This window comes from Peromyscus maniculatus, chromosome 20, assembly GCF_049852395.1.
Source record: "Peromyscus maniculatus bairdii isolate BWxNUB_F1_BW_parent chromosome 20, HU_Pman_BW_mat_3.1, whole genome shotgun sequence".
In the NCBI taxonomy this organism is placed as follows: Eukaryota; Metazoa; Chordata; class Mammalia; order Rodentia; family Cricetidae; genus Peromyscus; species Peromyscus maniculatus.
Genome location: NC_134871.1, coordinates 5,601,715 through 5,662,397, shown reverse-complemented (window position 1 = coordinate 5,662,397; position 60,683 = coordinate 5,601,715). Strand labels below are relative to the sequence as shown.

Sequence of the window (60,683 nt, the reverse complement as noted above, 5' to 3'; positions counted from 1 at the left end):
TAGTACACGAATTTATTTGGGGTTATAGTCTGTGTAATATATATATTTCTTTTTTAAGATTTATTTAATTTATGTATGAATGCTTTATCTGCATTTATGCCTTTATGCCAGAAGAGGGGATCAGATCCCACCAGAGGTGGTTGTGAGCCACCATATGGTAGCTGGAAATTCAACTCAGGAGAGTCCTCTGGAAGAGCCACCAGTGTTCTTAACTGATAAGCCATCTCTCCAGCCCTGAAACTGAGATATTTTTATATTCTTTCCTAAGAAAAGCTGCCATAAGCTATGTTGAAGTGACTTTGAAAATCTAGGGAAAGGCCAGATGTGGTAATGCATGCCTTTAATTCCAGCACTCAGGAGGCAGAGGGGGTGGGTGGATCTCTTGTGAGTTTTAGGCCAGTCTGGCCTACCTAGTGAGTTCCAGGACAGATAGAACTACATAGTGAGACCCTGCATCAAAAACAACCCTTGCCCCCCAACAAAACCAGATAAAAACTATGAGGGAAACGTCATTAACATTAACAAGGGGCGAATATATTCTTAGGGAAAAAGATGTTCTTAGCCGGGCGGTGGTGGCGCACGCCTTTAATCCCAGCACTTGGGAGGCAGAGCCAGGTGGATCTCTGTGAGTTCGAGGCCAGCCTGGGCTACCAAGTTAGCTCCAGGAAAGGCGCAAAGCTATGCAGAGAAACCCTGTCTCGAAAAACCAAAAAAAAAAAAAAAAAAAGATGTTCTTTATTTCTGCATTGAAATACATCTTTGAAGGGCTTACTGGGAAAAGTAGTAACAAAAGCAAAACATCCTGCTTCCATGGAGTCATTGGACAAAGGTAGAAACCTGCAATCTTCCTGTGGCCACATTCATACTTAATCTGCTCTTTTTATCCTGATGATGGGACTCACAGCTAATGCTTATGTGTCTAGACAGTTGAGCAAACAGGAAATGAGTTACATTGTCGTAGCTTCAGAGAATTTAACCTCATGTTTTTCCTCTCAAAGCTGGGCCTGCTTTTAAAAAAAGCATTCCTTCTCTCCAGAGAATTTTGGGGCATTTAAGGAACTCGAGTCATTCAGGACCTCTCTCGGGGAGCACAGCTAGCTATTTTAGAAAGGAAATGAGAACATGGTTTGATGGTACGTGGACCGTAAACTGAACACAGCCACTTGGATGAGCACATTTGCTGGCTTCTTCTGGATTCCAAGGATGAGTTCATAGCAGACTCTGAATCTGAGCTCCTAAAAGGGCAAGCTCAGCTTGATTACTCATTCTCTGTGCTGGCACAGTATGATGCTGTAAGTCCATCAGAAGGCCCTCGAAGGTCAATTTATAGCAAGGTAACTAACATTTCCAAGGTAACTAACATTACCAGGATACTTTCTATGTGTCAAGCAAGCATTTTTGACTACTCAAAAATATTGCATTATTACATCATTGTAGTTTTCTTTATGTTGCTGTGATAAAACACTGACCAAAAGCAACTGAGGGGAGGAGAGGGTTTATTTATCTTGTATTTCCAGGTCGTCACTGAGGGAAGTCAGAGCATGGACTCAAGCAGCACTTTGAAGGAAGAAACCGTGGAGGAATACTTCTTGCTCCCTCACTCACAGGCTCATGTTTAGTTAGCTTTTTTGTACAGCCCAGGTCCTCCTGGCCAGGGAATGGTGCTGCCCACTGTGGGCTATGCCCTCCTACATCGATTTACAATCAAGACAGTCCATCACAGAGATGCCTCCAGAACAACCTGATAAAGCCAGTTACTCAATTGAGACTTTTTTTTTTTTCAGGTAATTCAAAGCTGTGTCAAGTGACAGTTAATGCTAATTAGGACACATATAACACTTCCAACAACCATAAGACATGGTTAGCACATTTTCTAGCTGAAGAAAGGAAAGGGACATTAAGGTTGAGGATTATGCAAGAGTGGTAGCCCTGGCATGTGCGTCTAGAATCATGATTCCAGAATCTGTGTTCTTAATTGGTGTATTAATTTTCAGACAAAATACTAGACAGAAACAGTTTCAGAGAGGAAATTTTTGGCTCTTTCAGGGGTGTCAGTCCATCATGGCAGGGAGGTCAAGAGCAGTTCATGTCGCAGTAGACAGGAAGCAGAGAAAGGGGAAGACAGGAAGAGGACAGGGCATTCTGTGTTCCCCAAGATCAGACTCCCAGTGATCTATTTCTCCAGCTAGTCCCCACCTCTTCCCTCCCATCACATCCTAATGACACCACTTTTATATGACTCCATCAAGGGATGGATCCTTTCGTTAGGTCAGTGTCCTCAAGATCCAGTGGTCTCTGGGGACTCCTACAGACAGATCTGGACATGCACTTTACTAATCTAGGTGCCTCGCAGTCAAGCTGCTAATTAAAATTAACCATCAGGGATGGTATGTTGTCCTAGGTAGCGTTTGTCACCTTTATATAAACTGGTCATCTGGGAAGAGAGAGCCTCACTTGAGGAATTGCCTCCATCCATTTGTCCTGTGGGCATGTCTGTAGGGTGTTTTCTTAAGAATTGATGTGGGGAAACTGCATGTAGTAGAATACACCTTTAATCCCAGCACTTGGAAGGCAGCAGCAGGAGAATCTGAGGCCTGGTCTAAGAATTGATGTGGGAGAGCCCAGCCCACTGTGGGGTGGGGCCACCTCTGGACAAATAGTCGTGGGTTAGGTAAGAGAGCAAACTGAGTGAGCCATGGAAAGCAAGCCACTTAGCAGCACTCCTCCACGGTCACTGCTTCAGTTTCTACCTCTGGGCTCCTGCCTGAGTTCCTTCAATCCTGGACCGTGACCTGGGAGTTGTAAGCGGAAATAAACCCTCTCCTCAAATTTATTTTTTGGTCGCAGTGTTTATCACAACAGAGAAGCAAAGTAGGACAGCAGTACCCTGTTTTTATATGGCTATTATGAGGATTAAATGACATGATGTTTGTAATAAATTGATCTTTTGCTTAGTCCATAATAAACATCACAGTTTATTATGTTATTATTACATATTATTGTTATTATATTATTACATGTTATTATTATATTATTATTACAATTCCAGTTAATATTTACCTATATAAATGAAATTATGCTGTTCTTTGGTGTTGAAATGATTTTCATCTTCATCCTGATGAAAGAGACATGTACTTGGCTGTGGTAGAATATTATTTTAAGGTGTGTTACTTTTGTTTATGTTACATTTGTTTAACTCTGTGAAGCTGTGTTACTGTGCCTGTCTAAAACACCTGATGGTCTAATAAAGAACTGAACGGCCAGTCTAGGCAGGAGAAAGGATAGGCGGGGCTGGCAGGCAGAAAGAATATATAGAAGGAGAAATCTGGGAGAAGAAGAAAATTAAAGTAGCCAGAGGAGGAGGACTCAGGGGCCAGCCACCCAGCTACACAACAAGCCATGGAGTAAGAGTAAGATGTACAGAAGTAAGAGAATGGGAAAAGCCCAGAGGCAAAAGATAGAGGGGTTAAGTTAAGGAAAGCTGGCTAGCAAGCAGCCAAGTTAAGGACAGGCATTCATAATTAAGAATAAGCCTTTGTGTGTGATTTATTTGGGAGCTGGGTGGAGGGACCCCTCAAAAGAGCAAAAACAACTAATACTTGGCATTCCTAAATATGGTGATGTTTTATTTGTACTGAAATGTGATTTTATTTGTATGTTAATAAATAAAGTTGCCTGGGGGTCAGAGCTAATAGCAAGCCATAGCAGAAGCTGGGCAGTGGTGGTGCACGCCTTTAATCCCAGTACTTGGGAGACAGAGCTAGGCAGATCTCTGTGTGTTCAAGGATACAGCCAACATGGAGAAACACACCTTTAATCTCAATACCAACCATAGAAGACCTGGAGGTCTGTATAGATGGGCAATGACGAAGGAGGTCATGTGGTTGTGTTTACAACCAATGAGAAGGCAGAATAGAAAGTCAATAAAAAGGACAAACACCCAGGATGTAGGTCTCTTGCTGAGGAGGACAGCAGCGGCAGTGAAGGGTAAGGTTTTTAGTTCTTAGCTATCGCTCTGACCTCTTGGGCTTTCATCTCTGCATTGGCTCTGTGTTTCTTATTTAACAAGATGGTTACATCTACACCTAAAATCTATTGGAATGGAGTTATGCTCAAAAGTTTTGCATGGAGTATGGTGGAGATACAATGATGGTCACAGCTGGTCAGGATAGAGCGTTCATAAGCAATGTGAATTGACTCACACTGAAATAAAGTCTGTGTTGGCCATATTAACTACTGCTTCTAACCATTTAAGATGTAACTACACAGTATATCTAACAAAAGCTTTGTCAGAGTCACCCAAAGACTGTTGAGACACATTCCTTTTGCTCAAGGAGCTAGCAGCCAAGTAGAGAATACACACACACACACACACACACACACACACACACACACACACACACACACACACACAGTGTGTGTGCGCACAAAACAACAAAAAACCTACCCAAATAGTTAAATAGTGTGTACTATGCCACTATAAAAGGATTAAAGTATAAAATAATAAATTTGAAACATGGGTGTGTGTCCAGATCCCACTTTGCATGATGTAGTAGTGGAAGGCATCCTTGAGTAGGTGACATTTAGTAGTGAGAAAGCCTAGGCAGAAGGAACTCTACATAAAGGCCTGGAGATGGGTAAGAACTTGATGAATTCAAAGACCTGAGAGAGGGTGACTGTGGCTGGAGCATCGCAAGATGAGGGGATTCTGGGTCTTTCTCCTCATACTGGGTCCTTTTCCATGCCAATTTGGATGCCAAGTCCATAAGAAAGGTTTGTCCCTGGTGCTAGGGAAATTCCCAGGAATCTACAAGGAGGACCCCTGATTAGACTTCTAGCAATAGTGGAGAGGGTGCCTGGTAATCAGATTGGTGAATACCCTGTCATCATAGAGCCTTCGTCCAGTAACTGATGGAAGCAGATGCAGAGATCCACAACCAAGCACCAGGCCGAGCTCCAGGAGTCCAGTCGAGGAGAGGGAGGAGAGATTGTATGAGCAAGCGGGGTCAAGATCATGATGGGGAAATGTACAGAGACAACTGAACCAAGCTCACGGGAACTCATAAACTATAGACTGACAGCTGTGGAACCCGCATGGGCCCGGACTAGGCCCTCTGCATACAGGAGACAGTTGTGTGGCTTGGTTTGTTTGAGAGGACCTGGGCAGTGTGATCAGGATCTATCTGGGGTGCATAAGCTGGCTTCCTGGATCCCGTTACCTGTGGTTGGACACCTTTCTCACCCTTGATGCAGCGGGGAGGGGCTTGGTCCTGCCTCAACTGAATGTACCAGGCTTAGCTGCCCCAGGGAGAACTTACACTGTTGGGGGTGGGGTGGAAGGCGGGAGTGGGGGAGTGGGAGGAGGGATGAGAGGGGGATCTGTGGTTGGTATGTAAAGTGAATAAAAAGAAATTTCCTTTAAAGTGATTGGTTTAAAAAAAAAAAAGAAAGGTTTGTTGTCTGGAGACATTGGCAAGGCCAGAGTGTTTGTGTGGGACCTGGGAACTGCTGAAGCTGGAAATACAGGTCAGGTCTCTGTAGTCTGGTCTCTGGGTCAGAGGCCTGGAAGGAAACCAGGGCTCCAATTGGATAATTTGGAGAGTTTAACCAACGGAGTGAGTAAAGCTATGGACAACACCAGGAGGAGCAACAAAGGACGTCAGAGGCCAAGGTCACTCACACTGGGGTCTATGGTGGGTAGTGTCAGTAGTTCTCCAAGACCTCCTTGTCCTCCTCACGCCTTCACGGGAACATGTTAATGGACCCAGCAAGAGTGACTCCGCCGATGTGACTGCAGCAAGATTTGAGATGATCTGGGTTATACAGTGGGTTCCGTGAAATATGCATGGTGATGGTTGGCGGGTATCCTCGTCGGGGAATTGCAAATCTTATGATACAGAGTATAGAGAAAATAGGAAAATAATCGTGGGAAGTATGTCAATGATTGATAGAGCAATTGGCCTAATATGTGCAAGGCCCTGGGTTTGATCTTCAGCACTGAAGAAAAAAAAAAAATAAGAGGTGGGAGAGAAAGAAAAGAATAGGAAGAATAGACTAGGAAGAGAAGGATTTCACTCACAACTAGATTTGGTGTTAAGCTATTGGGTATTATAAATAGGGAAATGGTACAATTAGATATAAAACTTAATTTGATGGGACAGTGCTATTTATGAGACTATAGCCGTGTTCTGGTCAGGGCAGCGTGATTCTGATGATTTAATATGAACAGATGTTTGGCATGGCATCGCTGGAGGTGTTGGCTGCTTCTCAGAGCGCGCTTCCATTTCGCAGACAGATGGGGCTGTTGTCCACATTTTCCTCTCCAGCCTCAGGGAGCAGCTGTTATGTCAACACCACCGGCAAGCGTGATGGCCCAGGTCCCGCTTTAAGGACCGACCGGAAATTCACCTCCAGATGATGTGGCATCCAGTTCCCAGCAGCAGCCTCGATGAAGGACAGGGCTTGATCCGAGAAGAGCAGGGTGCAAGTTTGGAGACTCAATGTGCCAGGATTGGCCTCTTGTCACAGTACATGCTCAGGACCCTAGAATGACGTTAGGCCTTTTCTAATTTGAATTTGGATTGAAAAATTCATGTGAATGTTTTAAAAGTCCAGAGCTGGATTGCTGAGTTTGAGTTCTTTTAGGGTAATGCTTTATCAGTCTCTGTTTTGGAAAAAGTGGTTGCGCCTTTTGCATTCCCAGGAGGACCCAGCAAGACTGGTCATGCTTCACCCCTCCAGTCCGCAGGGGTGTGGGTTCTGGGCTCACACAGCCTCAGTTTGAATGAATCCCACTTCTACTGTGTACTTCTGTGTGAGCTGTATATGTTCCCTGTGCCTCAGCTTCCTCCTTTCAAAAATGTGACCCGGAAACAGACCCTAGTTAGCTGAATCTAGAAGATCCAGCATCATGCTTAAGCCAGTGCCTCACCACCCCAATACAAAAGGGAGTGACTGCAGTATAACTCTTCAATTTACTGTGTTAGGTGCCTCCCTCCATCTCCTCTTCCTCTTCCTCTTCCTCTTCCTCTTCCTCTTCCTCTTCCTCTTCCTCTTCCTCTTCCTCTTCCTCTTCCTCTCTCTCTCTCTCTCTCTCTCTCTCTCTCTCTCTCTCTCTCTCTCTCTCTCTCCCTCTCTCTCTCTCTCTCTTGATGGTGTTGTCTGAGACAGAATCTCTCTGTATACTATATAACTCTGGCTGTCCTGGAGCTCACCACATAGACCAGGCTGTCCTTGAATTTACAGAAATATGCTGGCCTCTGCCTTCTCAGTGCTGGGATTAAAGGCGGGTGCACCCTGCCTGGCTGGGTGCTTTTCTCCACTCAGTTTTCTCAACGATCCTATGAGTACATGCTGCTTTCACCCCATGTTGTGTGTGAGGACAGGTGCAGAAGAGCTAATTCAATAAACACATTAAATGTCATTGTGCCTACACTAAACCATGTGTATACCTGATTGGAGAATGTTGTGTTTTAACTTTGTAGTTAGCATACGAATAGTAGGTCTCATTATGACATTTTATATATACACAAACTATATATATATACATACATATACATATATAGATATAGATATAATCTTATTTACCCCCAGTTATCTGTCCTTGTCCCTTGCAGTCTTCATTACACTCCCTTTCCTCCGTAGTTCCCCTTCTGCTTTCAACACACACACACACACACACACACACACACACACACACACACACACACACACACACTGTTCAATCTAGCTTCTGAATCTGAGAGAAAATGCGATATTTTATTTCTCTTGTTAGACTGTAGACAACTGTATGTTGCTTCCTAGACACCCCTCTTCACCCCGTGAGTACGTGGGACTCTCAAATATGACTTGCTGTCTTTTTGCTTTAATTTTTCCATATCAGGTCTCATATGTAGCTGAGGCTAGGTTTGAATTTGTTGTAACCCTCCTGCTTCAGCCACCTGAGTGCTGGGATTGTGGACCACAATGACCAGAGTCGTTTTCTCTGAGACGGGATCTTGCCGGGGTGGCTTCAGACTCACCATTCTCCTGCCATAATGCTCCTGCCCTGCTCCTTCTCAGTGCTGTGCACCGTGGCTTTCTTGCTGCCTTTTTTTTTGTTTGTTTGACTTGATAGACCCATTGCATTGGGCAGACGCAAGATGTTGAGTAAATTGGGAGTAGCTTGATGGGAAGTCAGTTTGGACTATAAACATGAAAAAGATGCTTTCTTTTCTTTTTCTTTCTTTTTTCTTTTTCTTTTTTTTTTTTTTTTTTGAGACAGAGTTTCTCTGTGTAGTCCTGGCTGTCCTGGAACTCAGTCTGTGGACTGGCCTCAAACTCATAGAGATTCCCCTGTCTCTGCAACCCAAGTGCTGGGATTAAAGGCGTGCACCATTACTGCAAGGCTGATTTATTTGTATTTATTCATTTATTTATTTATTCATTTTTTAAAGATTTATTTATTTATTATGTACACAGTGTTCTGTTTGTATGTATGTCTGCACACCAGAAGAGGGCACCAGATCTCATTATAGATGGTTGTGAGCCACCATATGGTTACTGGGAATTGAACTCAGGACCTCTGGAAGAGCAGCCAGTGCTCTTAACCTCTGAGCCATCTCTCCAGCCCTTATTTATTTTTTTAAGTATTGGCTCCCATCTAGATCCTATGGCCCTTTCCAAGTCTTCTTGTTTCCCCAGATGACTCTCAGGAAAGATCTGGCAACTTTTTAGCTCCTGAGACATAAATTTGGTTTAAGCTTAAAAAGCGATGCTTTCTGATGAAATGGGTGATACCATTAGTTTAAACAATATGCGGAGACTAGCACCGTGGGGAGTCATGGGCTGGCTGTCTTTTCTCAGGCCCATAAGACTGAGTAGAGAACACAAATGGGACCTTGTGAATAGTAACAGGTGCGTCTATGAGACCACACAAATGCATCTCATCACACCAACTCAGGTCACAGACCCTGTTGTCATTCATACCCATTCTGCAGATGAGGCCTGAGGGCACATTGAGGTCCTGTGCACTGTTCACTAGAACCAGAGGGATGGCCTGGCTCTATAGTCTGTGTTTTTGATGCTCTGTTGCTTCTTAGAAGGAAGCAGGGGCTGTGTAGAATAACCCTGAAGTGGAGAAAAGGCTGGCTAGTAAACTCTAATGAAAACAATCAAAGCTCAGTTTGGGAAGTGCAGGAAGGGTGAGCCACACACACTTTCATGTGGGCGGAGAATGGCTCTGCTGTCACACTCGATGGCAGCGGCCAAGTATGATTTCTCAGGATGTGGTAGTTGGCTGAATGCCTCTTGTAGCCACTAGGTTCCGCTCCCCCTCTGCCTTTCTCCTCCTGTCCCCTGAGAAGCCTCCTTCAGACTTTCCTCACCCTCCTTCTCTTTCTAGGAGGCTGTCTGAATCAGGCGCTGAGAGAGGCCAGCCGTGGACTGCCTCTATCTGCACATGTGGAAATAGATACATACGTAAATGATCTTTAAAGTAAAGATCTTCTTTACTTTACTTCTTTACTTTTCTTTACTTCTTTAGTGCATGTTATGTGCACATGTCCATGGATAATTTGCAGGAGTTGGTTTTCCCCGTTCCACTTCCCCTTTCCACCACGTGAATCCCAGGATCAAACTCAGGTTGTCGGGCTTGGTGGCAGGTACTGAACCACCTTACTGGCTGCTCTCTTTATATATTTTTATCTATATCTCTATTTTAAACTATTATTATTATTATTATTATTATTATTATTATTATTGTTAGTTTTTTTGAGGCAGGGTTTCTCTGTGTAGTCTTAGAGCCTGTCCTGGATCTCATTCTGTAGATCAGGCTGGCCTCGAACTCACAGAGATCTGCCTGACTCTGCCTCCCAAGTGCTGGGATTAAAGGGTGTGCGCCACCACTGCTCAGCCTGATACATATATTATTAAAAATATTTTATTCCTTAAATACCTCTCCCGCTCCTTCTCCCTTTCCTCTACCTGCACTTAGATCAAGTGTTCATTAAATCAGTATATCTTAATCATGCCCAGACCGCATTGGTATGCTCTGTCTCCACCTTCTGAGGCTAGAATTACAGGTGAGTCTTCGTGCCTACTTGGCAGTCACATGGGTACTGGGGCTCTGAACCCCAGTCTTCTCGCTCAGCAAATGCTTTAACTGCAGAGCTACTACACGGCCCCTAACCGCTCTTCTAATTGTACTCTTGATGACATTTTTTTTTTTGATGGAGAATTGTGGCAGGACTGGGGTACATTTCAGAATTAAAGGTATCAAATAAAAGACCCACTGGTAGGGAGCCCAGACAAGCCACAGGCAAGTCAATGAGAGTCCCCCACTCGTTTTTTTTTTTTTTCCTTTAAATAAATGTATTTACTTATTTTACATCCAGGCCACAGTTCCTTTCCCTCCTCTCCCCCTAGTCCCTCCCTATCCTCCTCTGTTCCCACCCCAATCCACTCCTCCCTTTCTGTTTAGGAAAGGGCAGGTCTCCCATGAGTATCAACAAAACATGGCACATCAAGTTGCAGGGAGACTAAGCACCTCCCCATATCTCAACTCAGTTCTTAAACCCTTTTTTTTTCCCCCAAGACAGGGCTTCTTCATGTAGTTTTGGTGCCTGTCCTGGATCTTGCTCTGTAGACCAGGTTGGCCTTGAACTCACAGAGATCGGCCTGGCTCTGCCTCTTGAGTGCCGGGATTCAAGTCGTGCGCCTGCCGCCGCCGCCGCCGCCGCCGCCGCCGCCGCCGCCGCCGCCGCCGCCGCCACCGCCCGGCCAGTTCTTACACTCTTGTTGCTCAATGAACAATAATGATGGCTAACATCTCTTGCATTCCTATTATGGTCAGGCTCCAGGAACATTTATTCTTACTTCAGGAAACTTTACTGTGTCTTGAATGTGAACTGTCCTCTGGAGGCTCATGTGTTGGAACTCTTGGGTTCGAAGCTGGTTGGTGGTGTTTTGTATGGCTATGAAACCTTTAGCAGGTGGTGGACCCTTGCTAGAGGAAGTGGGTCACTAGGGATGGCCTTAAAGCCTGGCCCTGCTTCCTACCTGCTGTCTCCCAGCTGCTCATGCTTATATCTGCATGCCTCTCCTGGTGTGATGGACTGTATTCCTTCTTAAAGTGTGAGCTGAAATAAACCCCTCTTGCCTTAAGTGGCTCACAAAAACAAGGAAAAGGATCGGGGTCTATTTCTCAACTGTGAGAAATAGGAACCGTGAATGAAGGTTCCTGGGAAGAAGCACTGACTACCAAGGCAACCAGAACTTCACTGATGTGGAGAGGTTAGAATGTTGCTAAGTTCCCAGCCATTTGAAAAGCTATCTTTAGCTTCTTTAATAATCACTTACTGCCCACCTCGGCAGTATGTGACCTAACATCCTTGTGAGCGTTAGATAAATCCTTTGGAATGTAGGAAGAGACTCTTCCAGCGTCTACCAATCCAAAAACTAAGAATGCCCACAGACAGCGTCCGAAGCCAGGAATAGGGATTTCCCCACTTTGCCACGACCCACCTACCTGATTACAACGTATTTGGAAAAGGAGTCAACACATGACTTTGTTCCATCAGCACGAAAACTTCATGAAACTGCAGCCATGTTGGAACATGGAATTTGGAGTAAACTAAATCTGTGTTCCTGGGCCGTGGTCACCATGTTTGGTCCAGAATAAACTCTCGCCTCCCCTTTGAGGTGAGAGCTGTGTTTCTTGCATTGACATCTTAACTATTGACACCTTAGAGACTACAACAGAGGAAGTTGTGTGAAGGTGTGACAAGCCACACTGCAGGGAAGAGCTGGGTCTGTGTTTCTAACCTCTTACCCCTATTCTTCTGAGGGTGGGAAACAGCTCAGCATCACATCCCCAGAGAAGCCTCTGCTCAGCCTGCCTCAAACAATGCTATACTGTTCCATTCAGAACACTCATCGCAAGCTACTTCTATTCACTTGCTGTATTTTCTTGGGGGTGGTATCTTTTGGTTAGAATCCAAAGTCCATCAAGGCACAGACCATTTCTGTCTCGTTCATCATCCTGTTCTCAGTGTTTCGCACAGATCTAGCAAACAATAACTGTTCTGTGTTTGTTGGTGAATAAATGATAATGCCTTCAGAATTCATTTTCTCCCAATCATTTTACAATACAATCAATACATGGAAATAGTCCACTTAAACATAACAATGTAGTTTGGACTCTGGCTGGTATTCAACCACAAGCTTATTTTTCTATGCATTCCCAGGAAATTTTATCATCATGGTAACAAATTTCTGGGAGTAGGAATATAAAACTCAAAGATGAAAGATAAATATATCCAGAAAATAATAAGTCAAGTTGAATTGACACACACCAAAAATACACCAGAGTGTATTGTTGGAAAAACATTTATTGCAATTCAGTGTCAAAAAATGTTTACAAAAATATGCCACTGTCTGGTACAAACAACTATAAAAAAGTCAGTTCATCATGCAAGAAAAGGTGTGCAAATAAGTTATATAGGACTCAGATTATTCAATATTAAACAATCATCTTTGATGTAATCTGTCTAACCTTATACATTTAGTTAAAACATTCCACCCACTCTAATAGTTTTCTTTAAAAAGTACACTTAAAGCTTCTAAGCTTAGACATGGACTATAATATACACTCTTTTTAGCCAGGGTGACTGGCATTTGGTAGTATAAAGATGGCACCAACGGCTCCCAAGTATGGAGCAAGGCTTGGAGCCATCTGTTAAAACAGCCTTGTGCATAGTTAACAAATGTATCTATACTCAAAGACAGAGTCATGTTCAGTAATGCTGAAGCATATGGAGCATCCAGAAACTTGGAGTTTGGATGTAGCCACCCATTTCCAGCCAAATGGGAGAGGGACTAAGTTCAGAGAGCTTCCTCAAGGAGCTTTGCCTGCTGAAGTCAAGGACACTTTGAAAAAGGCACCCCAGACAAAAATCATGACAATCACCATCCCTTGCCTCATGAGATAAATTCTGTTAATTGCAAACAAGGTTGAACAGAGCGAACTCCCACCAGACAGAACCTCACTGGGTCTTGTAGTGGGGCTCACCAGTAAGAGGAGCAGGAAGGAGGATAGATGCCTTAAGCGTACCTCTCCATTTCAGGGGAGAAGACATGCTTGGGTACCAGCAGGAGCTAGGTCAACATTTATCTATTCTTTTGTGCATGTGTGCGTGTGCGTGTGCGTGTGCGTGTGTGTGTGTGCATGCTAGTATGCCTGGGGATGTGTGCACATGCATATGCATTTGGAGGCCAGGGCAGACATTGGGGTATCTTCCTGGATCTCTGTCCACTTTTATTTTTGAGGCAGGGTCTCTCACTGAGCCTAGATATCACTTGGTCCTTAAGACTGGCTGGCCCGTGAACTCCCCATGCACTAACGATGGCTTTTACATGGTGCTGGAATCTGAATTCAGGTCTTCATGATTGCATAGCAGGTACTTTATTAACTAGCCATCTCCCCGGGACCCTGTGTCTGTTCTTAAAAGGGCATTTGAATTTGTCAAAACATGGTGTTTGCTTCCTGCTGTTTTTGAAACAAGGCCTTGCTAGTAGCCCAGGCTAGGATTCCAGTTCTCCTGCCTCTGCGAAGATTACAGGTGTGCACCATGTACCTGGCATGCTGGCTACTTTCTAGTAAGCAGGCTGTGCTCAGGAGAATGCTCTAGTCACAGCAGAGTGAAAGGGTGTGAAAATGAAAAGGGAGTCGGGCGGTGGTGGCGCACGCCTTTAATCCCAGCACTCGGGAGGCAGAGGCAGGCGGATCTCTGTGAGTTTGAGGCCAGCCTCGTCTAGAGAGCGAGATCCAGGAAAGGCACAAAGCTACACAGAGAAACCCTGTCTCAAAAAAAAAAAAAAAAAAAAAAAAAAAAAAAAAAAAAAGAAAAGAAAAAAGGGACCCCTTAACTTCTCCAGTAAAGAATCAGACTTAAAAGTTTTGGAAAACTTTGTGGCACATGCCCATCATGGGATGATCTCCCCTGCCTCCCACAGTGAGGATCATTGGAAGAGTCACACTGAGTGTCGTGAATCTACAGATGCCCACAAGGTGCTTGGGTGGGAGGTGGACTCCGAGCTCCGGCATCAGGAAGCTCCAGGTTTCTGTTCAGCTCTGTTGCTGACTTCCCAGGGAGTGGAGAGGAAGGCTCCCCACCCCGCCAGTTCTGGAAAGGCTTCTGCATCTTGAAAGGCAGAAATGTCAGAATGTATCCTCTCTAAAACCCTTCTTGGTCTAAAGTCTGGGATGGGAATTTTCTTCATCTAGAAAACCAAAGGTGGTTTTGTTGTTGGTTTTGCTGTTTTCTGTTTCAGCAAAGCAGAGAAGGAAAACACAGAATTTAAAGGAATTACTACCTTGTTTGTTGAAGCCATAGATGGCCCATGATATATCAAAGTAAGATCCCTGTGTCTGCCCAGAGGTTCAGGGTGTTTGAGTCTGTTTAAGCACTGACGGGTTTCAAGCCAGCATCCAGTCAGAAGAGATGGTTCACAGACTCAGATAGTTGGAAACAGATTAAAAACAACAACAGATGTCAGCATAGAAAATGATAGTTTAGTTAAAAAATGCACACATAAAATTACAGTCAAAAATTCACACATAAAACTTAGAGTGTTTGCATAGCAAGATGTTATTGCCCTGCAGCCAGGCAGAAAAACATAAACCCAGGTGCATGTTTTATAATAAACATTGTTTTGAATGCCGAGAACCATATACTGCTAAACGCCTCTTGCGATGATTTATCTCTCTGTGAATCATACCAATCGCTTAGACAAATCAAATCCCCAGCCTTTTCTCTTCCACGTAAAACAATAAAAACAAGGAGTCTATGTCCACAGCAAGCACCTCATGGGGAAGGGTTTGTGAGGCCACAAGGATGAGCCACCCACTAGCTGGCTTTCCCAGTCAAAAGTAGATCGGCTCTTTGGCTGAAAGCTTTTGCAGAGGAAGTATCTTGTCCAAACCACTTTCATCTGAAATCGATCATCACTAGCCAGAAAGCCTCTCCCAGCGGATGGGCTGCGGACCCCACCTTGGAACTGCTGATCCTTTCTGCTACCCTTCCCTTCCATTCAACTGATGCACCTGTTCCCTCAACAGTGGGGAGTCAGGACATGGTCTAGTGTCACTGGGTTTATTTTTTCCTTTTACTGGCTCTTGCGATAAGAGGAGCATTCCTAAACTTTATATGGAATGGTTCTCCCTCTTCAGAGACTCAGCTGACTGCTCTCAAATGTTTTGAGTCACTATTACCCTGGGTTTGCTCAAATGGCTTGGACAGAACCTTTTCCTTCTCTTGCTGTCTGAATGACTTCAGAGTGGGCATATCTAGTCCTGCTTTACAACACGCGAAGGAGGGACGGGAAGGTACAGTAGAGAGAAAACACATATTTTTTTCTTTGTGTTGGAAAAATTCTTCTAGCAATTTCTAGAGCCACGCCCCTCTTGCTTTTGTAGCAGCAGTTCTGGGTCAGGGATTCTTAGTTTTTGTGTTGGAGGTCTGGGAGTCCCGGGTGGGTTTGCCAAGAGGAATTCTATAGACTATACATGTCCTAGGAGCAAAAAGTTTTGAACTCCGGTTACTTGTATGTGAGGCTCTGGCCGTGGCCTAATATGGACATCTTGCCTGCTCTACTCTCCCTGTCTCTCCTCCCCGCACAGACCATCAAAGATACATCATTTCTACTCCTCGCCCACTCCCTCTCCACCTGCCACATCCTTCCTAGTTTCTACTAACCCATGAAAGGGACCCATCCATGTTCCTTTTTTCTTTTTCATTCTTAAAAAAATCAATTCTTTGGTTGTGTCACATACCAATGACACCAAGGTTCCTGGAGAATCTGCAGGCACCTAGTCAACATTCCGAAAGGCTCTGACCTCACTGCTAGGGGCCAGGGCCATTTTACACAGGGGCAGGTTGGTGCCTGGGGCATGCATGATATAGGCCTTTGCACATTGCTGACACTCTCCACGAGACCGGCTCATCGGTTTTCTGCTGGCAGTCCAGAGCAGGCAAAGTTGCTGGGACTGTGAACTCACAAGTTCCCAACAACCTTCCATCTCTAAACCACACGGCAGAGCAGTGGCGACCACAGCCCCCGACCCTAGCAATATCACTCAGAATCGATGTGTCCAGTGCTTTTCACAGCACCGGCAGACCCAGCTCCACCCCACATCTTTACAGAAGGCAAGCCGGTGTAGAGAGTCTGACAATTATGGAAAAAGTGTCTGTCTGTCTGTCTGTCTGTCCCTTCCTTCCTTCCTACCTTTCTTTTTTTCTTTCTTTTCCTTCATAGTCCCAGCCCTACATTCTTAATGTAAAAATCATTCTGGGGAGAAGAGTTAAAAAAAAAAAAAAAAGAAACCAAATAGAACAAATAGAAAACCCTTACAGGTTTGAACTCTCTAAAGTTCAACTTTATACATCAACTCTTGTTCTTTTACATTTCCCTTTTTGCATTACGGGCCTCTAAATTCAACTTAATTTGCCCCTCAAGGATGAAGGAAGTATGGAGAACTTCCGGTGTTAAGGGCAGAGACTGCCAATCAGGAAGCCCTGCAGACTCCATCTGTCTCACAGTACGACTATCACCAAAGGAAGAGGCATTGACTGTCCCCTTGTTCCTGTGTATGCTCGGCCATCTTTCCTCTCCTCCAAGGGCCACCCCAAGCATCAATGCTTCAGGTTACACAATACCTTACTTAACATTTATATGGAACAAATTCCTATTTCTGCTTCTTTGCCAAGGACATGCATAGTGGCAGTTTTATTTGGAGATTAAAAAAAAAAAAAAGCAAATACAACTGCAAATGTATGTACATTGTAGAAAAGCATCAATCTATAAAAAGTAAAAAATAACATTTTCCCCACCCCAGGAATTAACTCCTGAAGTCCTGAGATTTGCTTTCTTCCACAGTGTTCATATCTCTGCTTTGCAAGACCCCCAGGGATCCTTTGTCTTTTAACTCTTTCTTTTAACTCAGTCCTGAAACAAGTTTAAGATGAACTCATCTCTCTATCTGGCTGGAACTCCAGGCTTCCTTTTAAATCATGCTTGTGAAAAGTCCCACTTCAGGATGACTCAAGTTTGATGGTGGACCTAAAGAACAGAAAGAGCCTCGGCTCATTACCCTGCCAAGGGGAAGCAGCAGCTATCAGAATGTTTAATTGGCTGGTGTGAAAAGTGTGTGTCTCTCAAGCCTCAGGTCTTGGGTGCCACTATGTTCACAGACATTCACTAATCCATGAAGATCCCCGAGGAAGTCCAGACAAGCCCAGAAGTTAATTAGAAGAGGCTAGAGTTCAATCAGAAGTGCCAAGCCTTCCCATCTACAGGTGCCTAATTCTAGCTCTCCATGACTTCTGCTGGAGCTGTTCTTAAGCTAGCCTTTCAGTTCCCTGCATGAGCTACAACATGAAAGGAAAACAACATGTAGATACTGGAAAGGAGAGGGCAAAGGAAGTCAGAACCAAGAAGAAGGTTTTTTTTTTTCTTCCTAATTCGTTCCCATCTTAGATCACTTTATAGATGAAAGAACTTACATGAAACACAGACATTGCCTGCTAGATAATGTATGCTGCCAGAGAGCACTCTATGCTTTTAGAGGTAGACCATTGTGTGGCATCTTCGTAGGATAAGGCCTTATGTATGCCCCGTGCAGGATTCAGATGGGTGGACTTCTTTGCCTGTTCAAAACCCCAGATCCAAACCCAAAGCCCCAGGACTTCTCAACTGTAGCCTTCTCTTCCTCCTTCCTTACGTCTTAACAACACGGTCACATTGTAAACAGGGTGTTCTATCTTGTGTTTTTTGAGTTTTGCATTTTTCTTCCTAGGGAACTAGGAAGTTTCCATGAACATCAAGAAGACTCCATTTTCATGGCAGACTTAAGAGTTCTTGCCTTTATAGTCTTGCTGGCGAATTGTTAGGGGGGAAAAAAGTCTTATTTACAGTATCTCTGCTTTTCCGTACCAGTTCTAATGTGAAGTTCACATTTGTAAGTTCCCATTGGCAACTGCGTCTCTTCTCAGTGACTTCGCTCAGAAGTGTCCAGCCAAGGCTTAAAATGTACACTATTTACAGACCAAGTCATCCGAACTCGCAGCCATCTCTCTGATCAGCAGGGCCTTGTGAGGTGCCGTCTCGGGCTGGGATTCAGAACTTGAACAGGTTGATGAAGTCTTGGGGGGAAAGCGAGACAGAGCAGCTCTCTGGGTTGTTGGCTGTGCAAGGATGGTCAGTGCCCTGGAATGGAGAGCACTGGGGTTAGAGCTGAGTTCTCAGTGGCAGCTAGCTCCCTGGCTCTGCAAGGCATTGCTCAGTCTCTTAGCTGCCCTCTGTGAAGAATGCCGCGGCAGGGGCTGGAGAGGTGCCTCGGCGTTAGGAGCATGCACGGCTCTTGCAGAGGACCGGTCTTGTCTCTGGGTCAAGCGGCTCACAACCACCCCTGACTTCAGCTCCAAGGTATCTGAGACCCTCTTCCAGCCTCTGCAGGCACTGCTCTCATAGGTGCATAACCACACAGAAACATGTAACGCATGTTTACAATAGATTAAAAAAAAATACCAATAAATCTTAGGAACAAAAGAATGTCACCGACATTTAAAGAAATGCTCAACATCCTTAATCATCAGAGAAATGCAAATCAAAACGACTCTGAGATACCACTTTACACCAGTCAGAATGGCTATGATCAAAAACACCAATGACAGCCAATGTTGGAGAGGATGTGGAGCAAAGGGAACACTCATCCACTGTTGGTGGGAATGTAAACTTGTACAAGCACTGTGGAAATCAGTATGGCGGTTTCTCAGAAAATTAGGAATCGAACTACCTCAAGACCCTGCCATCCCACTCTTGGGCATATACCCAAGGAATGCTGATTCATACTATAAACATATATGCTCAGCTATGTTCATAGCAGCACTATTTGTAATAGCCAGAATCTGGAAACAACCTAGATGCCCATCAACAGAAGAATGGATGAAAAAAATGTGGTACATATACACAATGGAGTACTACTCAGCAGAGAAAAACAATGAAAGCATGAAATTTGCAGGCAAATGGATGGAACTAGAAAAAATCATCCTGAGTGAGGTAACCCAAACCCAGAAAGACAGTCATGGTATGTACTCACTCATAAGTGGATTCTAGATATAAAATAAAGAACAATCAGACTACAAAAAAAAAAAAAAAAAAAGAATGTCACCGAATTCGGGGTGGGGTGGGGGTGGGGTGAGGAAAGAAGTGGATGAGAAGAGTGACTGGCATGTGACTATGAGGACCTGTGTTGGGATTCCCAGTACCCATCTAAAAGTTGGGTATGGAAGCATGCATTTTATAACCCTAACACTGGGGGTGGGGGGGTGGGGGGAGACAGAGACAGAGAGGTCCCTGAAGTTCATTGGCTGGCTAGTCTAGCCAATCTGGTGAGCTCCAGGTTCAGTCTTTAAAAAAAAAAAAAAAAAAAAAAGGTAGTGATCTATTGAGGAAAAAGGAGACTGCGACTTCAGGCCTCTACACTCATGTGCTCATATGTGCACCTACACATACATGTGCATACGCAAACGCATCCACACATACTACTCCTCCCTTCCCCCCCCCCCCAAAAAAAAAGGAATTCCACAGCACGGAGAAGCTAATGAATTAGTGTTTGCCTATATATTCACCTGTGTGCACACAAAGACTATGTGGAGAATGGGTTTCAGAGACAGATCCGCATAAGGGCAGAGGAAATGAAGGGGCACGAGGTCTTTGAGTTCTCTTCCCTGTCCAAGGGCTGGATGAGTTTTATTCTCCCTTGGGTTGAGGGCTGAGAAAGGAAGGAACAGGGAAGACCTGGCCTCTTGTTGCTGGCACCGTAGGCTCTTAGGACCTGGGCTCCTCAGGGGAATCGGGGCTGAAGCAGAGGCCGCGGAGGAGCACTGTTTAAAGACCTGCTCCTCACAGCCTGCTCTGTTTTTGCAGCCCAGGAGTGGCCTGCTCCCGGTCAGCTGGGTCCTTCTCCGTCAATTATCAATCAAGGAAATGCCACGCAGACTTGCCCATAGGCCAATTTGGTGGGGACGTTTTCTACACTGAGGTTCCCTTTCGCAAAAGGATGCTCGTCAGCTTGTGTCACGTGGACACGACACCAGCCCACAGTGACACGTACCTTCCAGGAGAGAATGTGGCAGTGTTTGCAGAGCTGCAGGGTGTCTCCATACTGCTCTCGCCTGGGGTAACACCGGATCAGCTTAAAATACATCTTCTTCCAATCCAGCTGTCCCTTGTCAGACAAGATCAATCGCTTGCGGATCTGAAGATCAAACGGAGAAGAGTCATTTCAGGAGAGTTCACCAGGAGGATGTTTTGGGGTTTTCTGGTTCCGAAGATCTGCTCCCACTCTTTCCCCTATATTTTTATATGGACCCTATAACACCCAGGGGAGAAAACTGTCAGGCTGGAGCACAGCACTTTCTTAGCTCTGCACACTTACTCAGCACTGTTTAACCGGCTTTCGGAAGAAACAGGTAGCTGTATTTTCCTAGTGACTGCTTCTATGGTGCCTTTGACTGGTCCTTCAAAGCTTAGGCCACGCCCATAAGCCACTTCAATCTTTTCTTTGCTGTAGCCCTGAATGATTATTTCTAGGAAGACGCAGTGATGAGCACCAGGGCTCGGTTTTATTTTACGTTTCAGTGTCAGTGGCTCCATGAAAAGAACCTGTTGAATGTGAAGAGAGACCTTGCATACTGGCATCCTAGGTCTTAAAGGTTCTCATGGCCACGCCCCAGGGGCATGTACCTCCAGGTCCTAGGCAGGTGTAACAGCTACGTGCTAACTCACTAGGGGTGGTGCTTCAGGGCATGGTTCAAACATCCACCCACACATCAATGCACATCGGAAGAAATTGGAAAACCACCCTCAAGTGGTGTGATGAGGAACAGGTTTATAGGGTGTCTGCAGGGCCAATTCAGCTATCTCACCCCAAGACTCATTTCACTAGTTTGAATACAACGTTGGTCACTGGTGTGGCCTCAGCCTCTTCACCTGCTTGATGTGGACATGACAACATCTACCCTTCCTGGGTTGGGAGGCTAAAAGCAAATAATGTTCATAACAGTGCTTGACTACAAAGCACCAGAAAAGTGACTTTTTATATTCATTTATTTTAAGAAAAGAGGCAATACCAATTTGTGAAATGTTGGGGTGAGCCATAAATGTAATTTGGGTCAAGGATTTATTTATTTTTCCCTTATCAAGACAATGTCGCCGGGCGGTGGTGGCGCACGCCTTTAATCCCAGCACTTGGGAGGCAGAGCCAGGTGGATCTCTGTGAGTTCGAGGCCAGCCTGGACTACCAAGTGAGTCCCAGGAAAGGCGCAAAGCTACACAGAGAAACCCTGTCTTGAAAAAACCAAAAAAAAAAAAAAAAAAAAAAAAAAAAAAAGACAATGTCGACAGTAACGAGGAACCAAAAAGCAAAACACACACACACTGACTTAGGAACGCCTTACACCAGTGGTTCTCAACCTGTGGGTGGAGACCCTGTTGGGGGTCCAACTACCCTTTCACAGGGGTACCCTAAGATCATCAGAAAACACAGACATTTATATTGTGATTCATAACAGCAGCAAAACGACAGTTGGGAAGTAGCAATGAAAACAATTCTATGGTGGGGGGGGTCACTGCCACACGAGGAACCGTACTGAAGGGTCTCAGCGTTAGGAAGGTTGAGAACCCCTGCTTTAGACCGTTGCTTTCTAGAAAACCAGGAAGTCCTGGAGGCGGGCAGCCCCACTGCATGCTGGACAAGGATGGGTCTCCTCAGAGTAAGGGCAGACCAGGGAGCACGAGGGAGCAGACCACTAGGCTTCACTGACCTGCCGCTCGGAAAAGTGGTACTGGCAGAGTCTCTTCCACAGCAGCCGGTCCTCACTGAGCACGTGCAGGTCTGGGGCCGCCTGGCCCAGGCTGACCAGGTCCCGCCCGTCGCTCAGCCTCTGCATGATGTTCAGTTGCAGGCACACAGGCAGGTCGGTGAACGTGAGGCCTTTGAAGGCAGGCTGCAGAGAGAAGGCCGGATGATAAGCTAGGTGTTAAGAGAGAAGAGCCATTTTCCAGGATGCCACTGGCCCCTGCCTGGTCCTCTAAGCTCAAGCTGGCTTATCAACAGCTAGAGTCTCAAAGCAGTGATGCTCCCTGTCTTACAAGCAGAAGTAGGACCCATGGCAGAGGCTCTAGAGGAAGGCCTGGAGTGTTGTGTCTTGGCTGACTGCAGCCTGCAGGCTTTCCCTGTGTATGCAAGCTTCTGATCTAAAAAACTCTCTAAACAGCACATGCTGGATTCTTCTATTATTCTCTCTCTCTCTCTCTCTCTCTCTCTCTCTCTCTCTCTCTCTCTCTCTCTCTCCCTCCCTCCCTCCCTCCCTCCCTCCCTCCCTCCCTCCCTCCCTCCCTCCCTCCCTCCCTCTCTCTCTCTCTCTCTCTCTCTCTCTCTCTCTCTCTCTCACACACACACACACACACACACACACACAGGATTTCTCTGTATAACCTGGCTGTCCTGGATCTCACTCACTCTTTAGACTAAGCTATCCTGGAACTCAAGAGATCCATCTGCCTCTCCTCCCCAAGGGCTGGGATTAAAGGTGTTCACCACCATCATCCTGCTATATTTTTCTTTATTCTTGAGAATTTCATGTAAGTATACAAAGAAATATGATACTATTTATCCCATTTCCCTCCTCTAATCTCCCTGTACCCAACAGGTCCCTTCCAACTTCATGTCCTTTTTAAAAAAAGATTTATTTTTATTGTATGTGTATGATTGTTTGTCTACATATATGTAAACATACCATGTCCATGCCTTGTGCCTGTAGAGGTCATAAGAGGTTGTTAAATCCCCTGGAACTGGAGTAATGGATGGTTATGAGCTGCCATATGGGTGTTAGGAACTAAACCCAGGTCCTCTGCAAGGACAGCAAATGCTCTTAACCACTGAGCCATCTCTCTAGCCCCTCGTGGTTTTTTGTTTGTTTCTTCTGACAACCCTCTCAGTCCAATTAATGCGGCCCATATGTGCGTGGGTGGGGCCATACCCTGGAGCACGGGAACATACTGGATTTTTGTGTTTGTTAACTTCACTATTCAACTGCAAGACTCACGACTTTCCCAAAGTGCCACTGCCCTGATGGATAGCTCAGGCAGACACCTGGCCTCCCATCTCACTGTCCTCTGTGATTCCAGATTGTTCCATTTCAGTGTACTTTCTGGTACCCAAACCATTTTCTTGCCTATCTGTGCACAAAGCCCTCACCCACCTGGCCTTCTCTCGTCTCTCAGACCCACTTCAAACCCATTTCTGTTGGGCATGGTGGCAAACACCTTTAATTCCAGCACTTGGGAGGTAGAGAGGAGGATATCTGTGTGTTCATGGCCAGCCTGGTCTACAGAGCAAGTTCTAGGACAGTCAGGGCTACACAGAGAGAACCTGTCTGGGAAAAAAAAAAACCAAATACCGAACAAAGACAACAAAACAAAACTCAATCATGTCCTCTGACCACCTTTTCGGCTTATGTATTTCCCTTAGGTCTCGTTCACTGCACCTTCTCCGAACTCCTACAAGCTCCTTCAGTGACTCTGCAATGTGCACCCCCTCCACCTGCTTTTCTGCATGCGGTGGTTTGAAAGAAAATGGCCCCCAAAGGGAGTGGCACTATTAGGTGTGGCCTTGTTGGAGGAAATGTGTCACTGTGGGGGTGGGCTTTGAGGTCTCTTTTTCTCAAGCTTCCCTCAGTGTGTCAGCCAGTCAACTTCCTGTTGCCTGCAAGATGTAGGATTCTCAGCTCCCAGCACCACGTCTGCCTGCATGCTGCCATGCTCCCCGCCATGATGATAACGGACTGAACCTCTGAAACTGTAAGCCAGCCACCCTCAAGTAAACGTTTTCTTTATAAGAGTTGCCGTGGTCATGGTGTCTCTTCACAACAATAGTAACCCTAAGACACTGCACAACCCCCTTCCCTTAAGAAGCACTGAATGGAACATTCCTTTCCGAACCTGAAGTCCTGACAACAGGGAGCTTGCTTTGTTTCACTGCTGTGCCCTGGTGCACAGCGTGTTTGGCACATCGTAAGCACTCAGTAAATAGTAGTGCAATGGATTAAATCCAAATAGTTGAACAGAAAAAGATTTACAAAAGACCCTGTGCTTGTGCATGTGTGTGTGTGTGTGTGCGTGTGTGCGTGTGTGTGCGTGCATGTGTGTGTGTGTGTGTGTGTGTGTGTGTATGTGGTATGTGTGTGTACAGGACAATATGTATGAGTTTGTATGCATCTCTGTGGGTTTGTGTATGTTCCTGTTTGAGATTATACTTGGGTGGGTTTGTGTCTATGTGTTGGTGTATGTTCATGGTTGGCCCCAAACCCTCTGAGCTAAGCTCCCCTGTCACCAAAGCAGCTACATGCCCACCAGGGAACATTTAATTTTTAAAATTTTTATTTATTCTACAAATATGAGTGTGTTGCCTGCATGTATGTATGTGCACCACATGTGTGCTTGGTGCCCATGGAGATCAGAAGAAGGCATCGGATCCTCTGCAACTAGAGTCACAGATGGTTGTGAGCCACCATGTGGGTGGTGGGAATGGAACCCCGGTCTTCTGCAGGGCAACAGTGCTCTTCACTGCTGAGTGATCTCTCTTGTCCCTCCAGGGAATGTTTTAAAAGCTGCTCCTTTACATGTAATATACACCTGCAATCAACTTCGGGCTTCTGAAGGAACTTCCACTATACCCCCAAGCCTTTTCTTATTTTAAAATGTGATGATCTCAAGATTATCTCACCTAGACCTACATCCTTGAAGGCAGGACCTAGCTGGGAGGCCTTGGAGACCAGTCCAGCACAACACAGCCCTTGTGGCGCTTACCGCGGACAGGTGCAGAACTGCGCAGGGGGAAAATAAGACTCTTGGAATAGAGATTATTTTTCTCATCAGATTTCTGGGGGAGAACCTGTGGGAAGCACAGCAAAGCCCAAACACATGGGGGGATCCAGGGGTTACGTGGTACCAGTCTCATTGGGATTCCAAGCATCACTCAGCCTCGGCAATCACCTGAGTCCCTGGTAGGCACGACAGGCATTGGTGGGAAGATGGGGCCCAGGAGGAGGATTTAATGGGGAAGAATGGGCGTGGCATGGGAGGAACTCAACATGGGCAAACGGCAGATCCAAATGGCATCCTGGGAAGCCCGGGTCTCAGTTTCCCCAGCTCCCAAAGACTGTGTTTAGAATACTGAAGATCCCTCTGGTGCTAATGATCTCGGCCCTGCAGCGGCTCAGGCCTTCTGTTTCATCAGAAGTGTCAGCGAGTTGACAATTTTTACTGCTCACTTCTACCGGGGGGTGTTGGGCTGAACTCCATTTGTTTACAACACTCAGGACTCGGTGTGACCGCAGAAAGCCCTCTACCTATTTGTCATTTATCATCTGCTGTTGATCATAGGAGCTAATAAAACTGCCATGGGATTTTCTTCTTGTTTCCAGCACTTCAAAGCCTCTGCTCTTTTTGGTTAAAACTCCCAGGCCAATTATTACATTAACTCCTATTAAAGGCAAGTCGGCTTGGCCGAGTTTGCCTTGTCAAATTTTCAAACCTGAACTTTTCCAAAACCCTTGCCCAGACCTCATGCCAAGCCCTGACTCCTGATAAACGGTTAACTGCTTGCATGCCTTCTTCCTTCCGAACATAAACACGTAAAGGGAGAAATATGTCACCCCTGCAGCAGCCTCCGCCAACCATTTGACTAAACTCCACTTGTGTCTACCCAGCCCCCATTTTCCAAAACACTGCTTTGCCCACAGCACTACAATTATATTTTATTTTTAAAATAAAGAGAACCCCTACAAACCAGTTCTCTTTAACTCTGTCCTTCATCCTTTATTATTATAGGAATTACATTTGCCAATAAAAATGGGCTTGGAAGAATTAGATATGAGGATTTCTAAGGCAAACAAGGTTATGTGCTAGGACAACAGTGGCAATTTGTGGGCTGACAGGGAAGCGCTTACAACGAAAGTCACTTTAATATTTTCATGGATCAACATACTTTTCTTCCTGACAAATATAAAAATATCGTCCAGACTGAAGTAGAGTATTCTTGTTCTCTCCCTGCCCCCTCCCGACCCCCAGGATCTTAAAGCCCAGGCTGATTTCAGATTTTTTTCTGTAGTTGAGCATGACCTTGAACTCCCCATTCTCCTGCCTCCACGTCCCAAGTGTGCTGCGATTACAGGCCTGAGTCACCAAGCACCATAAGAGCTGGGGCTCTATGTGGGAAGCTCCTCTGTACAGCTCTCAGAACAATATCATTCAGAGCCCCCTAGTGGGTCCAGGAGGGGACAGAGTGGAGAAAGGATCTGTACAGCCCTCTGTCAGCAGCCTGTTCTGGAGTCTGACGTCAGACCTCCTGGTATAGAGGCCCCAACACAATTACACTCTGCCCTCCATGTTCTCGGTTTCTACATCCTTGAGTTCAGTGAACCACAGATGGGAAAATACTGAGGAAGAAATGCATCTGTACTGACTGCATAGAGACTTTCTCTTGATCTCATGTCCCATGCACAGAGCATCCTGTGAGGTATTAAAATTGGGCTAGAGATGATTTGCAGTGCAGAGGAGGATGCATGTAGGCTAAGCATAGTCACTAGGCCACTGTATAGAAGACACTTGAGCATCTATAGCATCTGGGGGGTCCTTGGGGCGTCTTTGAATCTACCCTCTGTGGATACTGAAGATGATTTTTCTTATTTACAAAACAAGGAAATGAGTATCTTGCAGTGTGCCTGGGTAGAAGAGATGAGATAATGCATGGAAGTACTTAGCACAGTGCCCAGTAAATTTCAGTCATTTGCCCTAATTACAATGAATTACTAGATAAGTTAATTATCCCATGGGAGGGACTTACAGTGTGTGTGTAGACAAGCCCTTGATCATAACACCTAATGCACCTATAATAACGCTGACTACATACCAGGCCCTGTTCCAGCTGCTGTCTGGAGACCAGTTTATGCAACCTCATGCCTACGTTAAATCTCACACAAGGATATGAGATGGGCATGTCTGCCTCTGTTTTCCAAATGAGGAAAGCAAAGCATGGGGAGACTGAGTAACTGTCTGAATCTTGCAGTTGGTAACTTATCACTGTCATCCATAACCTAGGACACTATTCTCCAATCATGCTCTCTGGAACCCTGAACATGTCCTTCGGCAGGCAGGTTGGTGGGGAGCTGTCTCTTCAAATGAACATTCATCTCTTCAAGCAAAATCTACTGACTGCTTGTGCCAGGTATAGAGGAGAAGATGAAAATGTCTTTTCCTCTGCAGATTATAGAGCAGTGGACGGAGACAGATGTGTTTGTGCCCAAGATCCTTTCAGCTAGTCAGAACCGATCTGAAGAAGACTGTGTGTTAGGGGTTGTGAGAGATGGGACGAGGGGCTGGAGAGATGGCTCAGCAGGTGGTCAAGAGCACTGGCTGCTCTTCCAGAGGACCTGGTTCAATTCCCAGCACCCACATAGCAGCTCACAACTGTCTGTAACTTCAGTTCCAGGGGATCTGACACCCTCACACAGACATACATGCAGGCAAAAATACCAATGCACATAAAAATAAGTAAATCTTTTTTTTTTTTTAAGAGAGATGGGATGGAGCAGGAAGACTGTGAGTCACAAGGCCCTGAGGTAGTGCGCAGAGAAGTGTGGGGTTCTACTGGAGTACCTCAAGCAGATGTGAGAGGGAGATGAGCTGCAGGGTTGGATCTCTTCTGCAGAGGATTTCATTGGATTAAAAAGTTTGATTAATGGCTGGAGAGATGGCTCAGCGGTTAAGAGCACTGGCTGCTCTTCCAGAGGACCCGGGTTCAATTCCCAGCAACCACATGGTGGCTCACAACCATCTATAATGAGATCTGTTGCCCCCTTCTGGCCTGCAGGCATATATACAGACAGAACACTGTATACATAATAAATAAATAAATCTTAAAAAAAAAGTTTGATTGATGAGTATATAAATAATTGGAAAAAAACCAGATGGGAAAAAGTTTGGAAACCACCAATGTTAAGCATGCTTTGCCATTTTAGGGCTCATTCGTCCCAGCTTCTGACTTTAGCCTGATTGCTGTGTAGGCTAATAGTAATTACAGTGGTTGCCTTTCAAGAGTGTCTGGGGGCCAACTAAGGGGGGTAAGGAAGTAGGTCACAGAAGTGCAAGGATTGGGAGATCGGGGTAGGAGACACACTCATTTGAGGTGGTCAGAGGGAACACAGCTCAGGGCAAGCATGACCATCTAAATGAATGCTCCAAAGTTGCTAGAAGAAAGATGTCCTTGGAACAAATGAGCCTTGTTTGTTTCTATCACTGGCTGGGAATTTTCTCTGAGGAATAAGACAGGAAGTATTCAGTCCAGGCCATAGAGAATGCTGGAAATCAGGTAGCAGGTCTACGTGAGCTTTCTGTGAGAGAAGAACGGAATTCTGGTTCTAAATGTACATTGTTAAGCCATGTCTCTACTTCAGAGATGAGACTGGATAAATTATTAAAACTATACTGTTCATAATAAATGCTTAATTTTCTTAAAAGCATCCAACAATGGGGATAATTTCTGAAAGATGACCTACATTTGGGCTCTGCTCAGCTCTCTGCATGCGTGTGTTTGCAGGCACGTGCATGTGTGTGCAAGTACATGAGCATGTGGGTGTGTACAGGGAATGGGGGTGGAGGGGTGGGGTTGTAGCCTAAGTAACTTCAAGGATGCTATGTAACTAGAGGATTCTAATTACTCCTTCTGCTTCAGAATTTAAGAAACCAAGGTGCCGGGGAAAAAAAAAAAAAAACAAAAAAAAAAAACCCATTCACTGTAAAGAAAGAATGTGCTTTTTGGAAACGTCACAGAGCAAGGTAATTGTCTGGAGGCTTTGTCACGGGGCTTTCTGCTTGTCACCTTCACCTGATACATGGTGCAGTTCCAAACGGTGTGGGTCCCGGAAGCCACTTAACCAGCCCAGCGTGTGATTAGATAAGTAGCCAAGTGTTGTGTGAGTTTCCTGAGTGTGCCTGTCTGTTAGTGAGCCCTGAGAGATTACTCCAGCAACATTCACACGGTTCCGTGTGTGCCTTCGACTCCCCCCCTCACCGTTAAGAGGATGGGAGCCAACAGGGAGTGTGTATTCTGAAAGCCCAAAGAAATGTCTGATCTATGAAGCCATATGCTGGTTGGTAATCCACAGGCTTTGGATGAGTCTTGCTTAGTTATCATTTTCGTGACATGCATGCTCAGGCGTGGTTCAAAGGTGTCCTTTGTCATCACTACCATTAAATGGGACTGAAATTCTAAAAGGCTGGTGGTACCAGTTCTCCAAGCCACTGTCTTCTGGGTTCTATTGTGCTGAAGGCGGCATTCCCAATCCACAAGCAGCTCATTCTTTCTGAGGAAATGAGCGGAGAGCACCCCCAGGCGTCACTGAAGACCTCAGCGGACAGCCAGCATCCCTCCCCCATAGCTATGTTCCCGTGGTTTTTTGTTTGTTTGTTTTTTGCATGAAGCTTCGGCTGGCTGTCACCTTTTACATCCCTTCCACCTGTTTTGCCAAGTTCTTCTCCCCACCCCCCCTTTATCAGGATGCCCCTCCTACCACCTTCCACTCTCCAGCACAAAGGATGAGACATCCAATCGGAAGCGACCAGCTCCTGCATCACCAGAGTGGACTTTATGCCCTGGAAGTTCTGCTCAGTGTCCTGAGTGGAGGACACCGCGGCAGGATGAGTGGGGCTTGCACCTACCCTGGTGATCTGGATGCTGCTCAGCTGCTGCTGCCAGTGTAGAATGGTCTCCATCCGATACACCCACATGTTAATGTTGCCCACCAGCACGGACTTGCCAACTCTCTGGACCAGTGTGCATAAGGATGTGTAGAGGGTCTGGAGAAGTTCCCTGATGAGTCTTATGTTTTGCTGGTCTTCAAGGACTTGAGTGGAAAGAAGGAAAATGAAATCAATGTTATGGAAACCGTGCACATTACAAGTGGTGTTTTCTTCTTCACTGCCTGCCCCTATTACTGGGCACTGCCTCTCACTAGTGTTTTTTCTAGTCTCAGCTTATGGGTCGAGTTTCCGTTATCTAGGTCCCTCTTTGTTCTCTTCTCTTGGGTTTCTGGGGAGCTCCGTTTCCTTTGCCGCACCAGTGCCAAGGGTCCTCCTGATCAGAAAGCGGCTTTTTTGTTCAGGCACCGACATATGTTTAGGTGGCCAGTGGAAGACTGCAGTTTTGGGGTTCGGAAGGTTGGGTTCTAACCCCGACTGGGCTAATCTCTTGACGATCATAGGCAGATGATCATTTCACATATGCATCAGTTCCCCCATGTGTGAAATGACTCGGTTGAGCCAGAGGTCTAAGGTCCTTGCTGGTTCAAACAGTCTATGCCTCAATTCTGCCTTGCACACAGCTCCGTCTCCTAGGAATACAGAAGCTCCATGGTGAAGGCTGGGGTACATGGCCTCATGGAGGAGCCAGTCAAACTTAAAGAAAGGCAAACAGATGACCCTAAAGAGAGGGCCAGAGGGCAGTGGTCTTGTTCTTTGCCAAGGGCTGAGCTGGAAGCTAGTACCCCTGGAATTCAGCTGACATTATTCATTCCCATGCACTCACATTACTTTCAATCTAGTGACATGCTACTTGATGAGAAAATCCACCTGCCTATTCCCATGCCTCTCAAAAGGGCTGGGAGAGGGTGGGGGAAGCTCACCTTTCAGCACTACTTTTTCCAAGATGTTCATGAAGTTCTTTTGGGCGATGCCACTCAGGGACGTGAGCTGTGACTTTGCTATCAGTTCCAACAGCTGTGGATAAAAATAGAAGTTGCCAGGCTTAGAATACAGGGATATTTTTCTCCTCTAATCTTCACTTTTGGGTCACATGACGTGCAGATACAGACTGACGGGAGAGGGAGAGAGAGATAAATGGCAGGCAAGGCCACCAGGCAATAAAAAGCAGATGCTCCAAGTGAAAGACAAATGCTGGTAATTCAAAACTAGGAGTCAGGCTGAATATTTAACTGCTTTTTTCTCTTTTATATATAACGGGTTTGGGCTTCCGCCAGGGCTAGTCCATTCTATTTGGTTCTCTTTGGAAAGGAGAGCTGACGGTATTCCGGAGGGAACAGAACCTCTCATGACCTGTGAGCACAGGAGCGTTGCACAGTCACCCCCGGGGGAACTGTTCTGCCCCGACGTGAACTTTCGCCCACCGGCACCCACTGCTCTCAGGGCACTGCGAAGCTCGTGTTTGGTGACCATGTGCTTGTCCCAAGGAAGGGATGATTCTCTTCTAGACATTGTCTGCTTTTTCATGTTCAATAAACCTGCCTGATTAGACTCCTTTGCTGCATTTACCATTTTTTTTTTTTAATAGAAAGATGGGTATAGAGTGTGTCTATCTATTTCTTCCTGGAGACTCAAAGGAGAACCCTTGTATCTGTTAGCTTTGATGGAGTCTGATTTAAAATTTTATTTTATATATCTGAGTGTTTTGCCTAAATGTGTGTAAGTGTACCATGTGTGTGCCTGGTGCCTCTGGAGGCCGGAAGAGGACATCAGAACCCCTGGAACTAGAGTTACAGTGAGTTCCAGAACAGCCAGGGTTACACAGAAAAATCCTGTCCTGAAAAACTAAACGGAGCCAGGTGGTGGTGGCACACGCCTTTAATCTCAGAACTCGGGAGGCAGAGGCAGGCGGATCTTTGTGAGTTCGAGGCCAACCTGGGCTACAGAGTGAGTCCAGGAAAGGCACAAAGCTACAGAGAAACCCTGTCTCGAAAAACAAACAAACAAAGCAAAAAAAAAAAAAAAAAAAAAGAAAGAAAGAAAGAAAAAAGAAAAACCAAACCGAACTAACCAACCAAACAAAACCCCCAAAGATTCTGTTGTTGAAAATTAAAATGGCAAGGGGTTTTGGAGGTCACCTAGTTCAACCCACTTCTCAGATGAATCAGGTGAGGCTCAAGAGTATCACCAGGGCCAGGGAGAAGGCTTAACAGGTAAAGACACTTGCTGTCAAGCCTGATGGCCTGAACTTGATCTCCAAGGCACACAACAGAAGGAGAGAACTGTACGTTGTTCTCTGACCCATACACAGGCGCGCACATGTGTGTGCACACACGCAATAAATAAATGGAATAAAAAATTTAACAAAGACTTTATGAGCTATCTCACAACCCCTGAGAGGACTCAGCTGTATTTTCCCCACTTAGGAAAGTGAGAGGACACACTGTATGTTTCAAAGAACCATCACACCAAAGGTTGCTATAAAGTCAAAACAACCCATTTCATCAGAAACAGGACAAATAAAGTCCCCGAGAAACACAACACAGACTCAGGCTTAGTAAAGTGGCCTTAGAAAACTAAGACCCCCCAATAAAGGAGAGACACAAGAGAGGTAATAGAAGTGAGTATGATCAAAACACATCATTTTCATATATGAGAATATCATAATTAATTCTTAGTGTAATTAATATATGCTAATTCTAAGAAGCAAAAGAAAGAAAAAAAGAAAACTAAGACCCCCTCACTTTGTGGACTGCTTTGCCCCTAGAAAAACTTTCTCAATGGAACATTGACTGTCTTCCATCACAAAATTAAACAAGTTCTCCTTTGAGCTGAAACAAAATTTTCAGTCTGTTTTTTTTGTTTTGTTTTTCTTTTTTTGCTTTTGGCAGGGTCTCACATAATCCAGGCTAGCTTCAAACTTACTACCTAGCTAAGGATTACCTTGAACTTCTGATCCTCCATATTCTACCTGGGGTAACTGGCTCATCCCACCATGCTTGATTTATGAGATGCTGGGAATTAAAACTCTGGCCTTCGTGCATGCCAGGCAAGCAGCTACCAACCGAGCTCCATCCCAGCCCTAGGAAGCTTTCTGAGAGCGTTTCATCGGCCCAGGCCCCGATCCGATTTCATCAATGTACTTGGATGCGGGAATCAAGGCAGAGGGAAGAAACAAAGTAAAACCAAAAAATCTGCACTGCAAAAACAAAGACAACGTGAGAACACAAGAAATGAAAATAAAAGCTGGAATGCAGAGGAGGATGAACTTTGGACCCACATCCTGGGTGGTTCAGGGCACCTCCGTGTCCCGGGTTCTTAGTTAAACATTTTGTCCCCTTTGGGACCCTGTCAAACCACACATAGAACTAGTTCCTTGAACATAACTTTACTTTAAATTGGGGGGAAAAAGTTTTAAATCTCAAATGTCTTCCTGCTGGGTTGGGTATCTTTGGCGTGTGCAGGGGGTGGTGTGGCCTCCTGATGATGACGAGGAGGGGGAGGAGGAGGAGGAGGAGGAGGAGGAGGAGGAGGAGGAGGAGGAGGAGATGACGCTGCTGTGTTGTGTTTAGTGTTAGAGACGTAAACTTGGAAGTCAGGGGCTGACAAGAGTGACACTCACAGTCAAGACATCAAGACACACCCGGGCGGGGGAGACGGGACGGGGGGATGGGGGACCGCTCTGTCCATCCACGGTGACCACAGCCCTCTGTGCCCGTCTGGTTTGGTTCAGCCACCAATCGGCACGTGACGGTGGAAAGAGGAACACAAACCTTTCATTTTCTCCCTGAGCAGCAGGCTGTAGAAAGCCAGGCTGGGGTTTATTAATACCCAGAGCCTCACATGACCAGCATACAGCAAAGATGAAAGAAAACACAAGCTTGGAGCCTGGAGCCTGCTCCTGCAGGGCAGGCGGCTGAGCACCGTGACTCAGCTCTGGGTAGGAGGTGAGGCAGGGGGCAGCCTGCGATCAGCCAGAAATGCATCCAAAACGTGGGTGCCATGTGACCACCAGCTCCCAAGAGCGTCAGTATTAACCTTATCTAAAAAGGCACCTGTCACAAGGAAAAATAAACAAACAAATAAATAAAAAGCCCTCTGCAGCAGGCCCTGACTGTGTATCTAAGACGCCTCTGCAGACTGTACATTTAGGGGAAACAGAAAGCTCTTTGGGCTGGATGATATCATCTTCCTTAACTGAGGAGGGAGAGGGGCCGAGGAGCAAATCCTGTCAACGGACAGTAGGGTGACATGTCGACTCTTCTCTCATCCTAACTGAAGAGAAAGTCCCTGCTGTCATTACTAGGCAGCTGTGGAGCCCTGGAACAGGAGAAGCAGATTCTCTGTCGGGGTGACCTTTCCAACTGTCTTTCATGTAGCAAGAACCCCTGTGTGTGTCCACTCTGTCCTAGTGCTGAGGCAGACGACGGGGGATAATGACAAAACCCATGCTTCCCCAGACGCATGGAGTTTATCGTTTAGTCATCCAGCCCGTTTCTGTATTCTTTTTTTTTTTTTTTTTTTTTTTTTTTTGTTTTTTCGAGACAGGGTTTCTCTGTGTAGCTTTGCGCCTTTCCTGGAGCTCACTTGGTAGCCCAGGCTGGCCTCGAACTCACAGAGATCTGCCTGGCTCTGCCTCCCGAGTGCTGGGATTAAAGGCGTGCGCCACCACCGCCCGGCTCTGTTTCTGTATTCTTAAGGCCAATAAAAAGACTACCTACGGGAAACACAAAACAAAACAACAACAAAAGACTCCCTACAAGATGGTTAGGAGAATCAAGTAAGATAAAAACAAAAACTTACTCTGAGTACCAAACATAAAGTGCTATTGCCACTAACAAAATTATTCTTCTCCCCAATTCCAGTCTCTTAAGGAAGTTTAAGGTTGGCAGCTGGGAGAGCAAACTTTTGTAAAGGGCCAAGTAGTAACTTCTTTTCTCCTTCCTTCCTTCCTTCCTTCCTTCCTTCCTTCCTTCCTTCCTTCCTCCCTCCCTCCCTCCCTCCCTCCCTCCCTCCCTCCCTCCCTCCCTCCCTCCCTCCCTCTTTCACTCTCTCTCTCTCTCTCTCTTCTTGCTTGCTTGTTTGCTTTTGGATTTTTAGACAGAGTTTCTCTGTGTAACAGCCCTGGCTGGCCTTGAACTCACAACAATCTACGTGCTTCTGCCTCCTGAATGCTGGGATTAAAGTCGTGCACCCTCACACCCAGCCCCCAAACAGTAACTTTTAAGGTTGGGGGGGTCATTCAGTCTTTACACTAAAAATGCCCTGCAACTGTAACACAAAAGCAACCACAGACAATATGTAAATCAATGTGCACCATGTGTGTATCAATAAAACTTTATTTACAAAAACCAGTGGACAGCCAGATGTAGTTCTGGGGTTACTTCTGGTACCATCATAGAGATTATAAGTGACGGTCTCAGAGTCAAACCGTTTTTGTATAATGACAGCAGCTACTTTAGAATTGTTGTGAAGATCAAACTAGTTCACCAAGCACTCACCATGTGCCAGGAGAATATACTTAGTAGCTTATTATCACCAGCTTTTAATCATAACACAGAAAAGACAGCTAGCTAAAAATTATTGCCAGGCAGAAAGGAGGGAACTACTAGGGCAAAGTACAGCTCGTTTAAAGACTCTGTGTTTCAACTGCACGCACCGTCAACTAAATGTTTTCAGATTTCAATAGTCCACTGCATCTTTATTGTTTGTGATGCATTTAACAGCTCTCTAATGATACAGTTCATGACTTGCAGAGATGCTCCGGCCATGAAATCATATTTTTCTAACAACAATGGATAGTTACTGTGTGCAGAGATGGCATGACACAGTTCACCTCTATGGTCTCAGTTTTCAATAACAAAGAGGTTAAGTTCCCAATTTGACAAACGAGGACACTAAGGCTCAGAGCTGTCAAGTAGCAATAGTAAATTGGGGAGCCAATACTTGAGTCCAGATATGTCTAACGGAAAGCATGTCTTTCTGTAGCATTCAGGACTCCCACTGTGAAGGATAATCAACAATTTGGCCAAATTGTATTATAACAATTGTAGCAATATCATGACTTGTTATTGTGTGGGGAAAGAATCTGGAAATTTTATATCAACAGTGTGCTCTGATTGGTGATCAGCTTCCATGCCGAGGTGAAATAATGCCCAGAAAATATTCTAACACATTTAGAAAGAGGCAAAGGCTTTGGGTTAACCTCTTATATCCATACAATCCCACTGCCAAGAACCAGCAGGTAGTGTCATGTGATGTTAACAATGATGGTGATGAATCTATCTATCATTTTTGTTGTTAAGAGAGCCATTTGCCCAAGAGAATAGGTTTGTATCCAGTAATTTGTTTACCAAGACGGTCGAGCCAATTGGATCTTTTGCCCTTAGCCACAAGAGAAGTGGGGAGTAGAGGAAAATGTCTCATTTGGAAGTAGCTGTTTTCTGCCGGGCAAATTTTAGCTCAGGTGCCAGTAATTTGTGGCTGTGTTGAAAGTGAGGCAGAAGGTGAAGAGGAACAGGGAATCAAGCTGTAGGCTGCCCCGGAATGCCAATGCCATGGTGTCATTGTGAGTGGGCAGTGTGGGGGATCTGCCACTGTGTGTAAGGACTCACTGTGCAGAGAGAGAGAGAGAGAGAGAGAGAGAGAGAGAGAGAGAGAGAGAGAGAGAGAGAGAGAGAGAGAGAGAGAGAATGAAGCTTTGCTACTGGAGGGAGGGGGTGGCCACCACATGCCCAAACCACATCCTGCCATTCAGCCTCAACTCATGCTAGTTTGAGAGACGATGAGTTGGAGAAAAATCTAGTTGCAAGCAAAGCTGTGTAGCAAATCTCGGAATGTGTATCAACCACAGTTTGACGCGATGTTTGGAGAGCCACTGGGCAAAAGTAATTTCCCTCCCATCATCCTTTACTCAAAAATAGGTTTCTTCTGCAATTCATCCTAGCATAGGACTTATATTTAAATGTATTAGCATTAATGTGTGTGTGTGTGTGTGTGTGTATGTGTGTGTACCACTGCGTGTGTCAAAAAAACCACCTGTGGGAGTTGGTTTGGTCCTGCACTTTCACCTTTCTATGGGCCCTGAAACTGAATTCAGGTCATCAGGCTTGGTGGCAAGTGCCTCTACCAGCTGGACTGTCTTGCCAGACCAGTACTAATATTTAAAAAAAAAAAAATAAAAAAAAGATCATGTCTTTTCCCCCACTCAAAATGGCTTCCCTCTGCATTTAGGAAAATCCCCCAACACCTCTTCACACCTGACAAGGTCCTCCTGGATCAACTTCCTGGCCTCCAACCTCCTTTGCACGGTGCCCCCAAATTCCTTCTGCCCCTCCTCTACAGTCCAACTGCTTTCATCAGACAGGTTAAGTTTAGCCCCATCTGTGGGTCTCTGTCTCTGCCACATTGCTACATGCTTGGCTCCGACTCATCCCTCAGGTCGTCGTCGTCGTTCAGACGTCGCCTGGATCGAGCTCAGAGAGCCAATCTTCCTTGTCACCCGACTCCTGATCCCTCACTGTTCCTTTCTGCACAGCTTCACCGGCCTTCACACAGCTGCTGCCTGTCCGATCAGAAGACGCTCTGCCTCCAAACCCTAGACGGAAGCTGGTTTACTAGCTCACCTCTTGGTAGGACAGGCCGGTGGCTCCACACAGACTTGGTTTATACACATCTGTCTTTGGGAATCTGCACATTATTTCTGCAAGGGACCGGGAAACAGGTGACCCGAATGCCCTGCTGCTTGGGAGAAGACACTTCACGGCAGTCCCATGACATGACTCCAGATCGCCTGAACTTTCAGGCTGGACTTCCTATGGTATCAGAGTGGGGATCCAGGAGTGTCACAGAGTGCTTAGAAGGAAGTTACCTATCAGGAAAAAATCATCTCAAACACTCCCAGAAGGGCAGGCAGCCTGACCTCCACAGGGACGCTGATAATCAAACCTTCAGAAGTATTGGTAAAAATAGCAGCTTCCCTTCCTGTCAATTTCAAAGGTCAAACCCGAATGGAGGTTGACCATGTATATTCTAGCTCACGAGGGATATTGTTAATACTCTATAAGAATATATCTGTGTCTTGGCTGGGTGTGGTGGTACATGACTTTAATCCCAGCCCTTGGGAAGCAGAAACAGTTGGATCTCTGTGAGTTCAAGGTCAGCCTGGTTAACACAGAGAACCTGTCTCAAACAAACAATATCAGATTTGTGTCCAAGTTCTTTCATCTCCTAGGAAGAGGTTTTTCCATAACTTGCTTGGAAAATCTGCTGGCATGATCAAAGGCAAAGAAGAATTCCAGCCTCGAGAAGCTTAACCTATGCCTCACGTGCTCAGTACCCATGCTGGGTGTCCACTGGAAGGTGGTGTCATTTACAATAAGCCTTCAGTTACATTAGGCAGCAGCTTGGCCCTGCACTGAGTATGTGTACTTCCAAGATCCTTATTTATTCAATGGATAATACATATCACAAACCTGGAAAGTTCTGTCCTGACTTTGAGCTTGAACACTGGCAGGTTGTAAGAGGAAAAATTTCAGCCACATTAATAATCTCCAGGCGTGTCAAGATCGGGTAAATATTATTTGCAAGCGAAACAGCTCTTGAGCTAAGAGAGTTAAAATAACGAGGAGGGCCAAGTTTATATGAATTAATTGTATCCTCAGCCAAGAGAAACTTGTCTCTCCATCTTTCATCTATCCCAGTTACTCTGGAACTTACAAGGGTCCCTGACTCCTGTTGTAGAGATCCGAGCAACCATGTCTTCCTTCCTTGTTTAAACTGAGCTCCCCAGCTCTTCCAGCGTGGCCTCATCTGCCCCAGCATGCCCCAGTCCTTCCCTGTGATTCTCGCTATGATTCTCGATTGTCCTCACTTTTAACCCATTGTCACTCCCCTTCAATTCTGTCCCTTTCCATTTCCAGGTTTATACACACATACAATTTATTACCACAAGTCTTCTATCCACCTCTCTATCTGGCCAAATCCTGGCCAACCAGGAAGAAAGCATCTCAGGTTCTGCTTTTTGTTCAAGAAGCCACATTCAATGCTCCAAACCCAACCGATTGCTGAAGTAGTTGTGCTTTGATGTCAGGGCCAAAATACCCAGCAGCAGAGGGTAGGGCCCATGCAACTCTCGAGTGTCTCAGGCACACCGGTACATGGGCTGAGTACAATTTAGGGCTCTGAGAGTATTTACTTGAAGCAACTTGCAGGATATAGCAGCAGGATGATGTCAACTCTTTCCTCCTTGACACTGGAGAACTTTCACAGAATCAGGAGGCCTTTGAGTTTTACATCACAGTATAATATCAGTACCTTGATAAGCATCCTTCTTGGATGGGCACTAAACTCATACTTAAAACTCAGTTCACCTGTCCACTCTGTAATTAGTTCTGACTCAGCCTAGAATCCAAGGTGGATTTCAATAAAAAAACAAAACAAACAAACAAACAAACAAACAAAAAAAACGTATTTCTAAGATCTATGTTAGTATGTATTTAGATTCTGAGGCCTCATACAAAAAAGCATGTTTTTGACTCAGTCATTTCCAAAGTGGGACAAGAAAAGTCAGTTAGAAAAATATGGAAACATGGCAATTCAAATGATTTCTGAGAGTCATTTCAAGATAGGGCCATGCCACTGCCGCTGTGAATTGTTGCTGGCTTCCTTTCTTCTATTTCAGACACCACTAGTTTTAAGCCCCTGGTGGCTGAGGCCACCCTCCATCCCAGGAAGGCCACCAAGTATGTGAAGCACCAAATTAATCCAAGGTTACTGTGGCTGCAGAACCTGCATGAAGAGCCAGGCTATTATGCATACATATCACAACCCACTGGGGCTTGGCATCAGCATGCCCTAATTTCAGTACTGGCTTTAAATTTGACTCATTGGGACTTATTTGGTCTTTGGTTTGCCAAACCACCTATCAGCTTAAACTAAAACATGTTTTTGGAAAATACTCTTTAGGGGTTGTAGGAATGCAGCAACTTGTAGAAATATTCAAATAGACTTGGGGTGGTAGTGTGGTTAAAAAAAAAAAAATGTGCCTCGAGGTTGTGATGTTCTTTGCTGCAGGGGGACACAGAGTAGGGCTATAGGCTTTCTCTGTCCTTTCCTGCCCCACCAGCACACAGGGCCAGTTTACCCCAGTCAGGAAGTAGTTCTGCATGGACTTCCTGGGTTGATAACTGCAGCTCTAGTTGCCAGGTGGCTGGTCTCCTTTCACATCCCATGGAAGAACTGAGAATGATGGTCAGAGCTTTCTGGGCATCGTGGCCTTTTCCTGTGAGTGTGTGTCCACGTGCATGCAAACAGTTATGTGATAGAAAAGGTGGCAGCGGCGGCGGCAGCAGCGGGGGCGGGCAGCGGGCAGCACAATGGTGTAACAGGTAAAGATGCTCGCCGCACACAAGCCCGATGACCTGGCTTCAGTCTCTGGAACCCACATTGGAAGGAGAGAACTGATGCCCAGAACTGTCCTGCCACCTTCATGCATGCATTGCAGCAGGTGCAGGCCTGCACTCTCATGCACACAGCACACATATCTCTATCACACACACACTGAGACTCCATTCTGCATTTCATTTCTCCATCTGAGCATATGGTGCAGAGCACCAAGGACAGGACAGGTTTAGATCCCCTGTGTCTCTTCTTGGCTACGCAACCTTGTACAAATCACTCAGCTCCCCGGACCTTTGCTTTCTCATCTTCAAAATGGTTTATCACATCTGCCCACTGAACAGCCTGACCTCTTTCATAGAAGAAGTAGATGCACAGGGTTAGGACCAGTGAATTGCAAAGAGATAGCCAGTAACTGATTCAAAGCTGTCACAAATATGACTTATTAAAAATAACGCTTTTCTGTTGTTCTCTACTTTTTTCTTCCCCTTGGATCCCTCCTGTCTACCAGATGACGTCACATAGAGAAGCCTTGAACTGGAAGAATCTTAAGTCTACTTCCTGTTTAGCCACAGCTAATGGAACCATCATCACCAACATTCACCCGTTCACGAATGATCCTCACATGATCTCTTTTGCCGTTAGCTACATCTTTGAGAGAGCTGAGGATGTCCATGACCATCACTACCATGACAGAAGTTTGCCCAGGATCACATGAAAACTGTGCATGGCAACAGCCTCCCCTGATCCTGAAGGCTGAAGTACACCCAGCTACTTTCACCCAGACTGAATATTCTGTAATGATCTCTGAATAGACGTGAGCCCTGCCTGCCTTCTCTAGTCTCCCTGAGTTTTATTGCTCCTTAAGACCTGTTCCAGCCCCACTTACCCGTTCCTGGTAGTCTTTATCGGATAAGCTGCTCACAATGCTCCCACCTCCTGAGACTTAACAGGCTACCTCCTCTATGCTATCTACCTACTCTTCATAGGTTACCTTCTCTACACGCTGGGACCTATCAGGCACTTTGAAACTCTGAATTATGGTGATACAGCTCAGATAACTGCAGTATGTATTTTCCCAATCACCAACATATTTCACAAATCATGAAGTAGGTGGTACAGCAGAGGTTAGAAAAATTCTATTAAGGATAGCAAATGTTTCAGGCTTGCAGGCTCAAGAACTGTCACTCAACTCTGAATCCGATTTCCACTTAGCACAGAAAGAGCCACAGATGCTATGTAACAGGCGGGCGTATCTGGGCTCCAGGAAAACTGCACGGACACTGATGTTTGGGTTGTGCAGGATTTTAATGTCTTATTAATTATTATACTTCTTTACTTCTTTAATTTTTGAAAAATTAAACTTTTTGAAAAACTTTAATATTTGAAAAATATACAAATCGTTCTTGGCTTGTGGTACATACGAACACAAGTGGGAGACCAGACTGGCCTGAGGAGGTTGCCTCATTCCTACTGTAGACTTAAGGCAGTTTCATGTCTATTTATTGTCTATCATTCTCACTTATTCACCTCACATAAATAAGAATATACACACATACATATGTGTATACAGAATTTTTTTTTTGAGCTGAGGATCGAACCCAGGGCCTTGCACTTGCTAGGCAAGCGCTGTACCACTGAGCTAAATCCCCAACCCCAGAAAAAATTTTTTTCAGTGCTGGGGCTAGAATACCCAGGGTATAACACATACTAAGCAAGTGCTCTACCATGGGCCGTACCTAGACCATTTTTTATTGGTGCTATAGAGTTTTAACTTAATTCTATTTTATCTGCAATAATGCAGTTTTTTTCTCTGCTTGAATAATGGACTGTCTTGGAGATAGTTCCAGTTTATCATATATAAAAAAAAATCTTGTTTTAAAAATATTTTTCTTTTGTGTGTATGTAATGTGTGTGTGTACACGTCACAGCATATATATGGAGGGCACAGGACTTTTCTCTCCTTCTTTCTAGCTTTGAGGAGGGTCTCTCTCATTTCTTTAAAGAAAGTTTTTTAAAAACATTTATTTATTGTGCGGTGTGTGTGTGTGTGTGTGTGTGTGTGTGTGTGTGTGTGTGTATGGTTGGTGTGGTGTGGTGTGTTTGTGTGTGTGTGGTGTGTGTGTATGGTATGGTGTCTGTGTGTGTATGTATTTTGGTGTGTGTATGTGTGTATGGTATGGTGTGGATGTGTGTGTGTGTGGATGTGTGTTATGGTTGTGTGTGTGTGTATGGTGTGTTGTGTTGTGTGTGTGTATGGTGTGGTGTGGTGTGTATGTGTGTGTGTGTGTGTGGTGTGGTGTGGTGTGTATGTGTGTGTTGTGTGTGTGTGTGTGTGTGTACTCACATGGTACATGCTTACCACACTGTACATACAGAGATCAAAGGACAATCATAGAGTCAGTCTGTCCTTCCATCACGTGGGCCCAGGGAACTGAATTCCAGTTGCCAGGTGTGTGTGGCGAATGTCTTGACCTGGTGAGTCCTCTCGCTGGCCCCTGATAATGCAGCCTCCTTGAGGGACTCACTGAGGAGCGGGGGCGTTTGGGTAAGCGTTGGTGTTTGCGATCATCAAGCCTCACTGCAGAGGCATTTTAAAAAGTGGTCAGGCATGCTCAGCACCTCTGCAGTCCCCACTGCAACGGGCAGATCCTTACTTACATCTCATGCTCAGCACCTCTGCAGTCCCCACTGCAACGGGCAGATCCTTACTTACATCTCATCTGCAAACCCAGACTGCCCATCTCCATCACTCAAGAAAGACGGCTGTGCGCATGTAAATCACGGAAACTGACGGAACACTTCCCACATCCTGTATCTGTATTTTCACACTGCATTTTTCCATTCTCACAGAGATACCTTGATTCAGGTACAATTCCCACAGCTCCACAGTTTAGAGGATCAAAGCAATTGATTTATGGAAGGTATCAGAGCAATCACGGTTTAGACTTCCAGCTGGAAAATGGGAGGGGCTCCCCTCTTCCCATCATGCATTGCAGATGGCCCACAGTCCACACTCCAGAAGTCATAATCAGAGTTTGATACTGTGTATCTTGTTTAAAAGTTCATTATGCAAAACACAACATTTGGGCCCTAAATAAATTCCCAAATTAGTCTGCAGACTCTAAAGCTCACTGGGATTTCCCTAGCAGATATTTTAAAAATGCCAATAACTGCACACAGCCTGCAATGAGTTAATTCAGAAGCTCTTGGGGCAGGTAGCCTATACCTGCCAGCTTCTCAAGTGCTTAATTGCAACCAGTGCTGAGATAGACTGCATTCTCTGGCCTTGGTGTCCGGCAGTCAGCTGCTATTCCTAGCCACCGACCTCCAACCCTCTTTTATGGGGACTCAACAGTAGTTCTGGTGAGCAGGCAACCCTTAATTAATCAATATTAATAACCAACTTAACACATCAATTATAATTAATCAACATAATTATTCAATTTAATATTGAATAGAATCAATCCACTGATAATATTAGTAATTAATATTAATTAGTATTAAGTATTAGTGGCTAAGTCTGCATCACTGGCTCTCATCTGCAGAGTTCACCCATGTGTAAAAAAACGTCACCATGTTTCCACACCTTCCCTTTGTAACCAGGGACACCTCTCTTATGGAAGAGGAAATCTCGTGGGCCCCCGACTTCAGGACATTATGTTAAGCCCCTGCTTACAAAGAACCCAAGGAAGCAGACACAGCATGAGCTCTGAAGGATTTCCAGTTTTCAAGTCTGCATTTTGTTCCTCCCATAGTCCCGTGACCTCAGACAAGTCAGTCACCCGGCCTCACCGTTTGTTTACACGGAAATAATCCAAGCACCTACATTTCATAGGACCACTGGAAAGATTAAAGGTGAAAACGTATGCGGCTGTGTTATAATCTGGGCCCTCTACTTTATTTCTTCTGAAAAGACAACTGGCTGGAAGGGACGCCATCTAAAACCAGATGATTTTGATGATCGATTTGTAGCATGTAATCAGATCTGAGTGTGTCCTCTGACACAGTTGATGGAAACTATTCATATTCTTAGCCACAGAAGTTTCCAGATCTCCCGGGACTAATTCCAACCAGCCAGACTAGTTTGCAGGCATTGTGAGGACTAGGTGACCTCTCCTAAACAGCAGACTCACGCTGAGTGACAGGAACATTTTACCCAAGAAGGGCTCTTATTTTTATCCCCCTTGGACTGGAGAAGGGCTCGGCCAGAGAGTGGACGGAACTGCTCATGCGTCATGGGCTCAGCCCAGGCCTTCCAACCTGCTGCTTGAAGGCCTGGGCTTTTGCCAGGTCATTCTGCACAGCCAGCCTGTATCTCCCCAGATGACAGGTGAATGAACCAGGCCTCAAGGGGGCTTGAATGTCACCACCCTGGCTGAGCTTCTGCGGTCATCTGACTGTGTGATGGGCACCGAGAAGCCGGACAACCCAGAAAAAGAAAACAAACGCTTGCTTCACCAAGTAACACCCACAGGTGGAAATTCCCTCCAACTTCAGAGCCCCAAACCTAAATAGCTGCTTCTTCCCCGGGGTGAGCCATCAACACAGAATGTACCACGACGTGCGTGTTCGTAAAACCGTCAACCAAACAAACTCAAATAGCTTCAAAGTCATGTTAGACTCACTGTGCTACCTCCTGCATTATTAATACTTTGTTAGTATTCATTAATTTTTTTTTTCAAAATAGGGTTTAATATAGCAAGCTTCAGACCCCAATGGTGGTGTCAGACTTAGGTAGACAGAGACTCAGTGTGGGGTGGGAGGCGTGGGAAGGCCAGACTGAGGGCTTTGTGGCCTGAGTGAAGCAGGCCTTGATGTGACCCAGGGCCAGCTGAAGCAGAAGAGCGAGAACAATCAGAAGGCTTCCACACAAGCTTAATTTGGGGCTTTTTCCCCCTTCACGGCTGTTGCTGCCTGCTTCATGCTCCCATCGGGATGGGATGAGGGGTTGGCGGACAGGACCAGGAGTGAATTTTCACTTGGGGTGACTGACTAACAGAGTCACTGAGGAATTATGGCACTCCATGTCTGGGGGAGGGGGGTCCATCTCAGTTACCATCTAGACCCTCAAGTACTGGGGACTGGGGAAGAGATGCTGAGGAGAGTTATCTTCTGCTCACCCTGAATCCTCAGGGCCATGAAAATCTCATTCTCATTCTCTCTGTCTGTGTCTGTCTCTCTGTATTTCCTTTGAAACTAGGACAACATGAAAATTTTTTTTTTTTCCAAGATAGGATTTCTGTGTGTGGCCCTGGCTGTCCTGGAACTCGCTCTGTAGACCAGAGTGGCCTAGAACTCAAGAGATCTGCCTGTCTCTGCCTCCCGCATGCTGGGAGTGTGCCACCACTGCCCGGTCAGATAACTTGAATGTTGATAATCTAATTCAAGAGTCTGGATTAGCGCGGGCGTTTGAGACTCACCCTTACTACGTAGTTGAATCTTCTGGAATCCAGGATGGCGGTGGAGAAGTCCAGTCTGTTGAAAGCTTCCCCCAAAGTGCAGTATCCATGGCGCTGCATGGAGTGTGACAGAGGCACACATTACTCCTGCCATGTACAGGCTGTTCTCCAGTACACCCCACTGGACTCCGCTGAACCCCCTGGCTGCCCGTCTAAGAGGACTGGCTTTTGTCTTCCTGTCTGTATCGGAATCCCAGGGGACACAGGTGGGTGGTGCAGCCCACCTCTACAGCTGGCGGCTGATCTGTGGACTGTCCCTTTTCATGACTAGCACCACCCTAGTTCTCTGCACGCACTCTCTGGGAGTACTAATGTACAGTGCATTACTGGGAACTGAGTATATGCTATTTGGGGCTGTGATAGTGTCTGCCACACACTCATGGGAAGAGATCAGTTCTCCCTGCCTCCACGGTGGCACCACCCTGCACCCACTGCTGATGCTCTGCTTTGTAAGGAAGAAAACAAGTTTTGAACTTTTAGTACGGACACACAGAGAATTGGGAATACAGAGTTCTGGCCTATCATCTCATTCTGTCCTAAGTTCCTGGGTGACTTGGGTCTGTCCCTGCTCCACCCTCTCTGGGTCTGATGCCATAGAGAAATGAGGTGTTTTCCAAGGTCCCTGAAAGAAACAGGATGCTGTCACTCTAGCCTATTACCTCATGTTCCAGTCGGCAAATTGCTCGTTTTATCAAGCGCCACAGAAGATGGCTAGCATAAGCACCTGAACCTATCTACAGTACAAAGAGCAGACACTGAAAACACTTGCCAGATTTAATTATTAGTCCTCTCAAACCTAACCCCTAACCAAGCCAATACCTGAAGAGAGCTTAGCTTGCTTGATTGCTCGATCGCTCCTCCCCCGCCCCTCTCGCCCCCCTACCCTCCCTCTCCCTCTCCCTCTCTCTCTGACAGAAAGTTGTTACCCTCCTGGCTCCTGTTAGATGTAAAGGACTGTTTTTGCTCAATGCTCTCCCAGGAAGGTACAGCATTACTAAGCACGGTGCTTCAGTGAGTAGATGTGTGCTTACCTCTTTAGTACTTCCTTTGTGAACATAGATCCATTTTTCTTGATGGAAATCTACAGAGGCCAAAAAACGAAAAAGAAACATATCTGAACAGTTTGTTCAGATTTTAAACATGACTCATTTTTTTTATTTATTCCAGAGTTTAAAATGTTTTGACAACAAAGACTTGACCGACAGTCCGAGAGGATGAAAACACTCCTTTTTAGTAGAACCTTGTATCTTCTGCCAACATCTAAGTATCTAGACCATGTGAATAAGATTTGTGCAAGAGAGATGGACCGATTTTCTTCTTCCATCCCCCCTTTCTTTTTCATTTTGAGACAAAGTCTATGCATCCTACACTGACCCCCAAACTCTTCTACCTTCCGAGAACCATGATGCCCAGTCCATTTGGTCCTGAGGACAAATCCAGGACTTCCCACCTGTGAGGCAAGCACTGAGCTACATCCTTAGCCTCACAACTCTGTTTCCAAAGCCTCAAAACACAGGTGAAAAGCAGAGACCCATGGGAATGGATTCAGCTGTATCCCCGCACTGTAACTGTCTCACCCAGGCCACACACAAGGGCCAAGCAGGGATGCACGCAGCTGGCAAGGGCTTTTGAACAGTGAAGAATGCCATAATTGCGCCTGCGGAACGCAAAGCTGCGTTTGTGGACGCAAAGACCCCAGAAACCTCAGTTAGTGACACAGAAGGCAGCCATCTAATAGGAGAGGTGCTAATTTGTTTCTCAAGAACCATTCACAAGAATCTCCCAAGCCAGGCGGTGGTGGCGCACGCCTTTAATCCCAGCACTTGGGAGGCAGAGCCAAGTGGATCTCTGTGAGTTCCAGGCCAGCCTGGGCTACAGAGTGAGTTCCAGGAAAGGCGCAAAGCTAAAGAGAGAAACCCTGTCTCGAAGAAAAAAAAAAAAAAAAGTTCAAGGCCATCATCATCATCCTACTGGGATGGCCTTCATCCAGGGTCACTATGCCTAATTATGCAGTACTAAGGTATTGAACCCAGGACTCTGTGCCTCCTAGGCAGGCACTCTACCAACTGAGCTATGTCCTCAGACACCTTTCTTTTTATGTTCAAAACAAATGACTTACACTGAGTTTTGGTTTTGCTGTTCAGTATGTCTTTCTTTCTCTTCTTGGCTGCAACATCATAGTTGAGGCTGTTGAAAAGATTCTCCTTATTGTATACCTCCTTGCTACAGTAACTGTAAGGGAAGAGAAAAGGGATGTAGCAGCTATCCTTCCACAAATAACTCACTGGTTTATAAAACACACCAACATAGATGCGTCCCAGACAAAACAAAACAATAAAATCATCAAAAAAAAAAAAAAAAAAGTCCATACAACAGTGGTTCTCAACCTTCCTGGTGCTGTGACCCTTTAATACGGTTCCTCATGTTGTGGTGACCCCCCCACCCATAACATTATTTTCTTGCTACTTCGTAACTGTAATTTTGCTGTTATGAATTGTAAATATCTGACATGCGACCCCTGGGAAAGGGTCATTCGACCCCAAAGGGGATGCAACCCACAGGTTGAGAACCACAAGCACAGAGACTCTTTGAGTAAAAACATCATCACCTCCATGTGGAAGGCGGGGATGGGGACATGCGCTTCTTCTGAATCCCCTAACAGGGCCTTCCATTATAACTGGATACAGAACACTATACTCTTTAAGAGCGACGCAGCCTGTGACAGTATCACTTTCAACAAAAGTGCTGACCCGGGAGGGAGATGGCTGGCATCACTGTGCCACACAATGCCCGCATTCTGCAAGCTGCAGAGCATCGATTCCAAGCTGCTGTGGCTTCTTCCTTCGATTTCCACCATCTTCTCCCCATCTTCTCCAACCCTCAACCCCTTCTCTCTTTTTCAGACCGGGTCTCACCATGTAGCCCAGGCTGGCTCACCATGTAGATCCACCTGCCTCTGCCTCCTCAGTGCTGGGATTAAAGGTGTGTGCCACCGCCGCCCAGTACCCTTTTCTCTTCTTTTTAAGACAAGATTTTACTATGTAGCTCAGGCTGGCCTTCAATGACTGTGTAGCACAGGCTGGTTTTGAATGTACTGTTCCTCTGCCTCAGCCTCCTAAGTACTGGGTGTGCACAATGCTGGGATTGCAAGCACGTGCTATCCCATCCTGCCCTTCTCTTTATAAACAGTTTTATTGAGCTATAAATTGCATTATTATACAAGTCATCCATTTTTAAAGTATAACAAGCTGCTTTAGCCAGCGTCTTCCTGTCATGCCTTTAAAACATGATCACAATTACAAAAATCTGAGTTTCGAACTCCCCTTCCAGCAGGTCTTTGGCATACGATGCTTGTTGTTTAGGTTTCTGATTAACAACACTAGGCTTCAGGCTGAAAGGCTAAAGTGGGTCCTAACAGAAACCAGGAAAATGCATAATTCATAAACTCAGAGGGGCTGAAAAGACACCCAGTACACTTATTCAATTCATAGGTCACTGAAGGGTGGGCTGGTCCAACTTTGTCCAGGTGTCTACTTCCTTCAGCAGGCTGAGGTATCATGGGAATAAGGGTGATTGTCTCACAATGTAAAGAAAATCCCTGAATACCTTCTACAAAAATGATGGGAAAGAAATACTAAAATTTAACAGGAAGATGGGTTCCTTGCCTCTTTTTTTTTTTTGGTTTTCGTTCTGATTTTCTGAGACAGGGTTTCTCTGTGTAGCCCTGGCTGTCCTAGAACTCACTCTGTAGACCAGGCTGACCTCAGACTCAGAAATCCAGCTGCCTCTGCCTCCTGAGTGCTGAGATTAAAGGCGTGCGCCAGCACCGCCTGGCTCCCTGCTTTTCAACCGTCAAGAGGCAGGAAGGATTTATAACAACCACCTGTACAAATCAGGTGTGTGTGTCCACTAATATATTAAGAGTCCTTTAATTTTCTGACTTTCTCTGTAGAATTTAAAATGTGATTTGATTTATATGTTTTTAGGGGGGATGAATATAAGCAGATATGCTCTTCTGTATTTCCTGCTTTGTGTAAACGATAACAGGGACAGGAAGGCCGGAAACTGTCCAGTATTCTTTCATTGCGATTGGTGTCTCAGTAAGTAGGACTTGCCTTAGTATCTTATTAAAATGCTGAGATCACCAGCTAGATACCCTGGTCCTGCTTTCAGATCCGGCAGGGACAAACCGACAGGCCACCAGTCAACGATTTATTGAGTTCCCGAACGCCTTTAGCCTGCTCTTTTCCATCCAGGGAAACGGGATATTTTTAGGCTTAGATTGTGTGGTGCAGAAATGGCCTCTCTCAGAGGCACTTGCTTAAGTGAGTCAAGGGTGAACATTTTGGGTCAGGTTTTGTAAGGCTGAGTGTGTGTCTGTCTGTCTGCCTGCATAGCTGTGAGGGGCACAGAGCCACTGACAAGGTCATGTTCTGCTTCTAGTCAGCATGAAGAAAGGGGCAGAACAAAGAACAGAACTCCAGTTTCGGAGGCCAACTTAAAGAATTTCAATCAAAGCCAAGGAAGAGGAAAAGATGGGAAGTCACTTGAGTGGTCCGTGATGTCCCAGAGTGTCAGGAAAACAAAGCTAGAACATTCTGTGGGCAAAAATACCACAGGAAGACTTATGTTTAAAGAAATACACAAGAGACCCACAGCCCTACAAACTACAGTAAAAATTCCACACCTAGAGAACAACAAAACAAAGTTATTTTAAGTCATGCATGTAAGGGTCTGCAGCAGGATTCCTTATCAGGCCCAGATAGTGACCATTCTCCACAAGTTTTAACCGTCCACACCTCATCTTATGCTTTTCTAATGGAAAGTGTTCCAGGGAAGTTGAACACTTGTTTTCATCACAGATGCTACAATGAGCTGCTTTAAGCTGGAGTGACTCATTCCCAAAGCCAATTCAGGAAGAATTTCACACCACTGATGATGCTCTCTTGATGCAGAGTATAGAAAAGTTTTAACCACAGGGAAACCCTATACGTCTCATTTTGGATTAGGGTTTGAATTCTGGAGGCTGGGCTTGGAAGCAAGGCTGTGAAGTTTATTTGTGTAGTCTGCTTATGTTTTCTTTCAAGCAATAATCTATTCCGTGACTATTTTGAGACTCCAGTTATGTCTATTTCCAGGAAATGCAAAAATCAATGGAAAATTACAACTCAATGTTTAACAAGAAAAACGTCCACCATTTACAAATTATAGCATACATTATATATAAATATATTTAAAGTAATCAAAACCATCTTAAGGAGGCTGCCTTCCTCACCAAATGTTAACAATAGTCAGTGAGTTGTTACTTTGTAGCTACTTCTTACTAATCTTGATGTTTACAGGCACAGGCCAAGAATAAGGAAAAAGCCCTCCTTCACCCAGCATCCACATTACCATCAAACATATGGAAAACACTATAAGACAACTGCAGAAAAGGTGGGAAGATTTCAAAATAATACGACTGTGGCAGCAGATAAAGGAGGGGCTAGGAAACATGATCTTTATTTATTTCATTCGTTACTAAGAAAAACATTTAATAAAATCACGTCCCGACCCAAAGTGGTTCTATAGTCCTGATTATGGCCAATGAGATTTTGATGTTTATTTGCTCAAAGTCATATCCAGGTTGTCAAACTTCAAAGGACTACTTCCTGGATTGCTTTGGGGGAAACAGGCTAGTGCACGAAGCTTCTTACAATACTGCCTTGCACAGAGTAAGTGCTCATAAAAATATCTCCACTATTATTTTTATTCAAGGCATAAAGACCGACTTCCTCTTTCCTGGGCCAGCCTTAGCAACACACAGTCTATATCACTGAAATGGGCTTTTAACTGCAGACGTCCAGGCTTGGAGAAGAGAGCTGAGATTACTCATCCTGGGGTTGGGGTGGGGCAAGGGTGGCTGGGGAGGAGGCAGTGTGGGCCATCTCAACCACCACTTCCTTGAAGCATTCTTGGATCACTCCAGCTCACTGTTCCTTCCTTGAAATTTTAATCTGCCTTATTTGCCGTTCCTCCTTTATCTTATAAGTTCCAACTTTTTAAGGGGCCAGCTTTAAGCTTATCTAAAGTCTATGGTCTCAGGAGGCATTTGGCTGCGTTGAGACTTTAACATTTGGCTGTTGGAGGACAGGGCCCTGGACCACAGGAACAATGGCCAGCAGAGTCTAGAACAGGTGTACCATGCAGGCAAGTCAGGGTTCACACTAAAACCCCTCAAAGCACACCTTTATTCTTTGCCCTTGCTAGGCAACTCTCAGGATGGTCCATGGAACTAGAGAAGCAGCCTGTGCCTCAGTAGTTCAGTTTACAGTCACTCACCTTCTCTTATAAAGGACCTGCCTTTTGTTTTCTGAGAACAAGAGAGGGCATTCAAGCTCACCTGTGCCGTCAGGCACTGGGCCCAACGCTTACATCACAGGAAAACCAAGACGGGAAACTGGGATATTTGAGATCACAAACCCAGACCTCAGGAGGCCACTGCTTTTAAGAAGTTGGCAGACTCTCGAGCTAAGGAAGGAGGGGATTGTTTACGGTTGCTGGGGGAAAAAATACCCTGCAAACAGCCAGCTGCTCTGCAGAGAGGCAGATGACCAAATCAGTCCTCAACTGTGACTCAGCAGAGGGCTGCAGGTGGTCACGGTGTTGATCGCTGCTGAGATAATGACTGGGAGGGACAGCTTCAGTTCACAGGTGTGATGTGCAAGAACAGAAAGGGGGGGGGGTGGGCAGGAAGGGATGCGGTCCCAGACTCCAGCCTCCTTAAAACTTCCAGGGCAAGATGAACTCATCCTCAGGTCTTTTGTAACAGGGAGTGTGGGGTGTCATGATTTCTGTAGCCCAGAGCAAGAATGGAGTGAGTATCTAGGTGAACTGCGGTCTCCCCGCTTTAGATCTGGGCCTACTGAACACAGTGGGCTGTTACCCTATTTTATTGGAGCAACTCACTGTGATGCAGCTGGCTGAGCCCCTGCAGCATCACCCTGAGATGAAGCCGAGCTTTTTTTTGAGACATGGTTTCTCTGTGTAGTTTTGGTGCCTGTCCTGGATCTCTCTGTAGACCAGGCTGGCCTCGAACTCACAGAGATCCGGCTGGCTCTGCCTCCTGAGTGCTGGGGTTAAAGGTGTGTGCCACCGCCGCCCGGCCCAAAGCTGAACTTTTTATACAGAAACCGAGGGCTGGGATATTAGATTCTGGCTTCTAAGGTGGATGATTCCAAGGAGGAGAAAGCTTCTTCTGGTCTACTTCCTTCTCACTTAGCTGAGGAAGAAGTACTAGATATAACTAACTGTTAATTCTATTCTCTGGAAAATGGTCAGGTACAACAGTTGGTCATTTATCTGATTTTTCTGTGAATAAGATTCCTTTAGAGTGTTCCAAACTGCCTCAGAGGACCTAACACAGAGGTTAATTAATATATTCGGTTCTCCTGAAAGGCCCCGAGTTCAATGTTTTGTTTCACTTCATTAAGAGACAGAGGGAATTCAAGCATTACAAATCACAATCAAATGGGAAGGCCTTGGAGGTCAAGCTGCCCATATAACCATAGTTTCTTGATAATTAATTGCCAAACCTTTATTCAAACAACCATTGGCAAATCTCACTCAGTGGGCCCTGGCCCACTCACAGAACGCTATTGAAGTCAGTTTAAGGATGCAGGGCTGTGTGGGGGTGTCAATCAAAGGATAGTGGGAGGGGAAGGCACCCAGGGGTGACCTCAACTGCACCAGCCCCCTCTGAACCCATTTTTTATCACGTTCCTTGGGTGTCTCAGGCAGTCAGCTGCCCAGGTTGGGGGTTGATCCTCGACCTTATAATTTACGAGTGGGCACTTGTTCCGACCTCAGATTTTCCACCAGACGACAGAGCTCAGGTGAGACTTCAAGTCTGGGTGGTCTTTCTGCAGCTGGCAGGCACCACTGGGGATGGGAGTGTGCGCACCCACCGTGTGAAGACTGACTGGAAAGGGCCACGGAGGAAACAGGTGCAAGAGCCTGGTCCTTCCTGAAGCAGAGCTTTGTGCGTGCTGCGTGTTTCGTACCCGCCTCCCTGCGGCCCTGAGCGTTACCACTACCACCCACTCGCAAGTCTGCCCAGGAAGGCTGCTGTCCCAGGGCCCATCGGCAGCCCCTCCCAGTCACTCTTTTTTTTTTTCTCGGCCCACTCAGCCATCGACTGTGTGTGGGAAGAGCCTTCGTGCAACTCAGGGCAGTCAGTGCCCACGACCAGACCCACCATCCGGCTCGTGACTGCCGTACTTGTTCTCCTTGGGTCCTGTCACAGGACAGGGAAAGGCACACAGCCAACTCGCTGGCGCCCACTTAAAGCAGTAACTCTGCAATCCCGGGGTCTAAAGGCAAGAGTCCCTGAGTTGTGCGCCTGAGTGCAAATATTAAGGGACCTGATCCCGGTTGCCAGACTGAGGGATCTCGGGTTCTGTACGGAATCTTTTTCTCTGGGAGACACTGACCTTGATCAGTAAGAGACACCAAATTACCCATCTCTTGTGTTCTGGAGACCTTTGCAGAAATCCGGGCACCTCACTCCTGCCCCCTCAGCCAGAGGCTCCCTCTTTATCCTGGCCCAGCCCTGCTTTGCCTTCCTTCATCTGCCCCTGCGGCGCTTCCCACCCCACACCCCACCCCTGCGACCAGCTAAGGTCGGGTTTTGTGAGGTTGGAAGTTGGGGGTATGTCCTCACCTGCTGAGGTCGCTCACGAAGCTGCCGCTTTTCTCATCCAGGAAGCGCTTCCAGCCATCGGCTGTCTTCACCCAGCTCTGGCCTGGGGACCGCCAGTCCTGCCCAAGGAACGGCATGGCACCGAGCGCGGACGCGACCGACGGACAGGACGGATTGATAGCCGGGGACCGACCGGCCTGGCTGGCCCCGGGGATGCGCGGCGCTGGAAAGATGCTAGGGGAACACAGGCGGCGACCGGGACAAGTGTGGGGAACTGGTGTGGAGGGTTGCGGGTCTAGGGTGGGCGCGGGGGGTCCTTGCACTCGCAGAGGGCTCAGGCGCTGGGGAGGGTCTCCTGTCGCGTCGGACTCCGGGTATGCTGCGCCAGGCTGCCGGGGCGCAGTATTTATCCGGGGCCTCTGCCCCGGCTCTTTGTTGCCGGAAGAGCCGCCTGCTCTTAGCCCGGCCCCCCCGGGCCCCGAGGCCACGTGGCTTTGTTTATGGGCTCGCCTTGTTTTCCGAGGTGCTCGCGGCTCTCGCTCGGATCGCGCGGTTGCACAACCTTGCGCCCGTGGAAACTTGAAGCCGCGTGGCCAGGCCAGATGTCCCGCTGTCCCTCGGTCCCCTGGCACCTCTGCGCACCCCCCAACGGCCCGCTCCCTCCCCCCCACACACCGGGAGTAGCTGCCGCCACCGAGATCCTGGCCCTGTACTCGGCACTATGTTCTCCCCGCGGCTCCTGGACTAGCTAGGTGCAGCGAGGAAGCCGGCTCCGAGGGCTGGGAACCATCAGACCCTAGGTGTCTGGGAACGTGGGGACGGATCTTTGCAAGCAGATCAGCCTAGGGGAGGCCAGAGTGTCAGGGGCAGGCAGGGTACGGGGCGCAGTCTCTGGACCTCTCTGACTGCCAGTACCAACTCCAGGCGCCAGGGTGTGCTAAGGGGAGGAGGGGACCGGGTGCGTCAGGAGTGGGGAGGGACAGCCCCCACCCCTTCCGCCTTAAAACTGTCATTGATGTGTGTACTGTCAATCTCGACTCCCCCACCCCCCACTCCGGTGGCAAAAGATGGGGAAAGAGGGGGAGACCCTGCGGCTTCTGGGCTCCAAGGCGTGGAAGGGAAGAGCTGAGACAGTCCTGGGCCCCACCCCGGGACTCGGAGCGAACAGCGCGCTGGCGACTGAGGCACCTGGTCCGAACGCTGCCAGTGCGGAGAGGCAGAAAGAGTCTCTGGCTACGCTCACTGTACCTGGTCTAGTGCCCCAGGGCTGCACTTTTATCCTGTGGAATCATTGGAGCCCCCCTCTCTTGCCCTTTCTGCAGTTCAGTTCATGCAGTTCAGGTTGTCCTCTGGCCTTTAGCTATAAAGTCCTCTCCTGGGTTTCCAGTGGGGACCTGCCTGGTGTCATCATGGTTTTCAGGTGAAAGGCCAATGGGTCCTCAGAGGGGGTTAAGACTACCCAGGGTCTTATGGCTACTTTCTTCTCAACTAATCGTCCCTTTCTGCAGAATATAAACTCCCTTTTATTCTAGAGACATCTCAGCCCAATGCCTTGTTATCAGGCCCAGAATTGGCCACTCATAAACATCCTCTCTATCTTGCCCCCCCCCCCCGCCCCCTTCCATCCCCCTCTCCCATGTATGTCAGGTGTCTTCTTCTGTCAATTTTGGTCTTATTTAATTTATTTTTGAGACAAGACTCGCTGAACCTGGAGCTCATTTATTGTCTAGACTGGCAGGCCAATGGACCTCTGGGTTCTCCTGGGTTTTCTCCCAGTACTGGGATAAAGGCATAGTGCATTATTTTTTTGTTTTTGTTTTTGTTTTTTTTTTTTAAACATGAGTGCTGGCGATCTGAACCCAGGTCCTCATGCCTGCTCATCACGACCTTATTCACTGAGACATCCCACTACCGAATCATCTCAGCAGCCTCTCCATAGCCAGTTCTTGTGTGAACAAGGGATTACTGCATCAGGGTGAGGTGGCTTCCCATTTCATTCACTGGCCTCCCACCACTACCAGTCAGACCCGTCAAGTCACATTCATCGGTGCCTACGTGGCACCAGGCAGTAGCAGCAAAGAAAAAAAAATCCCATTAATTAATTAAATTAATTAGAGAATTAGCTTCCTGCTCTCTTCTTCCACACCCTGGCCTCTGTAGCCATGGGCAGTGTCTCTTGCTCTGTGCATTGAGGCTGGGTAAGCAGAGGAACTGAGTGTGCCTGGGGGGGTCTCTCTTGCAAGGGGGAAGGAGATGTTTTTAATAAAGTCTGTCTTCAAGTAGCCAGGATTTTCTGATTTTGGTTTCCCACCATAAATAATTTATTAGTGCAGCAGTAGTAAAAATGGCTTGTAAAAGCAGAGCAGAAGGTCCCAAATAATGTTAAACTCCCATCAGGCTAAGAGAAGAGGCAACGCTGGGCCGGGGCTTTGTTGAAGAAGAACTAATTTGGGCCCTGAAACACAAGGGATGTGATTATCAACGATGCCGGGGGCTACTTCCAGGAAGAAACCACAGAGGTCTGGAAGGCAGAGGCTGTGAATTCTAATTTTGCTAAAGCAGCCTACACTTCGTCCGGTGAACAACAGAAGGCTCCACAGACTCAAGACAATGGTGCAGGGGATGCCTGCCTTTCAGACTGTTGAGAGAGTATAGTAGTTGGGGTTTTTAAGCGCCATTTCTTTCCTCTCTGTTATAATAGTGGTATGGATCCACGCTCTTGACCTGGCCGCTTGCAGGAGAGTGGAGGAAGCCTTGGGTGAACATGTAAAGAACAGTTGAAACCCTGAGTGTGTATTATTAACATGCTTACCGTTATGTCAAGGGCTCCAGTGCATTAGACCAATGAGAGTGGCCAAACCTTCTCCAAGTTAGGTTCAGGAAATTGGCAAAAGTCTTCCTGTGTGTTGTGCAACAGTTTCCTCCAAGATGGAAACATTCCATACTGTGGGGAAGCTCTTTAAGCAGAGAGGTAAACTACTCAAAATAGGTTCAGGAAGTCCCTGAAACCGACAAGATTCACTAGGCCCCCTCGGGCCAGAGTAAGCAATAAAGACTGCCAAGGGTCACTCTCAGAGAAGCCAAGGTGAATAGGAGACTGTCAGCCAAGCCAAGCTGTAAAAATGAGACCAGACAGGATGCCTGGAAGCAGCAGAGACCACCTAGCAGCCTGGAAGAGGTTTAGACCAGAGTCACTTGGAAAGGACACTCTCCAACCTGCTGAGCTGCCTGAAGGCTGTGAGGTGTGTTCCAAGTTCCCATTGTTGTGCCTTGTCACCCATGCTGTGGTGGGTCTTGGTGATGCAGCTGTCTCTGAGTCATTTCTGCTCCTGTAACTAACCTCTCACCCATATTCCTGCAAGTAACCCCAATAACACTCGTTGGTTTACCAAGCTCGATTTGGGTGGTATCCATACTTTGATCTGTCCTGGGCTCCCACTCTATGGTGACTAGACGTGTCTGTAGTGTCTCCCCAACAAAAGTTTTGTCACATAACACAATGACCCAAGTACAAGTGTTTATGAACGACTGACCGGTGTGTATAAAAACTATCAACCACAGCATTCTCCTCTGGGATCACCGCAGCCTGAGACTGCTTCCCTACAGAGACCTTCTATTGAGACTAGGTAAGCCTGCCCCTGAGGTGTATACCATCAACCCGCCTCCTCCATTCAGATGTGTAAAATAAAGGCTGTGTTTCTGGGCTGCTTCTGTGGTTGCTGCATCTCCACCAGCGTGCATGGCCTGGCCCACCCAAGCCCAGATTTTCTCTACCTTTCTGTACCTGTGTATCTTTTTTCCATTCTCTTGCTGCCCCAGTCAGTTTTCCAGAACTAAAGCCATGCAGGACACAGCAGCATCTGGATGGGCAATCTGTACCTTTGAGTTACTGGCCATGTGACTTGCTTGGGCCAATGGAATAAATGCTAGGAACATGTGATGAGGACAGAGGTTATTTACCTACAGAATTGAGATCTCTTGTTTCTACCCTTCCGTATCCTGGATAGTCACTACTCTTTGAACTGCTAGAGTGGCACCATGTATCCTGGGATGTGACACATGAAACAGGTCTCCCTGGTATCCTACATATGTTAGCAAGAAATAAAGGTTTCCTGTAGAAAGATGCTGAGATTTGTTTGTTCCACAATATCATCATCTCTATAGCTGGGGAAAGGACCCCCAAGAGCAAGTTCTCAGCACAAAGGAGATCAGTTTGCCCCAGAGGGACAGAGGGCAGGGAACAAGAGACACAGACAGGAGCTAGAGGATGAGGAAGAAAGGGAAGGGAAGAGAGAGGGGGCTGGGGTATTTATCCTGGGGGGGGGGGTGTCAAAGGACTGTCTCTGGATAGAGAGGAGACAGACGTGGCCCAAAGGAAAAATGAAAGTTTATGAAGGTAAAAGGGGAAACCACGTGTTAGGATGAAGTGTTTAATTTTAATTGGGCATGTTAATTAGGACAGCCAATGGGGGCTTTGGATTGTTGGGCTTCAATACTTTGATAGCTGGATCTTGGTGGTCAACCTCAGGAGGAGGAAGTGGCCAAATAAGGGAATGGACCTTGGTGAGTAGCTTTAGGAATGCAATCTAACGGTTTAGCAAGGCAGAGGGAGTCGGGGAGAAGGGCAAGGCCTGCCAGAGCCAAGTTCACCATGAACGGGCCAGGCTCAAGTCCCTGCAGCAGACTGTTAGAAAGAATCAAGTGGCTGAAACTGATGGACTTTTTTTCTTTAATCTCTAAAATTTAAACAAAAGTAAAACAATCACATTTTCCTCCTTTCCTCCCTCCCTCCCTCCTCTTCTCCCTCCACCCCTCCCTCCCTCCCTTTCTGGCTATGAACTAATCTCCAGAAGCCACAGCATTTGCCTTGAGTTCTTCAGCTTTCTCCTTAAAAACAGATTTTTAAACTCATGAGCTTGTGTGTGTGTGTGTGTGTGTGTGTGTGTGTGTGTGTGATTGTATGTTATGTATGTGTTATGTTCCAGAAGAGAGTGTTAGATTCCTTGGAGCTAGAATTACAGGTGGATGTGATGTGGGTATTGGGAACTTAGCTCAGGTCTTTGGAAGAGCAGGCTGTGCTCTTAAACTTGGAATTGTCTCTCCAGCCTCAAGCTTACCCCTTCTTAAAAAAAAACAAAAAACAAAAACAAAAAAAAAACGTGGTTATCATACTGGAACTCAGACTACGTTGAAAGTATAATTGACTGCTTTAGATTTACTCTGTCATCAAAATCTAACTGGCCACTTCATGGAAGACCGGTTTCAAACTAGGTTTACAACTAGACTTGTAATGCTGGGTCCTTCAAGGTGGAGAACTTGTTGGGCTGTGTCTGGTTGCAGCTCGGCGACCTTCACATTTGATGCTGGCCTGACTGTATGCAGACTGTGACTGGAAGCCTTCTTCTGGCTGCACATTTGAGAATCACCAAAGGAGAGCTGTGGATGCTACAGCCTTAGGCCAAAGATAGAGAGGTGGATGCAGGCTTGGAGGCTCTCACTAGGTACAGTCCTCCTAGGATGTGGTACCATTACCACACTAACTGCCATGATGCATGATGCATGGCAGGCATCCAATTAATAAGTCAACAGATGTTGGCCTGACCTGGAAGGCTGCTACTCCCATGACTTCTGCCTATGGTCATTTTATTACGGACACTGTAACAGTGTCCGGAACTTGACCTCATCGCTACCTTTTCTAACAGATATGTCTTACAAATTGATGTGGAAAAGAGAGAAAGTGGTTAAGGGTGGCTTCTTAGAAAACAACCCCGTGAGTGGTATTCTGCTGATGGCCGATGCTGACCAGGCTGAAGACACTGAGGCGTGCTTTGCCAACCAGTCCTGCTTAGCCCTCCTTGCCAACCTGTGATCTAGGATGAACAGGTCCAGACTACTTTTTTTCCAAAGCTTTAGTGGAGTGACTTCTCACTGAATTGCAATGTTTTTTTTTTTTTTTTTTTCATAGTCTCTGTTTCTGAAAGGGTATTTTTTTTTAAATGCAAAACAGACTTATTAGCCAATGTTATAAGTTAAAAATAACTTGCTGGTCGGGTGGGGCAGGGACAAGAAGCCACCGGATCTATTCAGGTTAGTGACTTTTGCAGAGAGGAGCTGGATGGGCTGAGGGTATTAGGCTTGACCTGCTGGTGGTGTCACAGGAATGTATGTTTAATGTCCCAACAATTTGCCTATGGCCTGGCAGACCTTTGGCCTGGGGTGGGGCATCATCCTTAAAGCAGTGTGAAATACTTCTGCCGAGTGTGTTTCAGCTGGGCTGGCCAGCC

At 46.2% G+C, this 60,683-nt stretch overlaps 1 protein-coding gene across 1 annotated transcript; it reads right to left on the bottom strand.

Annotated features, from left to right (window-relative positions):
- Positions 1-14,531: 14,531 nt before the first annotated feature.
- On the bottom strand, positions 14,532-54,964 carry Fbxo32 (F-box protein 32). The gene is made up of 9 exons (XM_006990671.4): positions 54,421-54,964; positions 47,839-47,951; positions 46,751-46,800; positions 45,681-45,773; positions 30,783-30,876; positions 29,821-30,005; positions 21,864-22,046; positions 20,153-20,296; positions 14,532-18,243 (listed from the first exon to the last, which is right to left on the bottom strand). The coding sequence occupies exons 1-9, from the start codon at positions 54,534-54,536 to the stop codon at positions 18,154-18,156; spliced, it is 1,068 nt and encodes a 355-aa protein (XP_006990733.1). The 5' UTR covers positions 54,537-54,964; the 3' UTR covers positions 14,532-18,153.
- Positions 54,965-60,683: the final 5,719 nt, after the last annotated feature.

Excerpts from the sequence above, each read along its gene's own strand:
- Fbxo32 (XM_006990671.4), bottom strand. The coding sequence starts at position 54,536 with ATGCCGTTCCTTGGGCAGGACTGGCGGTCCCCAGGCCAGAGCTGGGTG. Across the intron at positions 45,774-46,750 it reads ACAAAGGAAGTACTAAAGAG|CGCCATGGATACTGCACTTT; the intron begins GTAAGCACACAT and ends CACTCCATGCAG. Across the intron at positions 22,047-29,820 it reads GCAGCATCCAGATCACCAGG|CCTGCCTTCAAAGGCCTCAC; the intron begins GTAGGTGCAAGC and ends TTCTCTCTGCAG.